The sequence below is a fragment of the Sorex fumeus genome, unplaced genomic scaffold (genome assembly GCF_029834395.1).
Source record: "Sorex fumeus unplaced genomic scaffold, SorFum_2.1 ptg000007l, whole genome shotgun sequence".
Classification (NCBI taxonomy): Eukaryota; Metazoa; Chordata; class Mammalia; order Eulipotyphla; family Soricidae; genus Sorex; species Sorex fumeus.
The window spans coordinates 599,672-670,478 of record NW_026606064.1 but is presented as its reverse complement, the minus strand read 5'-3'; the positions used below and the strand labels follow the sequence as shown (position 1 = coordinate 670,478).

Sequence of the window (70,807 nt, the reverse complement as noted above, 5' to 3'; positions counted from 1 at the left end):
AATCGATGATCAACGGGAGGGCCTTTACTTATATACTTAGAGTGAGGGGCAAAATATACAGCTGTACAATGCTCACTGTTAACTAACAAAAAATGAACTTGTTGAGTGGTACTACATGGAAAGTATCATGTTAAGTGAAATGAGTCAGAAAGAGAGGGATAGACATAGAAAGATTGCATTCATCTGGGGAACATAAAGTAACAAAATAGGAGACTAACACCCAAGAATGGCCGAGATTAGTACAAGGAATTTTGCTCCATGCCTTGGAGGCCAGCCACACACGCTAGGGGAAAAGGCAGCTCAGATAGAGAAGGGAGCACCAAATAAAGGGTGTTGGGAGGATCCTCCCAGGATGGGAGAAACATGCTGAACGTAGACTATAGACCAAACATGATTGCCACTCAATGCCTCTTTTGCAAACCGCAACACCCAAAAGGAGAAAGAGAACAGAGGGGAATGCCTTGCCACAGAGGCAGGGTGGGATGGGGGGATGGGGTGTGGGAGGGATACTGGGATCAGTGGTGGTGGGAAATAGGCACTGGTGGAGGGATGGGTATTTGATCATTGTATAATTGAAACCCAAGCACAAAATTTGTAAGTCTACAGCTGTACCTCATGGTTTCTCACTAATAAAAATTAAAAATAAAATAAAATAAAATAAAAAGTGAACTTGTTGAATAAGTCAAGAAAAGTATTATTTAAATGATAAAACTATTGCAAATAAAACAAAAAACTTTTTCCAAATGGTAGAGTTTGAAAAAAAACTTTCGTTTTATAATAATCTTGAAGAAGATCACTATCAGCTAGTAGTGTATAGCACTTTGTTTACAGGGAGTATGGTAAATATTGAAAAATACTTGGTGAATATTTAAATGTAAGGTGCACTGCCCTGAAACTCGGCAGTCAATGAATAGCAGTCATGTATAAGTTGATCAGAACAATAGGCAACAAGAAACAGTTCCTCGTTGAACTTTTGTTCTCTTGAAGACCTGTTCTGTAAACTGGAATATGGACTGATTAAATAAGTACAATACAGAGTAGAAGGGATAATTAGTTTGGTTACAAAGGCACACCAAGCGTAAAATAGGGTGTGAGTTTCTTTTTTGGTTGAGACCTAGGATGGTATGTGTACCAGATATGTTTTCATTTCACAAAGTAACACTTGGCTGAATGTGGAAGAATTCTGAACATTTGCTTAGGTGTATATAATTAACTTCTACTTTGATAATTTAGAATAGTATATCTTGCTAAATGAACTCAAATGTGGACTGCAACAAAATTTCTAATAATTAAAACATAGCTAAGCCTAGTAGTAATTAAGTCAGTTTAGAATGCCATGTCCCCAAACAATTGCTGATTGTGGCTTGTGTTTAAAACATTGACCTACAGGGGATGGTCAAGTTAAAGACTAAGTTAGCCCCTTGGGGCTTCATTGAAACAAAGCAAGCAGGGAATTCTCTAGAAATGAGATGAGAAGGAGTGAGTTGAGAGGGAACTCACAATTATGTCTCTGTAAGTCCCCAAGTCCCACTTTCTTCCCTGGAGAAGCAAGAGCAGGAAAAACTGAACAGTATGTTAACTTTCCTCAGTGCTAGTGTTTTCTTTGTGGTTCAAACTCTCCAATTCCCAAGATATTAAGAAGAAGATTCCACCTTGGGCTTCAGTCAGCCTTGGACAGTCTCCCTAGGTAGAAGGTAAGGAGGATGTGCAGAAAGTTGGTCTGTGGTGTTGTGTGGTGTCTAGAACCTTTGAAATGGACCAGAGTACTCCACTGACATTGGGATTTCCTGGTGTAGAGTCACTACTTAAATGAACATTAACCTCTTAGAGATAATGAAGTGACACAACTTATATCAAACATATCTAAAAAAATTTCTGTGGCTGAGAGAGAAAAGGATGTATCTATCTGTCCTTGTAAATATGGTTAATTTTCTGGCTTGCCTGGGAGTGGTTAGAAAGAATATCCACATCTACTGTAGGAGGAGTGCATGCTTTGTCCAGACACCTACAAAATGTAGTGCAATCTGCTTAGTTACCAAGTTAAACACCACTGCATAGTTGATAGTAGAAATTGTATAAATACATGTCAGTTGAATGAATTCATTCAAAAACTCTGTGAGGCAAGAAAGTAAATGAAGAGCAAAGACTTTATGAAAAAAATATTCACTCTCTGTGATGTGAAGGTTTGCTAAGTCTTTGGGGGCAGTACTGAGATTGCTCAACATTCATGAGTATGTAATATCATTATAGCACTGTAGTTCTGTAGCACTGTTCTCCTGTCGTTCATCTCGAGCGGCACCAGTAACGTCTCACAACAAATTGTGAGACTTGTTATTGTGTTTGGCTTATCGAATACATTATGGGTAGCTTGTCAGGCTTTGCCGTGTGGATGAGATACTCTCTGTAACTTGCAGGCCTCTCCAAGAGGGGCAGAGGAATCGAACCCGGGTCGGCCGCGTGCAAGGCAAATGCCCTACCTGCCGTGCTATTGCTCCAGCCCTAATATCATTGAAAGTCTGTAATTTCTGGATCAAAACAGTTTGGAGTTTCTTGACCTCATCGTCAAGTAGCAAGAATATGTACGCAGCAAGGACAGAATAAAACAGGACACTAGAAGAAAACCTTCATTTGCAGTTGAACAGCAGCTAAAACTCACAGTTCTGTCATGTTTATCGCATTGAGAAAACCCCACAAGAGAAGCAAACTTGCAGGTAGAGAGTAGGAAGATTCCTCCTGTGCTTGTCGGTGTTTTGGATGAAGAAACAAAGGCAAGAATAAATTTTTATTTCTGTATGCCTAATGCTTTGACTATTTCTAAGTATAGAATGCCTTACAGGAAAACTTCACTGGAATGAGGTCAAGAGCAACTTGTGAAGTATTAGAGGGAGGAAGATATTAGGGCTGAGAAAAGATAAGTAATTGAATGAACAATTATTTTTGGGTTTCCTAAAAGTTCATCTTCCCCTTTTACATTTTTTCCATGTAAAAGAGAAACATGAACTGTATTGCTCCCATGATAAACTATGACATGCATCTTTTCATTACAAGAGTAACATGTATCTGTTCATTAAAAACGTCTGATCAAGGGTTTGGGGAATCTCTTAAGAAGTTTGATGGATACTAAGAAATGTTAAAAATCTTTGATGTTAGAAATGTGATATTTTTGTTCAATGGAATTCACTGTAGTTTTTAACAAGTCAACATAAGTTCTAAACTGAACATTGTATTTTTAATCTCTTTAAACAATGTAATGTTCTCCAAAGAAAAATTTAAGGGTTATTGAGGGTAGTGTGCTAAAGAGATATTACTTTCTTGAACTATAATATAATGATCATGTGTTTGTTCTTTGTATTTGTAGAGAGCAGGGGGACATTGTTGGTGCAAAGGACTATATTTCTCTGTAAGGTCTCAATGGGCTAGAATCATGACCCAAATCATGAAGACTGACTTTAAGAAGGGCTGAAGGTAAGAAAGAAAGAAGATGGAGAAGAGGGAAAGAAAGAAGGAATGGATGGCAGGGAGGTACAACTGCTAAAGCTAAAGAACTAAAACTTATGCTTTGCATGCTTAGGTGTTGGATATTAACCCTAAGTGTTTAGGTTTAATCAGTGAATTGCACCTTTTCCTTCCCCCAGAGAAGCTTACAGTGCTCTTACGAGCAGCCGTAACCCTCCAAGTTTATCTTCAACCTTTCCTTTGTGTTAGTCTCTAAGTCAAACCTAGTGACTCTTTGTTAGTATTTGTAGTGAATTACTTGCTTTTTTTGTTTCCCCTATAAACTTCTCATGTTTTACTATAGAGTAATGTTCTTTGCTTAAACACAGAAAGACCATTAAACATTCAATGCATGTAGCATTTAAAAACTCTTCTGATCATTGCTCCTAATATTTGGGAGTTGATTAAAAAATATATCTATGCCTGGGTATCCATTCATAATTACTTGATTCAGGCTTCAGTTGCCATAGTTCCTGGCACACCATAAAGGGGTGGGGGTGTCCCACTGTGGACTTCGGATTGACCCAGGGTGAGTGGCAAAGCTACCCTGGCATTGAAATGAAATGGTCTAGAAAGCATAAAAGCATGGTCTTGATGTAAGCCATTATGTTTTAAGAGACAGGACCTCCAGGGAGGAAGGACAAATTGAACCTGCCCCAGAACTTAGTCTGGACTGACAGTAAAAGCCTTGCTTACCCTCATCGCCCAGAAAACTAAGTTTTGGAATCTATATCTCTTACAGTGTTTATCCAGATAACTGCAAATACTCACTGGAGGACAGTGACAGTGACTCATAAAAAGTAAACTTAATTGTTTGATATTTTCTAGTAGCAAAGGAAAGAGAAAAGCAATATTGATATCCTTGGGAGAGAGAGTTCTTGGATTAATCTCCCCAGAGAATTGCCTCCACTGAAATGCATTACCTCTGTAAATGATCCATCATATTACGTGCAGTCCTATACCTCAACTCCCCTCAGATATTCTATAAGTATGCAAACAGCTCTGCATTAAATAGGCCATTTTGACCATCAGTCTGTAGTCCCCCGTCTCTTTGTTCCTCTGTTGGGGGAAGCCTGGGAAGTGGTTCTTGGTCACCAAATGCCATGAGTTTTGTGCACCGATATTTTGAACTCACACTTAGGGTCCGTCCAGGTTTGATCTCCAAACAATAATGCATGTAATTGCACTCAAATGCTGCTGAATATGGCCCAAGCCCTTCTTCCTCCCCCTCAAAAAAGGCTGTTAGTAAGAAAGGAAGGAAGATTGAAAGGTATATGGAAAGGAAGCAAGGAATGAAGAGTGAGTGAATTTGGGAGGGAGGGGGGAATGAAAAGTAGGTACCACAAACAAAACTCAGACCAAGTCAAGGATATGCTATTTTTCTACTTAAGCTTCAGCATAAAACGATACTTGATTTAGAATATCTGGAACTGTATCTGTGGCAAATATAAATTTTGTATTCATACCTAGATGTTAGTTCTGGTTCTGGAAATTAATGGTTGTGTGATTAGCAAAGCATTATGTATATTCAGCTTGCTTGCCTATGAAACGGGGATTTTACAGATCAGTTCATTTTCAAATTTTAAATAGAAATACATTTGTAGTGGAAAATTTGAAAAGGACAAGGGAGACTATTGCTCCATTTCTCTCAAATCATTATTAACAGTTTAGTGTTTCTTGGGGCCAGAGTGATAGGATACTGGTTAGGGCATCTACCTGGCCCGTGGCCAACCCACGTTCAATCCCAGCATCCCCTGTGGTCCTTGGACACTGCCGAGAGTAATTCCCAATTGCATAACCAACAGTAACCCCTGAACATTGCCAGGTAGGAAAAAAAAAAAGAAAACCAGAAAAATAGTCTAATGTTTCCTTTTAAAATGGTATAACTTTATAATGTTAGAAAGATTCTATCAATGATGCTTTTCAGATTTTCTGTTGTTTCATGGAGATGATTTCTTTGAAAACCAGAAATTAGCTGTCAGAGTCTAATGTAAAAAAATAATTCCCATTTTACAGTGAGAGGCGTGTCCTCACTATTTGATCTTCCAAATCAGAATCTCTTTTAGAGGTTTTATTTCTTTATCAGCAAAACTTAATGAATTCTGAAGTTGAAAAAAATGGTAACATGATTGATAGGCTCTGACATGTAATTTTATCTCTTCATTCTATTTAACTTTATATAAGAAACACTTATTTTATTAAACTTCTAAATGGTGACAACACTGATAGCAGTATTGATCATTTATCATTCAACTATGTCCCAAATGTCTGCAAAAGCAACTTCTGCTAAGTCTTCATTTTGTTCCTTTGTAAAAATTAAGGCACAAAAGCACATATACCGTTGAATTAGTCTCCATTTCAAACTATTTCTTTGGAATAGATCTTTCGAGGCAAGAGTAGTCATTCAATGCATGTAACACTTAAAAACTCTTGATCATTGCTGTTTTTTTCTTCAGCAAAGACATGCAGCTTCAGAATCAAGTACTCCATTCAATGAAGGTCATTATTTTTATTACAAACGTACTGGATACTGGTTGTTGACCTTGACTGAATTCAGTAACTCGCTGACGTATGTGTCCATGTGGAATTGCATACTGTCAACACTGTGTTGAGTCCTGATTCGTCATATGAGTGGACCCCCAGTCAGTGCCTGTTCTCGTGGAAGGTAATGCTCACAGAGGCACAGAAAGAAACAGACTAACACAGAGGTAAGCATGTACTTATGGGAGCAAGAGATCCCTGGTAATAGACAATGGTTCTCTTCCTCCTGGCTTAACACTGAATTCCTGGAGATCAATTGTTTAGGCTGAGGGGGGCAGGCAGCTATGTGTACCTCCTACTCTTCCCACAGAATGAATTAAAACTTTTTTTTTAATCTTTTTGGGTCACACCCAGCGACGCACAGGGCTTACTCCTGGTTCTGCACTCAGGAATTAGTCCTGGTGGTGCTCAGGGGACATATGGGATGCTCGGAATCAAACCCGGGTTGGCCATGTGGAAGGCAAATTCCCTACCCACTGTACTATCATTTCAGCTCCAATCAAAACTCTTAATGCTCTGAAAACCTGCGACTGAAAAAATTTCCTACCATGGTTCCACCCTCTTCCAGGCTACCTACTTCACATAAGGCTGTACCAAGCAGTAGACAATGCAGACATTGAAACAAGAAAGGGAACAAGAAAGATAATCTGCAAAAGCAGGTTGGAAGCCAGACTTTAAAGGGGGCTGGTTTGTGAGACACAAAGCACAATTTTGTAGAAGTCAAAACTACAAATCATTAATAATACTAAGGTTGAATTAATGATTTTGGAGAGGAATAAAACCAGTGTTCTTAGATGATTATTCCATTTCAACAGTCATCATTTAAATTCAGCTATCAGTGCAGCAGACAAAAGAAAAAGCAAATTCTCTCTCTCTCTCTCTCTCTGAGAGAGAGAGAGAAAGATGCCAAACTATTCAGGTGGTTCTGCTTTAATTCAGGGTGCAATTTTTCTTCCTTAGTGTGATATAGGAATTGTTTAATCATTGGAAGCAAGGCCACATAACAACTTTTGTGTCTGTGGAGGATGGTGTGTATTTATATGTATAGTAGTATACATTGTTTAAGATACCATATAACTTGGTCTGAAATTGATTACTACTGTTTGAAGGTAGTGGGGGAAATTCATTTAATATATATAAATCCTGAGTTGAGAATCACATATATCTGAAAACTACATAGTATTGTAAACCAGTATTGCTTTAATTAAAAGACACAGGAAAATGGATAAAGAGACTAAAATAAATTAAATTATAAGAATACTTTTCATTGGGCTAGAGCGATAGCACAGCGGGTAGGGTGTTTGCCTTGCACGCAGCTGACCCGGGGTTCGATTCCTCTGTCCCTCTTGGAGAACCCGCCAAGCTACCGAGAGTATCCTGCCCGCACAACAGAGCTTGGCAAGCTCCCCATGGCGTATTCAGTATGCCAAAAACAGTAACAACAAGTCTCACAATGAAGAAGTTGCTGGTCCCCGCTTAAGCAAAATCAATGAACAACAGGAGGACAGTTGTATGTTTCATTATGCATTCAACAGTCTTGATTTAGATTTTTTTTCCTCCTCTGACAGTCGTTGCGGACAAGGCTTGGCATTTGAAGTCATTCTGAAAGGTGAGGATAATATAATGGACCTATAGTGATGGTGAGAAATGCCATTGGTGAAGCAATACTGGGAAGCTGTTTTCACTCTGGGATCTACAGGGAGGAAGCAGTGTTACCAGAGCCCAGCCAAACCTGAAACTTTTGAAGACTGGCTACTTCGAAAGTGGTCATAGGACCATGGTTGAGACAAAAAGTTGACAGTGGTGGTGATATACATGTATATAATAAAAATCCTCTCTCTCTCTTTTTTTTATTACTCTTCACAAAGGAAACTAGGGAAATTAGTTTTGGCTGGGACCAGGACAAAGAGTTGACTCAGAGGATTGGGGCCATGGCTAGGTTTGATAAGGCCATTCTCTCTCTGTTAACTCTGTTGGGCAGCAGTCAGAAGGATGTGTGATGATTTTCAGTTGTGTTTTTCCTGGAATAGAAATGCTAGATATTATAGAAAATATCATATTGATAAGGTCAAGCCTCCAAGAGATGAACCATAGATCTTATTGAGTGAAGCAAGAAATACAGGTCAAGTGAAACTAATTTGGGGCATTAGTAATATCAAAATGGTCTTGAAAAGATGGAAGGTGCTTATTGATGATTATTATCAATGTTTACAAAGCACTCTTTAGGTTCTAGACTCACTTTCTTCTCACCCCTATATGAAGGATTATGTTTTTTTGTTATTAAATATGAAAAACTTGAAGCAGAAAGCATCAACAAGTTCTCAAGGTCATCCAGTAGATCAATGACAAATAAGTATTTGAAACTGGACAAGATTTTTTTTTCAGGGGGAGAGCCCACACTGAATGGTGCTCAGGGTTTACTCTTGGCTCTGTGCTCAGGTATCACTCCTGGCAAGGTAGGGGTTGAACACCAGTCAGCCATGTGCAAGACATAGGCCATACCTGCTGTCCTATTACTCTGGCCCCCAGAATCTGGAAAGTGTTACACAGTGTCAGTTCTTCATAATTGTGCAAGGGATTAAGGGAGTAGAGAAGTTTGTGTGCTGGTAATATTATACTTTAAGATTTCAGGAGTTATTTGAACAAATATTTGCACACTAATTTCTAGACCTTCATTATTTCCAATTTTCTAAAGATAATAGTAGTCCAATTATTTATTTTAGATTAATGGAGAAACAAAACATGGTATAAGTGTACAAAGGATTTTTTTTTCAACTGTGAAAAATGCTGTTTTGACATTTGTTACTTCATGGGTGGATCTTGAAAACATTGTGCTGAGTAGCTAAGCCAAACAAAGGGCATCTATTGCTTGATTTCATGGATATGAAGTACCTAGAATAGCAAATTCCCGAGAGCAGACTGGACTCTGGAAGAGGCTGGGAGAAGAGACGGGGGTTTTAATTAATGGGTAATTCATTTGATTAATGATTAATGGGTAAGTTTTTGTTTGGGATACCATAAAGCTTTTGGGGATTGATAGTTGAAGATTTATGGTTCCACACATTTTGAAATCTTTTGATGTTACTGAATTCCACTGCACTGTCCAGTGTCCTCCCATTGTTCATCGATTTGCTCAAGCGGGCCCAGTAACGTCTCCATTGTGAAACTTGTTGTTACTGTGTTTGGCATATCGAATATGTCATGGGTAGCTAGCCAGGCTTTGCCGTGCAGGTGAGATACTCTCGGTAGCTTGCCAGGCTCTCCGAGAGGGGCGGAGTAATCAAACCTGTATGGGTCAGGCCAGCCAAATGCAAGGCAAACACCCTACCGCTGTGCTATCGCTCCAGCCCTCTGAATTCCACACTCACACAAAATTATAAATATAGTTTTGTTGGCATACCCAGCAATGCTCAGAGGTTACTCCTGGTTCTGCACTCTGGATTTCTCCTAGTTGTGCGTGAGGGACCATATGGGATGCCGGAGATCAAATCTGAGTCGTCTGTATGCAGGCAAATACGTTACCCATTGTACTATTGCTCTGGCCCAAATTATAATTTTTTTTTCACTTTTTGGGTCACACCCAGTGATGCTCAGGGGTTACTCGAGGCTCGACACTTAGGTATTACTCCTGGCTGTGCTTGGGAGACCATATGTGATGCCAGGGATTGAACTTCAGTTGGCTGCATGCAAGGCAAAGCCCCTACCTGCTGTACTATCACTTCAGCCCTATAAATATATATTTATTAAGTTTTATTAGTGAAACACCATGAGGCACAGTTGTAGACTTACAAATTTTTGTGCTTGGGTATCAATTATACAATGATCGAGTACCCATCCCTCCATCAGTGCCCATTCTCCACCACCACTGATCCCAGTATCCCTCCCACCCCCATCCCCCCTATCCCACCCTGCCTCTGTGGCAGGGCATTCCCCTTTGTTCTCTCTCTCTCTCTCTCCTTTTGGGTGCCATGGTTTGCAAAAGAGACACTGAGTGGCAATCATGTTCGGTCTATAGTCTACTTTCCGCATGCATCTCCCATCCTGGGAGGATCCTCCCAACACCCTTTATTTGGTGCTCCCTTCTCTATCTGAGCTGCCTTTTCCCTTAGTATGTGCAGCTAGCCTCCAAGCCATGGAGTGAACCTCCTGGTACTTATCTTGGCTATTCTTGGGTGTTAGTCTCCTATTTTGTTACTTTATGTTCCCCAGATAAATGCAATCTTTCTATGTCTGTCCCTTTCTTTCTGACTCATTTCGCTTAGCATGATGATACTTTCCATGTAGTACCACTTGTATGTAAATTTCATGACTTCATCTTTCCTAACAGCTACATAGTACTCCATTGTGTATATATACCAAAGTTTCTTTAACCAGTCATCTGTTCTCGGCACTCAGGTTTTTTCCAGATTCTGGCTATTGTAAGCAGTGCTAATATATATATGTATATACACATATATGTATGTATGTATATATATATTCACACACACATATATATTTTTTTTACCAGAATTGAAAAACTGTGTTAGTGGCAAACTATGAACCACTCTGTATCATGAAAACAAACACATCGTTGGAGAAGTCAGCTTCTGATTTAGACTGGAGGTCATGATGGTGAGAGAGGAGAAGACAAAGGAAGTCTGAGTTAGGAGCTGCACGGGTCACAGAGTGGAGCTCTGTGTCCTGACACTTATCTATCCCCAGGCGCCAGCAATTGTGTCATTAGCAGACCCCACACATTGAGCACATGGAGGAAGCAAACCAAACAGGGATGATTCTCTTCCATTTCCGCCCCTTCTCCAAACTCCCTGAGGTGCAGATGCTGATTTTTGTGACCTTTCTGCTCATGTACCTGGTCAGCGTGAGCGGCAACTTCTCCATTACTCTCATCATCTGGATCAACCGCTCTCTCCACACCCCCATGTACTTTTTTCTGGGCAACTTGGCAGCGCTGGAGATCTGCTACTCTTCCACCATTGCCCCTCTGACTCTGGCCAGCGTGTTGTCCACAGAACGGACTCTCATCTCCCTGGCTGGCTGTGGAACCCAGATGTTCTTCTTCATCTTCTTGGGCAGTGCTGACTGCATTCTGCTGGCTGTCATGGCCTATGACAGGTTTGTGGCCATCTGCCACCCTTTGCGTTACACTCTCATGATGAACTGGCGACTGTGTGCCCAGCTGTCCCTAGGATCTCTGGTTCTGGGTTTCTTGTTGGGCATACAACTGACTGTGCTTATCTTCCAACTCCCCTTCTGCAGCAGCAAAGAAATCGGTATGTTCTACTGTGATGTCCTCCCTGTCATGAGAATGGCCTGTGCAGATACCCGAGTCCATGAAGCGACTCTGTTTGTGGTCAGTATCATTGTCCTCACCATCCCCTTCCTGCTCATCACTCTCTCCTATGTCTTCATTGTGACTGCCATCCTGAAGATCAACTCCGCAGAGGGGAGACACAAAGCCTTCTCCACCTGCTCTTCCCACTTGACTGTGGTTCTTCTACAGTATGGTTGCACCAGCCTAATATACCTGTGTCCCAGCTCCAGCTACTCTCCTGAGAGGGGCCAGATAGTGTCTGTGGTTTACACCTTCATCACTCCTATGTTAAACCCCTTGATCTACAGCATGAGGAACAGGGAACTTAAGGATGCTCTGAAGAAAGAAATTATGAGATTGTTTTTGACCTAAACACAATGAATACCCTGGATACTGTCCTAAATAAATGACTAAATACATGACTAAGTAAATGACTTTCACAGAGCGAATCACAGGAGCAAATACATCTCTTCTGTGAAAGAAGATATGGGTCTAATGGTTGTGGTTTTAGGTGCTCCACTTATGAATGGTTCTCCATAATATTTGAAAAGCCATCTTTCTCTTCTTGACCTCATCTCTATAGTGATCATTAAAATGCCCATAGAGCCAAATTCAGCACAGTTTTGTGGACCAAAAAATATGCTTGTCCTGAGCACTTTGAGTCTTCAAAGAATATTCAGCTTTGAACATCACTGTACAATCTTTGCCATCATACATGGATAATTGCCTACTTTGACAATCTCCAGATATATTTTCAGGTTCTGCTAAAACTCAAAGTGTGCATCTGATCAGGGAAGAACCAGAAAATGCAAATATAATTAGGATCACTAAACCATTTTTTGTGAATTTGTATTATATTTATTTTGCATCTGAAATTCTCTTCCTCTGAAAGGTGATGGAAAAAAATTAAGAAGTTTTTTTTTAATCAGTGATATGCTCTTTTATTTATTTGTTCATATGTTCCCTTTATTTTTTTAAATTGAATCACTGTGATAGAGCATTACAAAATTTTTCAGGACTTCATTTCAGTCATAGAATGTTCCAACACCTATCCCTCCACCAGTGTAATTTCTCAGCAACAGTTTCCCCAGTTTCCCTCACACCCCTTCAAGCCACCGTCAACCCCAACCCTGCCTCTGTTACAGGCACCTCTCTTCTTTCTATATTCAGAAGTTTTGATAGTTTTTTTCTTGCCTTTAAACTTGTAGCTAATGTGATTCCCTCTCAATCTGTCTTAGTTTCTCTGTAATGACTTTTAATTTCTATTTTTTATTTTTCCCATACTCATTGTTTTTATCTTCTCATTGTTTCTCAGGTAGGGTGAACACATGCCATACACATCACCATATTTCATATCCATTACTGTCCATTTTTGGTTGCTAAGATCTGAAGATTGTGTCATCCTGTTCCAAGTTTATATGTTACAATCATAATTAATTGTGCTGGTATTAGAAGACCTAGTTTTTGGAAGTTACTCATGTCAGAAGCTGAGAGCCATAATGTCGGGCATTAGTTCACTGAGAGACTCCTCCGAGTTCCCTTGTCTTTTGCCCTGTGAAGTATAGAAGTCTTTGCCCTGAGAGAAGGCTCACCCAACGAGGCTGGACCTCTTGATCTCGGTCTTTTAGCCCCTAGATCAGTGAAAAATACATTTCTGTTTTTTTAAAAACCATCTTGTCCGTGGTGTTATGTTATGGAAACCTGAATGGATGAAGTCACTAGATAAATATTCATAATATAGAAGATTGGTTTGCCATCGAGTCTCTCTGTGGAAGAGGCAGATCATGATAATTCAAAAGTCTTCTTTTAAATCAAACCTAATTCTATGAAGACCAACAATGACTGGTCACAGTGAGGAGAGGAAAGAACTCATTAGTATGAATGTATGTTGGAGATTAATCACTTTTATTAATCTCAAGGTGAACGAATCCATCTTAATGGCTTGTTACTTTCTTTTTTTTTTTTTTTTTTTGCTTTTTGGGTCTCACCCGGCAATGCTCAGGGGTTACTCCTGGCTCTGCACTCAGGAATTACTCCTGGCAGTGCTCTGGGGGACCATATGGGATGCTGGGAATCCAACCTGGGTCGGTCGCATGTAAAGCAAACACCCTACCCGCTGTGCTGTCACTCCAGCCCCGAGTCGTGTTACCTTTTTGGAGGATAGAGAAAACTCATTTTTTCTGCGGCTATAGATTTGAGTAATTAATTTTATTCAACAACATTCAAACCACTAGATTTGAACTATACTATGTACCAACCTCTGGTCGGAGAGGAAATGGAAATTAAAAAGTGTTACATTTGGCCTTCGCGGCCGCGCAACATTTTATTATGACATCTTATTATCTCATTCCTACTTTGGACAAACTGGCAGACTACCGAATGTAACCTGCCCACACGGCAGAGTCTGGCAAACTCCCCGTGGCATACCCAATATGCCAAATACCAGTAACAATGATGGGTCTCATTCTCCTAAAGAACCTTTTATATAGCACTTTCTTAAAAATCTCAGGGCTAGGATGAAGGAGACGTTACTGGGGCCTGCTCGGCAATTGACGAATAACAGGATGGTCGTGATTCGTGATTCGTGATACATTTGACCTTGAAGGAAATTAAAAGTCTAGTGGGATTTAAGAACATCAAACATAGTTGTAGTAAGAGGGTCAAGTAGTTCAGTGCCATGAGTCTCAAAGGAGGATCGGTGAAGGCAATTGAGGGCAAGACTGATGGGGCAAAATTTATGGGTATTCCAAGAGGAATAGGAAGGACCCTTCTAAAGCAGAGCAGTCTCAAGAGACCAAGATTGGGATAAAACTCTTGGTATCACTATCTCTTTGACACAGCACCAAAGGCATGCTCAAAAATTAATTTTTTTCCTGAAAATATACCACAGGCTTACAGACAGAAACTATCCAGGATCATATTAGATGGAACAGAAAGATATTCCATTTGAAGCATAATCCAATATGATATTGTTGAGTTTTATAAAGACTTGCTGCTCTTCCTGTAGTCTACAGTGATAATCTACTGGTTCAGTGTTATACATTGGATACCAGTCCTGTAGAATAATAGGTATTTGGAGAAATACAACCTTATACGATAAAACCAGTGTGAAGAATACTGTATTGGTCAACTAAACCAGTGGTTTACTTCAGGTTTACTTAGTTCCCATAATATGCAAATGTGCTCTTTTGATTCTTCAGAGAGGAAGACATTATGCTGTGTTCTGAACCATCACCACCAAACTCTTATTCCCTAGACAATTTCATAATAGTTTGTCCTATTGAAACTACTTGAAAAACATTGCTTTGGAGGATGGTGAATACCAAGTCATTTTATTGTCACTGTCACTGTCCTCCCGTTGTTCATCAATTTTGCTCGAGCGGGCCCAGGAACATGGTGAGACTTGTTACTGTGTTTGGCATATCAAATACGTCACGGGGAGCTTGCTGTGCGGGCGAGATACTCTCTGTAGCTTGCCGGGCTCTCCAAGAGGGGCGGAGGAATCGAACTCAGGTCAGCCATGTTTGCAAGGCAAACGCCCTACCGCTGTGCTATCGCTTGATTAAAATAATGCAGTAACTTCTCAGTGATCTATAGTCTTTGAGAGAACAGATGATACGGTCATGATTAGGAAGATTCTTTTCGTGCAATTGAATAAGTGTATTTACAATGCTCATAGATCAGTTGATTATCTTGAGGCAAAACCATTTGAGAAGCTTTTATTATTTATTATTTCTTCCTTCTGATGAAGAAACAGAAGCCAAGTCTTTTTTTTTAATTTTTTTTTTTTTTTTTTGCTTTTTGGGTCACACTTGGCGGTGCACAGGGGTTACTCCTGGCTCTGCACTCAGGAATTACCCCTGGTGATGCTCAGGGGCCCATATGGGATGCTGGGAATCAAACCCGGGTCGGCTGCGTGCAAGGCAAACACCCTACCCGATCTGCTATCACTCTAGCCCCCAGAATCCAAGTCTTACACAGTCATTTAAAGTAGAAATGAGATTTGACTTGTTTAAAATCTGGGCACAGCTCTGGTGTGATAGGACAGTGGATAGGGTGTTTGCCTTACATGCAGTTGACCCAGGTTCAATCTCCAGCATCCCATATGGTTCCCCGAGCATTGCCATGAGTAATTCCTGAGTGCAGAGCCAGGAGTAATGCTTCGCATCACCATGTGTGACCCAAAAAGCCTAAATAAGTAAGTAAATAAATAAATAAAATCTGGGCACAAAATTACTATCATTCCCACTATGTTATCAGAATCCTCTGAGAGATTAGAAAAATCATTTTATTTTTTTGATTTTAATTTCACACAATCACAATCACAAATCATCCTGTTAATCATCGATTGCCTCAAGCAGGCCCCAGTAACGTCTCCTTCATCCTAGCCCTGAGATTATATTCAAGGCTCTTTAGGAGAATGAGACCCATCATTGTTACTGGTATTTGGCATATTGGGTACGTCACAGGGAGTTTGCCAGACTCTGCCATGTGGGCAGGTTACATTCAATAGCGCGGTTCTGGGAGCTGGTTTTTATAGTCTCTGAGTCTTGGCCGTTGATGGGATTAAACGGCGCCAGGGGGCCAGTTGGTGGGTGTGACCCCCGCCTACTGGAATTTGGAGGATCTGGGTGGAGGATGCTCGGCCCAAATTTAATTTTAATTTAATTCCTATTTAATAAGATGGAGAAAATAGTAGCTATCCCTCTCAGTGATTATGTGATCTGACAGGAAAAAAGAAAAAAAACTGAAACATTCAGCATGATTATTCAAACATCCCCATGGCAGGTTACTCACACTCTTAGACATATTACTTCTTAATTACTCAAAGTTTAAAGGCATAATTATTCAACTGCCTTTTACCTGTCCTCCACTGTATTTTTTTTTTTCTGTCACTCTTGACAGGTATCTTAAAGGTGTTATAAGAGACAAGCATGTCTTTTATAGTTTCAGAAGTGACAGTTGACTTTTGTATATGTGGCCTCTCCAAGAATTCTTCTTTCTCCCATTTCCAGACTCTACAGAGTGTATTATTTTATGCTCCAGGATGCTTGGAATTTAGAGTTTATATTAAAATTAAGATAATATTACACGGTGTAAATGATTTATCTTGTCAAATCATGGACATGGTTATATTAAAATTACTGTCAGGAAAACATCTGAACAATGTAATATGAAACATCTTCATAAGTGAAACATTAAACACTCAATTCGGTGGCACAGAGTTCAGCGTTATGAATCCAGGTATTGCAACTGTGTTAGTTTTAAGTGTTAAGACTCAGAGATTCAGGAAGGATATTCTTTTTTTTTTTTCCTGAGGGAGATGAAGGAGTGTGTGTGTGTGTGTGTGTGTGTGTGTGTGTGAGAGAGAGAGAGAGAGAGAGACAGACAGACAGACAGAGACAGAGAGAGAGAAAGAGATGAAGTTTTCCTACCCCCTGCCCCCAATAGAGTTCTTCTAAATGTTGGAAGGGATGAAAGAATGGAGGATAAATAAGAAGGGAAAAATTACAAAAAAAAAAAAAACTTTGACAACTAGCGAGACTCCATGTGAGCAATAAGGAACATAGCATATGCTTTAAGAGATTTCAGTATATCTGACCCAAGTGCCCAACAGCAGATGAGTGGATAAAGAAATTGTGGTATATACAAAAGGGGATACTCAAAGTCAGCCGTGAGAAGAGATGAAATGTTGCAATTTACTGCAACTGGGATGGAATTAGAGGTTGTCATGCTAAATGGGTTGAGGTAGGAAGATACAGTCAAATAGCGATGATTTTGCTCGTTTGTGAAGTAAAAGGAAACATAAGCAATGGGATTAGACAATCCCCAGTGGAAACAAATTCTAAGACATGGTTAATAGAACTTGGAACTGAGGAGGCTGTGGTGGTGGTAGTGAGGGGAGGCCAGAGGTAGGAGTGTGCAAGGGACTGTGGGATAACACTGCTGGGGGGACTGGTGTAGCAGTAGTTCAACTGTAAAAACAATCATTTAATGTATTATAAACTATGATACCGCAATATAGTCATTAAAAAAAGTGAAAGATGGGACTGGAGCAATAGCATAGCAGGCAGGACGTTTACCTTGCATGTGGCTAACCGGGGTTCAATTCCTCTGTCCCTCTTGGAGAGTCCGGCAAGCTACTGAGAGTATCCCGCCCACACAGCAGAGCCTGATTGGCTCCCTGTGGTGTATTCAATATGCCCAAACCAGTAACAACAAGTCTCACAATGGAGATGTTACTGTTGCCCGCTTGAGCAAATCAATGAATAATGGGAGGACAGTGCTACAGTGCTACAATAACCATAAGATGTATTTTCTAAAGAAAAAATAGTTGTCCATGATGTGTAGGGGTTTTTAGCCATCAGTTCTGTTTCACTGATATGTGTGTCTGTTTTTATTCCTATACCAGGCTGCTTTAATTACTATATCATTGCAGTTCAGTTTTTTTTTTGTTTTTGCAGTTCAGTTTGAAGTCAGCGAGTATGGTATTTCTGTTTTGCACTTTTTCTCAATTGGTCATTTAAGTTCTTTCATCACCATAATTAAATATGAATTTTTTGATGGCTGTGAAGCTTGCCATTGGGATCTTAATTGGGATTATATTGGATTGGTTTGTAGTTTTAGGTAACATGGTCATTTGAACAACACATTATTCTCATCTCTGTTATAGACTATCTTTCCATTTGTGTGTTCTTCAGATTCTTTGGTTCAGTCTGTTTCTAGGTATTTTATTCTTTTGTAAGTATAAATAGTATAGTTTTCCTCATCTTTCTTCCTATCGATTCATTGTTTTCCTATAGAAACAACAGATTTTTGTATATTGATTTTTGTGGGCTACAGATTTATTTTTCTAGTAGTTTTATCGTGACACCTTAGAGTTTTCTATATTAATGATCATATTATCCACATATACTAACAATGTTACTTTCCCCCTTTCTATCTAAATATGTTTAAAATGAGGTTTCAAAATTTGCCTATAAATGGATGAAATTGGAGAGTAGTGTATCATGCTGAGTGAACTGAGACAGAGGAGAGGAATGGATGTAGAATGACTGTATTCATTTGTGGTATATAAAAAAAATAGCATGAAACTAATATCCAAGACCAGGGAAAATGGGCCAGGAGGACTGGTCAATGGTTGGACATTACCACGAGGGTGTGTGTGTGTGGGGGGTGGAGGGTAGTTGAAAATAAAGGAGAGTCTATTATGACATTAGTTGGAAATGATCACTCTGGATAAGAACTGAGTGCTGAAAGTAGGTAAAGGAATATACATGATAACCTTTCAGCATCTGTATTGCAAACCATAATGCCCAAAATAAGAGAGTAAGAGAGAGAGAGAGAGAGAGAGAGAGAGGAGAGGTGTCTGCCATAGAGGCAAGCTGGGGTGGGAGGTGTTTGGGGGAATGGGAGGGAAACTGGGGACATTGGATGCTGGGAAATTACATTGGTGGCAGGATGGGTGTTGGAACATTGTATGACTGAAACCCATTCATGAACAGCTTTGTAATGCTCTATCTCACCAGATTCAATAAAAAATTATATATATATATATATATATATATATATATATATATATACACACCCCATAATGCTCAGGAGTTTCTCCTGGCTCTGTACTCAGGAATCACTGCTGGTAGTGCTCAGGGGACCATATGGGATGCCAGATCGAACCCGAACCCAGGTCAGCCGTGTGCAAGGCAGATGCCCTACCCACTGTACTATTGCTCCAGTCCTTTATCTAAATACTTTTTATTCCTTCTTATTATTTAGTTGTTCTGATTTTTTTCTGCATCTATTAAGATGAACCTATACATTTTACTTTTATTTATTTATTTATTTATTTTGGCTTTTGGGTCACACCCGGTGATGCACAGGGGTTACTCCTGGTCTACACTCAGGAATTATCCCTGGCAGTGCTCAGGGGGCCATATGGGATGCTGGGAATAGAACCCGGGTCAGCCAGGTGCAAGGCAAATGCCCTACCCGCTGTGCTATTGCTCCAGCCCCCTACATTTTACTTTTAAAATTTAAAAAATTATATTGATCTTTTGGGGGACACACCAGCATGCTTAGGGCTTACTCCTGGCTCTGTGTTCAAGGATCACTCCTAGCACAGATGGGGTGTCAAAGATGGAACTTAGGTCTTCCCCATGCAAGGCAAGTACCTTACCTCCTATATTATCTCTTTGGTCCTAAGAGCCTATGAACTTAATTTTAACAACAGTTGAAACCAGTGAAGATATTTCCTTGGAGTGTCTAGACAAAATAAAACAAAAAATTAAAATGGCAAAAGATAAAGAAAAATATTACTCGCTTTCCTTTGGCATGGTAAGCCTTGTATAATGCAACTTTCAGAGTTATCTGATTTTGTAACAGTCTGTGACTTTTATGATCTTGTAACTATTTTTATGATTCTATAAATTATCGAAAACGGATAGTAATGCAAATTATTCTTACGCATAGATACGCAAAGAAAATGCTTTTGGTAAAGGCACAATTGGTCTCATATCACCCCACTTATTTTAATTTCAATATTCCCTATTGTCTACCTACATGTCTGTTATTTTAATTCTTCTCTGAACAAAGTTTTGACAGCCTACTGCTTTCCCATTGATAAATGAGTTGAATAAAATATATTTTTTTGTCTCTTCATTTTACAGCTATATGAGAGCTTTGGTTTTATTTTATTTTTTAAAGCAGAGATCTTTTATCAGGAGGTCATAGATGTTTCATTTTTAGAAATTAGTTTTGTTTCTCTCTTTTTTTTTAAATGCCATGCCCAGCTGTGCTCAGAGTCTACTTCTGTTTCTGTACTCAGGGATCACTCTTGAGGATCACAAGGGTGGAACTTGTCGAACCATATGGGGTGCCAAGGACTCATCCCAGGTCAGCTGCATGCAAGGCAAGTGCCCTACCCATTGTACTATTTCCCTGATCCAGTTTTATTGTTCTTAATTTAGTCTTTTTGCTTTAGTTATTAATATTCAACCTATTTGTGAACTACCTAGTAATTGTTTTTCACTTCCTAATGTCACTTAGCATAATCATCTCAAGATCCATACTCTTGTACCTAAGAGTATGATTTAATCTATTTGGCCATCTCAGTGCATCAATGGCCTTGATCTAGAGACACAGCAGTGAATCCTGGAAGACAGCAGCTCGCCGGAGATCTCTCTGGACCCCATACCAAGCCAATTCCACTGGGGCACCTCAGGTGAAGCGAGTGTGTCCTCTCCGCCCACTCCAGATAAAATCCCAATGGCCATGAGCTTCCAGAAGAAAAACCCAGGTACGCAGGTTCAAGGACTAAGACTCCAGGCCACATGGTGGCAGGGGAGACAGGCTGTCCCTTCCCGTTTCCCAGCCAGCTTGGGGTCCTGGCTGTCACACCCACTATCTGCCTCCGGGAGTCATCTCTATGCATCAGTGGTCTTGATCCAGAGACTCCCAAATGAATCTCAAAGTGGATTAGTTCCCTACAGAGTTGTCTCTGGACCCCAACCATTTACAATGTTAGAATTCAGAAGTGCGCGGCCGCAAGCATGTGACCTCTCATGATATTCGTTATTACGAATATAATATATATTCAATATATATTAGCAATAGAAAATAAATTATCTAACATCTGCCCCTGGCAGGCAGGCTTGAGCGGTGGTGGGAAAATTCAAAATAATGGTGGTGGAAAGGGGTAATGGTGGTGGGATTGGTATCGAAATATTGAATGCAATCAGTGTGAAAAACCTTATGAAAATAAAATTTAAAAAATCTGTTTTAGGTGGGTCACTGTGTGCACTGTGATTCTAGAGGCTTCTTCTGGCTCAGGATTCAGGCCTACAGGTTCTCTGGGTGGAGGAACTTTGCAGTGCGAGGGACCTGACCTGGAACTTCTGCACCCAAACCATATATTCTAGCCCAGTGTTTCTGAACCCTGGGCCCATATCTCCCCGTGTGGGCTCCAGAACATTCCAAGGAGGCCATAGGTGAATATTGCATACATGGGGGCAGTGCACGGCACAAGACTGAGAGGATCAACCACAGAACATGGGGCCACTAAAAGGGAACAGTGTTGCAAAGAGGCCACAGCAAAGGAGGGGCGGAAGCTAGAGAAATGCTCCACCTCATTGAACCATTTCTCCGGCCCCTAATTTCATATGCTTTTTTAAATGTCAGAGTAAATCCCACTGAGTATACGTGCCATAGACTCTTTATACAGAGTGTGATGTAAAAACCGTTCACATACCTGTCTCAGGAGATTTTCCTCTCCTAAAACTTGGTGGGATTGGTGTTGGCATATTGAATTTCATAAATCATTGGGAACAAGTTTATAAAAATAAAATTGAAGTTAAAAACAATTCACCTGGGGGCTGGAGCGGTAGCAAGGCGGGTAGGGTGTTTGCCTTGCACACGGCCGACCTAGGTTCGATCCCCAGCATCCCATATGGTCCCCCGAGCATCGCCAGGAATGATTCCTGAGTGCATGCGCATCGCTGGGTGTGACCCAAAAAGCAAAAACAAACAAACAAAAAAACCAATTCACCGGACTACCTCCACTCATCTATTTTGTTCTAGAAGAGGGAGGACAAGATTCGGGGCTCAGGAACTCTTCCTATGTTTGAGCACCAGGGGGCGCACTGGGGACACCGGGGGGGTGGGAAATGCGCACCCTGAGAGGGATGGGTGTTGGAACACTATGACCGAAACCCAAACATGAACAACTTTGTAATAGTATCTCACAGTGATTCAATGAAAAAAAATTAAAAAGTAAAGAAAACACATTGGAGCGCAGCGGTAACTTTCTGGTTGGGGTACAAGAAAGTGTCAGGGCATAGCAAGAGGCGCAAGACTACAAGGGTTCAAACGGCCTGACCGCATCAGATCGTATCTTTTTATGGGAGGCAATGAAGTCGGCATGAGCACTGATAGAGATCACAGAACAGGGCAAAGTCCTGTAGAATTAGCTAAACATTTCTAGCCTTTCAACGCGAACGCATAGACAGAGCAGATTTTTTCCCCCCTAACTTGAGAAGTGCATCTTGGCGTCGTAAGCCCCACGCCCGCGAGGAGCGCCACTCCTGGGTGGAGATGCTCCCCTTGCTCCAGAAGCCAGGCAGGGCAGAGGGCAGGGGTGGCGAGGGAGAGGGCTAAAGAGCATTGACCAGAACCTACCTGTTCACATTTCCCCAAGGTTCAACGAAACCTTGCTTGAAGGTGGGAAATAGACTGGACAGAAGCAAACTCTTCTTGCAGCCCTGCTCTATGATTAGAAACCTTTCATCCAGTTGGCTGCCCAGCGGGGATTGTCGATGCATTCCCGATTTAGAGAGAGGGATTCTTCCAGGGGGATGGTCTCTCACAAACGGAGAGTTACACAAACTGTTCGCATTCAGCTCTGTCTGCAAGGCTGAACTGCTTCCACTTCTCTGAAGGGTCCAGAGAGCCAATTGCATAAAACACCAGTCCTGCCTCACACCTACTTATTTCTCTTAGGTTCCAGCTCCCAATCCCCTCCTGTTACTCCAATAACCCAGGACTGGGCAAATTCATTGCCTTACTCTTCCTGTGGGTATAACCCACTACGTTCCTGTGGACAAAGGCTTATCTATTTTGCCTCGCAGCCCAGCAGCTGCTGGTCCGGCAGAGTTTAAAGGAAAGAACAGCTGGACCAGGGAAAACAGGTCAGGAGGACTTGGCCGATGGCTGCAAATGACCACAAGGGTGTGGGCGTGCAGAGGGTAGTTAAGATAAATAAGGGTCCATTATAACAAACTTAGTTGGAAATGATCACTCTGGACAAGAACTGAGTGTTGAAAGTAGGTAAAGGGATATACGTGATAACCTTTCAGCATCTGTATTGCAAACCATAATGCTTAAACTCAGAGACAGAGAGAGAGAGAGAGAGGGAGGAGTGAGGGAGAGAGAGAGAGAGAGAGAGAGAGAGAGAGAGAGAGAGAGAGAGAGAGATGGTGCCTGCCATAAAGGTAGGCTCGGGTGGAGGCGTTTTGGGGGAGGAGGGAAACTAGGGACCTTATTTTTTTTTTGTTTTAAATTTTATTGACTCACCCAGAGATATAGTCACAAGCTTTCACGTTTGAGTTACAATCACACAACGATCAAACACCCCCCACCCCCACCACCAGTGCACACCCCCCCACCACCGATATCCGAAACTGGGTACACTGATTCTGGGAAATTACATTGGTGGAGGGATGGGTGTTGGAATATTGTAGGGCTGTATCCCCGCATGAACAGTTTGTTAATAATAATAATAATAAAACAAAAAAGAAAGGACGAAACTGAGATCACCGCGCCTCCACCCTGCGGCTGCATCCACCCGCCAGTTCAGGTTTCCGTGCGCGTGTGCGTGCGTGCGCGCGCGGGGTGGGGTGGGGCTGGGCACGGGCCCTTTAAGGAGGAGCGAGGGAGGGGGAGCGGCCAGGTAAGGGGCGGCCCCGACGGCGGGGCGGGTCGCACTGCGCCGGCGCGGCCCGGAGCCGGATTTGGAGCGCGGCGCCGGCGGGCCGGGCGAGGGCGGCGCGGCCCAGCTCCCGTGGCCTCCGACGCTCCTCCTTAGCCGGCGGCCGCCGCCCGCGCCCGCCTCGGACCCCGCCGCCCCTTCCGGCCGCTCACCTGGGACGCGCTCACCTGGCCGCGCGCGCGCGCGCCGGGGCGGCAGGATGAAGGACCGGCTGGAGCAGCTGAAGGCCGTGAGTGTCGCCCCCGATGCCCCGCGCGCGCAGCGGGGCACCCCCGGGCTCCCGGGGCGCGAGGGTGGGGGGTGGAGGTGGTGGTGGTGGGGATCGCCTGGCCTGCCTCTACCGGCCGCCCGGGCCTCGGGCTTAGTTCCGCACTGTCCCCTCCCAGGTCATGTGCGGGGTGATTCATTCGCTGGCCGGAGATCTTTCCTGGATGATTCTCCAGCCTGGCTCCTGCCGCCTCCCCTTTCCTCTTCCCCGGCTGCAGCCCGGACGGTCTGCAGCTGGGATCTGCAAAGGGGTGGGGCGAGGGGGTGTCTGTCTGGGCCCCGCGGGGGCTCTCTGCGAGGTCACCACCTGCCGCTGCTGCGTGGCACGGTGCCCATTGCGGGGGTTTCTGTCCTCTCCGCTGACCCGTGGTTCCCCCCAGCCAGCAGCCCCCTTCCCCTGGGAAGCAGAGCCAGAGCTCCTGGGATGACGTTCGAATAACTAATCTGGTGACATGCCCGGATGCGGCCAGCTCTTCGCCCTCACCCGGTTCATTCCCTCCTGGGGACAGCTGTGGGTCAGGCCCCAGAGCCATGTCCAGCCCCAGCTGCACGCATGCTGTCAACCTGCCGGGAGGAGCTTCTGTTTGCTTCTAGATCACATGGGGCCGCTCAGCCTTTAGCTCCCTTGACCTCCTGCAACATGATGTAGAGAAGGGTTAAAGCATAGACTTTTGGAATTAGATTTGCATGGACACATTCAACAAATAACACTTGGAGTGTGTTCTCAGTGGCTACCCCCTGGGGATTGGGTGCCACAGGCCCTGTGGGAAGGAATGGGATTTCGAACTCAGCCCTTCCCCTCCAAAGTGTTATTAGAAGTTCCGAAGCTCAGGCCTCAGTCTGGACCTACAAGGCCTGATTACTCAACTAGTTTCCCTTTTTGATCCTTCAAGTTTTGGGGAGACTTGGACTGGTTGACAAAGGGGTTGTCTCTTGGCCCCACTGTGTACTGCCAGCCATAGCGTTGTCATCTGTAAAACCGAAAGGAGTGAGGCTAACAGAGCCAAAAGCACCCTGAGCACTTTGCATGGACCCTGCTACATTGAGGACCGTAGAAGGTTTTTGAAAATTGCCAGCCTTGGACTAAGTGGGAGGAACTGCTGGAATGATGAAGTTGCTTTTTTTTTTTTTGTTTTTTTGTTTTTTTGGTTCACTCCTGGTGATGCTCAGGGGTTACTCCTGGCTCTGCACTCAGGAATTACTCCTGGTGGTGCTGGGGGTACCATATGGGATGCTGGGAATCGAACCAGGGTCGGCCACGTACAAGGCAAACACCCTCTCCGCTGTACTATCGCTCCAGCCCGAAGTTGCTTTTCTTTCTCCTTTGACTTGGGTTAGACCCGGTGACCTCTCACCTGCTGGGTGCTGGGCGGCAGAGGAGGAGAAGGAAGGCCATGGGAAAGCGAGAGATGTGGCAGGGTGGATGCCGCTGGTGGGAGTCTCACCCACTCCTGGTCCACTGGCCAGGTGGGGCTTATTGTCCCTGTTTTTATGGAGGAGGAAACCAGCTGAGCCTGGGCAGGAGGGAGGGCGCGGTTCACAGAGCGGCTTGGGCAGGGAGAGGAATGGACCGCAGGCTTCTGTGCTCTTCTTTCCCTGGGGAACGAGAAGAGGGTACCCCTGGAGATCCTCCTGGATCCGCACTCCCAGTGCTCAGGAAACAATGCAGAACTGAGCATCCAGCCCAGGCCACTCCCTCCCTTCGGTTAGGAAATCCGTTTTCTGAGAAGGCACCTTGCAGGAGCCCATTTGTCAGCAGTCTTCGCTCTGCATTCCAAGAATGATGAGTTCAGTAGGCCCGGGAACCTGTTCCATGCCCCTTGCCCACTGTGAAATAGCTCCTTCTGCTTCTTCCTTCTCTTCTTCCCTCAGACTCAGCTGTGTGGGAGCTGTTTCTGTGGGGGTGCTGTGTGGGGGGTACCCTGGTGTGGGAGCAGCAAGACAAGCCCCAGTGCTTAGAATCCAGGCGGGATAGGACTCACGGTTCTGAGGGCCCGAATGTTGGTCATTGTGGCCCAGTTCCCCTGTTCCTGTGTGTCACTTGACCTCCTTCTCTAGTCTTTGGTTGTTAAAACTGAAGTTTGGGTGTTCCCCAAAGCCCCTTCTGGCAAAATCGATCTTATCTCTGTGGACTGTTGGTAAGGTTCTATAGATGTTGTATTTCAAGCCCACTCCTTCTACTTCCCTCTTCCTCTTGGGGGGAGGTGAGAGAGAGGGGTGGAGAGAGAAAGAGAGAGAGAGAGAGAGAGAGAGAGAGAACCACAGCTCAGCAGCGGCTTTTACTGCAATGAGATAAACATCTCCTCTTGCTGATTCCTTTTATCAAGGTTTGTTAATTTGCACGAAAGGAATTTCACAGAAAGGAATTTCACAGCAAGCGGCCTCTATAACCTCCCTCTCGCTGTGGGATCTTTGCAAAGGTAGGAGAGAAGTGAGCATGGCCTCTGGAGGGCCTCTGGAGGGCTGTCAGCTGGAAGAGTCCATCAGCTCGGCGCCCTGGCCGACCCAGGAGGAAGATGGGCCGTTTCATTTCTAAAATTAAATTTCCGTATTCTTTCTAAAAGGACACATACCTTTTCAGTTCATCGAGCTGCTCAAGGAGAAGATCTGCTGGAGGGGGGGACAGGTGGGGGCGGGCAGAGGTGGGGGAGGGGTTGTCTGCCCGCAAGCAAGCACTGGACAGAGGCCAGAGACTTGTTGGATGTCAAATGTGGTAGGAATTTGAGCCTCACTCCGAGGGAAGGGAGACAAAGGAGCTTTCGGCCCTTTTCAGCCCTGGGGATTGAGAAGGCTCTAGAAAATGTCCATGTTCTGTCCTTAGTTCTCGGGGGCTCTGGAGTCCTGGGTCCGAGGTCTCAGAGTTGCACCTGTCACGTAGCTCATCATGCCACCCCCTCGTAGGAGGGGCAAATGACTTAATCCTGCCCCGCCCCCCCTCCAATGCAGTTCCTTGCCTTGCCCTGTGGCAGCATCCCCCGAAAGGCATACCTTCCTGCCATCACCATCACAAGACCCAAGGCCACTTATCTCTTGCAGGCTCTTCCTGATAGGCGTCCTCAGCAGCCTGCTCCTTCGGGTGACGCAGGACAGGCCAGGCCGGCCTGGAATGTCCAGTGCCTACACCCAGCTTATCTCACCAGGCGGTTCTCCTTGTTCTTCTCTCCCGCTGAACTTTGGATCTGCCAGGGCCAGACCATTGTGCTGCAGGCCCTTCTGCCCCTGGCCTCCGGTCAGCCTGCCCTGAGCACCTGCCGTGCCCCCAGCCTTGTTGGGGAATACTCCCCATCCTGGTCCTTAGGGAGTACGGCATCCGGTGGGAGACACATGAAGCAGATCCCACATTCCTGCTGCAATCACGCAGGAAGGTCCTGATGACTCGCCTCTGGGAGAGGAGAACAGAACCCGAGGGAGCCCTGTGCATCCTGGAAGTGATCTTGAGCTGCAGTCCCTCTTCTAGACCTTCATGTCTTTGTTTTTTTTTTTTTTTCCTTTTTGAGTCATACCCGGCAATGCACAGAGGTTACTCCTGGCTCTGCACTCAGGAGTTACTCCTGGCGGTGCTCAGGGGACCATATGGGATGCTGGGGATCGAACCCGGGTCGGCTTCGTGCAAGGCAAACGCTCTACCTGCTGTGCTATGTCTCCAGCCCCTAGACCTTAATGTCTTTGGATATATGGGAATTCTCTCCAGGAAGAAAGACAAGGATTGGGATTGCCCCAGTCACTGTCTCTGTGCTAATTGCTTCATGTGCACACCATAAGTATACTTGCCTGTGTCCGTCCTTCCTTCCTTCCTTCCTTCCTTCCTTCCTTCCTTCCTCCCTCCCTCCCTCCCTCCTTCCTTTCTTCCTTCCTTCATCTTTCTCTCTCCCCGCCCCCCCCCCCCCCCCCTCAGTTTCTGTCTATCTTTCTTCCTGGGTTTTGTTTTTATTTTTGTTTTTGTGCCACACCTGGCTTACACCTGTCCTTGTGCTCAAGGATCACTCCTGGCAGGCTCAGGGACCATTGGGGGTGACAGGGATTGGATCATTGGATCCAGGTGACTGCATGCAAGCAAGGCGAGTGCCTTACCTGTACTCTCACTCCAGCCCCACCATCCGCATTCTTTCTCACTTCATCCTGCTAGCTTTATGCAGTAGGAAGTCCAGGTCAGAAAGAGCAAATAGCCAGGGGCATAGGGAAAGTAAAGGGAAGTATTACACAAGAAGGAACCCCCCGCCCCCCCCAACAGAGGTGGATGATGGTACTGGAGAAACCAGTGATGCATGAACCAGGTGGCAAGGATTTGGGACCTCTTTGGAGATTGGTCCATGTTCAACTAGAAATAACTTGGGATGTACTTAGGCTGTCCATAGTCAGCGCTGTTTTGGGCCACACTAACGAAACCAGCCTCCCGGGTCTCATCAAGGAAGGCCCTCTTCTTCCTGCCTTTCTGCCTCGGGAGGGCATGGGCTTGTTCACTGTGCTGAGTTTCTTCAGGATCAGAGATCTTCAGGTAATGGTGGTGGTGTTACTTAGCCATGTGGAATTGTACTTCCCCTTTCAATCAAGCTTTCTCCATTCAGTCACTAGGTATCAACCCCCACTCCTGGAAACACCCCCACCCCATCCCAGTGCTCTGGGTCATAACCAGATCTCTTAGCATCCCAGCGTGCGAATCTCTCCATTTAGGTCCCACGCTTGAGCCGTAAAATTTTGAACTGCACAGCAATTTCTGCATCAACTCCCCCCCCCCTTTTTTCTTTTTCTTTTTTTTTGCTGTGAGCAGATGGAAACAGCTGAGATGAGAGTGATAGGGATTGAGGGGGGATTACAGCTCCATCAACCAAAGGCCAGGAGCGAGCATGCTTGGATGAGAGAAGATTAGTTTTATTTTTATTCCTGGGCACTGGGAGGGGGGAGGCTGGGAGCCAAGGGAGAAACAGTCGCTCACGTTCATCTCTTGGCCTTTATGCCTTTATACCCCCCTCCCCCCACCACCAAATTCCTCCCCATCACCTGAAACTCGTTCTGTGCAGGTTAGAGTATTTGGCTGTAGCTCAGAACAGTCCTGCTCCATTCCAGCAGCCTGTGTGGGCTGTCTGTTTGCTTGGCAACAACGTGCTTTTTTTCTTTTAAGTCAGTGGCACGCATTGTTATCAAGGGACAGGACTGAGACCATCTCGGATTTGTATGACTCTATTTCTGCTTTGTCCCGACTCCTGATCTGTCTCCCGCTGTATCAGCTCTGAAACAATGACCATGTGCCAAGTGGCTGCTCCTTATTGGATAGGACTGCGTTCGGTCCTGTGATCCTCTCAACCCGACACGGCGGGGGGAGACGGGGAGGGTGGTGTGCTTGAGCCCCACTTGACAGATAAGGGCTCAAACTCAAATTTGATTGATGGGGAGCTAGGAGGATCGTGAGTTGGAGGTGTCTGTTTTGCTTCTCTGTGTCACCGTACACAGAGCATCTTCCCAGCGACACTGCTGCGTGTTCCTTAGGGCGGTCTGTGGCAGAGATGGTCTTCCTCCAGGGCTCCTGTGTCTTAACACTGAGCTCGGTTGTTCTCTGTTAGCCAGCTGTCTACTGGCGATTCATCTCATCCCTTCCACACCCCTTAGTCATCATTATTATGAATTCCTCTGCCCACTCCATTCCCCATGGGTTGGTGAAACTAGATCCACCCAAAGGAGACAGTTTACCCAGAAAAATCCCTAAAAAAAATTCCCTAAGTTTGCGTCCCATGCCAAAGGTGACCGAGTCTGTCCTCAAGGCCGAGGATTGATGCCCAGGCTTCTCATCCTACCTCGAGTGCCAGTTCTGTATGTCCAGAGGGCTGCCCCTGCTCGCAGGATGGTGAAGGAGAAGCTGAGGTTTTTCTAGTTACCCTGGCAGAATCCCACACAGTTCCTGTGTCATCCTTTGTTTTAAAAAAAATTTTTTTTTAAAAATTTTTGGGTCACACCTGGCAATGCTCAGGAGTTACTCCTGGCTCAGCACTCAGGAATTACTCCTGGCAGTACTCAGGGGACCATATGGGATGCTGGGAATCGATCCCGGATTGGCTGCGTGCAAGGCAAACCCCCTACCTGCTGTGCTATCGCTCCAGCCCCAAAGTGTTGTTCTTTCAGAAACTTACCCACCCCATCAGGTCCAGAGGGACCAGAGACCACACCTGCCCCAGGCCTGTGTGTCTTCACTTTCCAACCTGCTCCAGGAGGGCTGTGGGCCTGATTGTGCAGTAGAGGGCTGAGATTCTGCTAAGGAACTTACCTTTCCTGCCCTTGGCCGCCCCCCACCCCCCTCTTGCCCGGACCTTATCTGCAGCCACCTTTCCGTTAGGCCAGTCTGGGCCTTCCTCTCCTCCCTTAGGTCAGCCCTCTTTCCGGCTCAGGGCCATTTCCATGGCAACTCCTCTAGTCTTTGTCTGGGGCCCAGGAGTGAAGTTCAACCGGCACTTAAGTTGATTAGCAGCACGGATCACCCAGCACAGATCACCGTCTGGGTATGCTTCACTGTCTGGGCGAGGGCCCTTTGGTGGAGCAGCAAGCTTGCTTTTCTTTCTTCCTCTGAATCAGCTTTTGACTCTGGGTGAATTTTATTTTCTTAATTTTCTTTTTTTTCTTTATACATTATTTATTTATATTTTACTTTTTTAGTCCCACCCAGCGATGCATAGGGGTTACTTCTGACTCTGCACTCAGGAATTACTCCTGGCAGTGCTCGAGGGACCCATATGGGATGCTCGGAATTGAACCTGGGTCGGCTGCATGCAAGGCAAACGCCCTACCCCGTTGTACTATTGCTCCAGCCTCTGGGTGAATTTTAGATGGAACAATGAAGTTACAAAGTCAGTGCAGAGAGTTCCCCCAGCCTCCACCACTGCTCACCCCTCTCTCTCTCTCTCTCTCTCTCTCTCTCTCTCTCTCTCTCTCTCTCTCTCTCTCTCTCGGTCACACCCAGCGATGCACAGGGGTTACTCCTGGCTCTGCACTCAGGAATTACTCCTGGCAGCGCTTGAGGGACCATATGGGATGCTGGGAATCGAACCCCGGTCAGCCACGTGCAAGGCGAATGCCCTACCTGCTGTGCTATCGCTCCAGTTCCTGAGTGGATTTAAGATGGACAATCAAGTTACATAGTCAGCACAGAGCAATCCCCCAACCTCCACCTCTGCTCAACTCTTGCCATGGCCCCTGTCCATTTGTCCGGTGCCCAGAACGGGAGAGTTTCCTTCCCTGTTTTTCTCAACGCCAGGCTGGACCTGCATTTCATGGGCGTCGCCAGGAATGACCCCAGTTCTGTGCCAGGATCTAGCCCCCGACTTCCTTAGCCTCCCCTGGCTTTGGGGAGTTTGCCCATCTTCCTGTCTTTTCAGTGGGCTCGTCAGGTGGCCCCGGGGAAGCAGCTGGGGTGCGGGTTGCCCCTAGGAGACATTGCCACCTGAGAGTGGGGGCCCAGGGCCCTACAGCCGGCCACCCTCTCTCCCTCTCTACCCTCCAGCTCAGGCGCCCTCGGGCCCATGACCTCAGGCCTGTGGTACTTTTCTTTCTCATTGCAAACATATGGAGGATCCTGGGAAAGTGGATGGAGCGACTGAATGAGGCCATAGTAGCTGGGAAGCACTGGCCTTGCAGAGGGCTCCTTCCTTGTGTTAACTCCGGAGTGTTCTGGAACGGAGGAATGGAGAATCATGACTAACTGCCTCCTTCTCCTGGAGTCCATGGGGACCGGATGTCCTGTGGGTGCGGAGGGGCCAGGTGGGAGGAGAGGGGGAAGGGAGAGGAAGGCTGAAAGGAGAGGGGATGGAGCCAGGTCAGCCTCATGAGAGTTGAGCGTCTTCCCCCAGGCCCCCCAGGCGTCCTCCAGGCCCTTCCCCCCCTCCCTTCTTTTTCTTTTGGGTTTTGGGCCACACCTGGTTGTGCTCAGGGCTTATTCCTGGCAGTGTTTAGGGGACCCTACCTACTGTTTTAGGGAGATCAAACCCAGTCGATTGACCATACGGAGCGCAAGGACCCTACCTACTGTTGCTAGATCTCTCGCCTCATGCCCTTTCTTGGGAGAAATTTTTTTTTCTTTTTTTTTTTTTTACTTTAATCCAGCTCTATTTCAAAGCTGATTTTTTTAAAAAATTTTTTTATTAGTGACAAACCAAGAGATACAGTTGCAGACTTACAAAGTTTTGTGCTTGGGTTTCAATTATACAGTGATTAAGTACCCATCCCTTCACCAGTTCCATTTTCCACCACCACGGGTCCCAGTATCCCTCCCACCCCCCATCCCTCCCATCTCACCCTGCCTCTGTGGCAGGGCATTCCCTTTTGTTCTCTCTCTCTCTCTCCTTTTGGGTTCTGTTGTTTGCAAGAGAGGCATTGAGTGGCAGTCATGTTCGGTCTATAGTCTACTTTCAGCATGTTTCTCCCATCCTGGGAGGATCCTCCCAACACCCTTTATTTGGTGCTATCTTGGGAGGAATTTTCATCCTTTTCATTGTTTCCTTTTTTGGGAGACTTCTCAGGTCTCCAGAAACCAAAGCTGGAAGGAGTTAACGTAGCTTTCAGGGAATGGGACTTTACTAGACTTTGTCCCCAACAAATAGAATGTGACATCTTTCCAAATACACGTACAAGATGGGCGGGGGGGGGGGGGGGCGAGAAATAAAATACCAACCGTATCCTGAGACCTTAACACCCAGTTGTACAAAACCATAAATCATGTGGCCCAGGTTTCCGGACAGTGCTAGGGCTGAAAGAGGAACGATCGGTTCAGTAATTGCCCTCCTCCTGCGTGAGAATCTGTGCAAATGCAGCTGCAGAAATAGAACCCAAAGGGAGCGGGGTATCTCTAAATGCACAGGGCAGAAAAATGACTAAATTTCAGGGGCTCAATGAAGCAACTTATTCTGGGGGTCCCGCTCTTAGCTCCGGAGAATCGCCAGAACCAGTCACATCTTTGGCAGAAACTCTTTTGTCGGGGGGGTGGGGCGGGGGAATGAGGCCGTGCCTCTCCTTTAACTGGCACCGTCTTGGCGTTTAATCTGCACCACCGTCACTCTCTGCAGTTCCCAGAGGTCACCTGATATTAATCTCCACAGCAGTTCCGAGAGCAGCTTGTGTGTAGCCGAGGCACAGAGAGGTTCAGGCACCTGCTTCAGGTCACACAGCCACGGAGTGGCGCAGACATGGTCAGGTGCGGCTCTGTTTTTTCACATCCATGTCGACTCTCTCTCTCTCATTTGTGCATCTGAGACGAGTCCAGTCTGTTTTTAATGGATCTTGCTGCATCCCCTGATCGGGAGTGGGTTGGGCGTCTGCTGGTACAGCCTAAGGTCAGGGCCCAAAGCCTGAACGTTACTGCTCATTAGCTAAATCACTTCAGGTGAGTTATTTGACCTAATTAAGTCGCTGCCAACTCTGGAAGTGGGGAAAGTAATAGCCGTCCCTCATCAGGTCACGGTGCGAATTAAATACATCTTTGAAACCACAGAGTGTCTGCACCCGAACCCACACCTCCTGGCGAGTGGGTGTGCTTGCTGTGAAGGCCGAGTGGCGTGGGGTCATCGGGGACCTGGGTGCCTGTCCCCGTGTCCTCTGATGGCCTGGGCTGACCTGGGGATGAGCGATTCCGGAGTGTCTCTGCCTTCCAAATAAGGTGGGTTCTTGTCACTTGGCTGGAAGCAGGCCTTGAAAGTAAAAGTGCCGTCTTGTTCCTCAGCGATCGCCTTTCGATTCTTCTGGCTCAAGGATTGGCAGTTGTGGGGGGAAGGTGCCAGGCAGTGGGAAGGGAAGTGTGTGTCTCCCCATTCCCCCCCCCCCCCCCCCCCCCGGAGGGTTTCACTAGCCCAGAGACTGTGTAGGCAGGAGAGCTAGCCTGGCCGGGCCTGGGCCCAGGGCCACCTGACTGTGCAGGAACTGAGCCCCAAGTGCTTGCTGAGTGCCTGCCTCATCCCGTTGAAGACTCGAGACTGGAAAAACCAGCTGCTGGGTGGTGTGTGTCTGTGAATCCTGGCGGGCAGGGGCGTTTGCCTTTGGGAATCCGTCGACCCTCAGCCTAGAGGGAGGCAGGCGAATGAGGGGACAGCGGGGAGCAGAAACGCTAGTCCTAATAGTCTCACTGCCCTCGCTCGCAGAGAGCTGTGTAAACAGGGAGAGGAGACGGAGCCTGAGTTCTCTCGTCTGGTCCTTGAATAATCTGCAGTGGCGAGTTGAGGACCGGCTGTACCTTCCTAGTCCAGCCTGTGCCGGTCTCTACCTGTTACTGCTTCCCTCTCTCAAAGCTTCCTGCGAGTTCTCCTGGGCCTCCCCGCTTGTCTGGGGACACTCTCCTCTCCTGGGGACCCGGCACCCCTGCAGAGAGTTAGAGAGCCAGTGATGGTTTGGGATAGACCCCTTTTCTTCCTTCTGCCTGGCTACTCTTGTTCACAGTGATCCTTCTAGAATTGCCGATGGTTTCAGCTTTGTGGCAGAGTGAGGGGATGCTAGCCTTGGTCTTGTTTCTTTCTTTCTTTTTTTAAGATCTTATTTATTTATTATTTTGCTTTTGGGGTCAGGGGTTACTCCAGGCTCTGCACTCAGGAATTAGTCCTGGCATTGCTCAGGGGACCATATGGGATGCCAGGGAACCCAGGTCAGCCACGTGCAGGGTAAATGCCCTGCCTGCTGTACTGTCACTCCAGCCTGCCAGGGAGAAGGAAGAGGTGTGAGGGCCCCCTTGCTTGATTGCTCCCTCCTCGACTTCTCTGCGTGGTTTTGGCGGTTCACATCAAAGGTGGTTCAAAGGTGCCTCAGAGCCACACCAAAAAGCCAACTTCCTTCCTCGGTATAAGAAACCAAGGCTTACCGGAAATGGTAATGCTTCAGGGGACCAGAGTGCTTCTCTCCCAGTCTGGCTTCCTTGCTCCGGAGCTCGGCTGGTGCTTGTCATGGGCACCCAGCAGTTTTGTTGATGGACTCATTGAGCCATTGTGCAGACAGCCAATGGGTGTCTTGAGCCCGTGTGGTGAATTAGGAGCTGAAGAAGGCTGGGAAGCCTAAGAGCTGCTCTGACCTGCGGTTCCCAGCTGTAAGACACAGAGTCGAGTGCAGATGACACAGCTCGAGGTTTAGCCTTGGGGTGGCCGGTGACAAGGGGGGCTGTTTTGAGAGCAGGAAGTGCTGAGCCAGAGGAACCAAAGATGCAGATGCTTGAGTGTGAGTTCTGGGGAGGTCACAGTCCCATGCGTCCTCCCTGAATTTGGGGGCACATTTGAGGGGTGCGAGGGAGGATAGGGCCTGGCTTCTTTCTCCATGCACTCTCGGTCTTTGGGGATAAGCCGTGTCCCATCCCCTGGCAGGAGGCTGGGGTGCGGGAAGAGGAAATGGGTGACAGGACTCGTGGTTCTTATGTAGGTTTTTTTTTTTTTTTTCACTGCAGCTGATATTGCAGCTACGGTAACGTTCCTATTTCCACATGCCTTGATCCTTTGATAAAGATGCTCAAGTTCTCTTGTTCTGCGCAGGCCTGTGGGCTGCAGATAAAGGGCCTCATGTGCTCTCTTGGCCCTGGAGGTCCCTGAGGCCCCAGTGACGAAAGTGCTGGGCCGTCTCAGAAGGGGGGTGGCCCTGGGATTTTAGTCCTTGTGTCACAGGGCCCTCATGTAACTTGTGACGAGGGTTTCTCCTGGGAATTTTCTGAGCTAGGTTCAATTTTGGTTCCTTTACTTATTTTTTTTTTTAAATTGAAGTTATTTATTGATTTTTCCACTTCTGGGAACCCTTGATATACTGGAAACACCCTGCATGGTGATCTTGAAGCCTACTTTCCATTTTTGATCGTGACCTTCTGCTTGGTTAGTGAGCTGTGATCTGTCTATTTCTTTTCTTTTTATTTTTGGGTCACACCCAGCATTGCTCAGGGGTTACTTCTGACCCTGCACTAGCGGTGCTTGGGGGACCATATGAGATGCTGGTGATTGAACTGGGTCAGCTGCATGCAAGGCAAACGCCCTCCCCTCTGTACTATCACTCCGGCCCCTCACTCTGCCTATTTTTGCCTGAAAGAATTTGGTGATAGAAGCTGCCAGTTGCTTTCGAGTGTCAGATCCCAGTATCTCTCCCCCTCTCCTTCCCTCTGTCAAGGTGGGTCCAGCTTAAACTTACAGAGAAAGCTGGCCGATTGCTCTACCGAATTTTTTGCTTTGCTCACAGGACTTTAAAATAGTCTCTTAAGCCTCACAAAAACGCATAGAAAACATTGTTCTTCCTGTTTTGGTTGGGGTTCAGACGTGTTGGGCCGTTTGTTTAAAACTCAGTGCCAAGTGTATGACAGCGCTCGTTCTGGAACTCGAGTCATTCCGAGGCTTTGCCTTTGGTGTGTGAGAACGCTCTGTGCCTTACTGGAAGTTGCCTTGGCCAGAGGTGAGCTCCCGGTCTGCATGCACACCCTCCTTGGGTAGCTGCTGCCGCCGCCATAGTGGGAAGAGAGTTGGCTGAGGTCTCTCAGCCTCTGGGGGCAAGCGCTGGGCAGTGGAGCTTGCTTGTGAGGTTCCTGAGGATGTGGCTTTGCCCAGCTTGAAGGGAAGGGGACCAGACTGGTCAGCAGAGACTGCCTAGAGGCGGGGGGCGGGGGGTTCCTCTGGAGGCGGGAATTCCAGGGGGCTCAGGAATATAGGTCCTGAGACCCGGTGCCTTCCTCCCTGCTGCAGGAACCCCACATTTCCAGAACTACCCTAAGCCTGTTGGCATGGGTTATCTTGCTTCAGCAGGGCCCAAGGGCCACCAAACTTTAGATATGACTGTGGAAAGAAATCCTAGCCACTAGCCACCAGTGAAATCTAGTCATTTGTTCAGCCCAAGACCACAGTTTCTTTCTTTTTTTCCCCTTCCTTTTTGGATGCACAGGGGTTACTCCTGGCTCTGCACTCAGGAATTACTCCTGGAGGTGCTCAGGGGACCATATGGGACACTGGGAATTGAACCCGGGTTGGCCCCGTATAAGGCAAACGCCCTCCCCACTGTGCTATCGCTCCAGCCCCAGCCAGGACCACAGTTTCTGTAGCATGGTAGGTGGGCAGTATGCATTGGAATTAATTGGTGATGAGTACAGTGCCCATCCCCCCCACTTTTTTTTTGGTTTGGGGCCACGCTTATTTGGTTTGGTGCTCAGTGCTTATTTCTAGCTCTGCATTCAGGGATCACTCTTGGTGACCTACGGGGACCATAAAGGGGTTCTGGGATTGAATCCAAGTCAGCACGTGCAAGGCAAACTCCCTTCCTGTTGCACTATTGCTCCGGCCCCCAGTGCTCCATTATAATGATAAAGGGACAAAAGCTGATTCTGGCTAAATGAGTGAAAAACAAGAATGCTGCTCAGTTCATTGAAAGAATCTGGGACACAATCTACTGAACCTGTTCTAAGTCAAGGAAAGACTGAAGGGAAGGTTCCTCTAAGCATCACAGCTGTTGATTCAACTCCATTCAGGTCACAGTCCAGATATCCTGGGGGTGCTTGGGTGGGGATCTATACACCGCCCCCGCCCTCCCCCCTAGACTCCTGCAGGCAAGGTGCAAGGAAGGGGTTCTGGGCAGACACACAACCCCCTCATTTCAAACGTAAGAGCAACATCAGCGCTGGACCTTTGGGAATTTTAGTGGGGAAGACCTTTCAGTAAATTAACCAGGTAATCAATCAAATAACAGAATCACTATCCGGCTGTGATTGTTGAGTGAAAGGCTTGCACAAAACACACTCCAAGGACTTGAATTTGGCCAGTGAGGGGGACAATCTGGTATGATGGACGCTGCGGGTGATTGGCACCGTGTCAGAGGCCAAATCGAATTTTGCAAGAGGGCACATGTATTTTCAGAAGTTCTTGGGTGACAGTTCAGCGGCAGGGAAGAAGGGCCACGTGCACGAGTCATGGGCGATCCGGACACCTTCTTTAAGGGTGCTTGAGAGTACAAGGCATGTGGGAACGGGTCATGGTCCTTGGTTCATGTACCCCGTTAAGCTTTGGGGACGTGGATAGTAGGTGGTGTTGGTGACGTGCGAGCACAGGTGCAAGTTTTAGGAAGATCTTGGGGCGTCAGTGGGGGATGATTCCAGGCAAGTCAGAGAAATCAGGGGTATGGGAGGCAGTCAAGATAGATTTCTCAGATGACCGGAGAGCTCCCCAGGTTGCTGGAGGTTTCCTGGTCACTTCATCTGCTACAGCAGAGACCCCAGGGACTCATGGTAGTTGCGGAGGGCCATGAGGACTTCAATGCCTTTGGAGCCAGGAGTGTTGGAGATGGACAAGTCCTGGCCCGTCCACACTGCGCACGCCCACATGAATTTAGGGCAGGGCAGTAGAGGCCAGACCCTCTGCTGAGGGCGAAATCGAAGCGTTTCCTTGACAAGGCATTTTGTGTGTGTGTGTGTGTGTGTGTGTGTGTGTGTGTGTGTGTATGTATAGGAAGTTGAATGAGATTAAGAAGGCTGGAGTCCTGGGGGCAGGCGGTATTTATTAGATGCTGAGGGCCAGCGCTGGGGGAAAGACTTCCTTTTCCTTATAAACATGAGCTCCATGACGGGCAAGACACACAGCGTGTTGTTTCCTCTATACTACGTAGTTTCTGAAAACAGGAAATCTTCTGCTCCTGTTGTGTGGATTTGAAGTTTGAGCATTCTTTGGTGGGGTTGGAGCTAGAAACGGCTTTAGCATATACCCCCACCCTGGTCAGTGGATCACGCTGGTGAACAGGGCATAGAAATGGGTTAGGAACGCGGGGTCCCAATCTAAAGACCAGTGGGAAACTGCTGTAGCTTAGGTCACGGTTACAGCCACTGACCTAAATCTTGCATGTAGAGTCACTTAGAGTATGCCAGGCAATGGGCAAAAAAAAAAAAAGCATTTATCATTACCGTCACATCATTTTGTGGGTAACCCTAGGAAGTGTGAGTTGTGTTATTATCACAGCCTTTGGGCACAGGGAGACTAGTAATATGCCAGTCCCTGTCATCCCGGCCACCTTCCCCCCTCTAAATAAATCCCTCAGCAGAGGGGCGGGGGTGCGCACGACCTAAGTCCAGACTGCGTGATGGTCAGAGTTGGCTATATCACTGGGGTATCCTCAGTTCTCGACGTTGGCCTCTCGCATCGCCCCGTGCAACCCCAGAGCCTCCCCCCTGTGCCCCTGGTCCCCTCTGCCCACTTTGTCTCACCCACTTTCTCGTTTTTCCCAGAAGCAGCTGACACAGGATGACGATTCCGTGGATGTGGAGATCGCGATCGACAATACGGCTTTCATGGATGAGTTCTTCGCCGAGGTAGGCGTTCTTCAGTATGTTTTGTTTTGTTTTGTTTTGTTTTTTTTCTCTGCGTGCACACAAGGAAACACAGGTTCCTTAGCAAAGACTAAGAGACCCTGGGCACTCTATCTGGGATCGGAAGTTTGCTGGCCCCAAAGACTAGGTGAGACCATGGGGAGATTCTCTTTAACTCTGGAGGTTTGGGGTTTTGATCCCTAGAGCAAGTCAGGGCAAGGTAAGTGATCTGTAATTATAGATGTGCTTTTTAGAGTCTTCTCCTTCTTGAGCACTTTGGGTTTCTTGAATGTTTGCTTTCCTTGACCCCTTTTCACCTGAGAAATTTGTACATGACCTTATAAAACAGGTATGAAAATCAGTGCCGGAGACATAGCACAGGGGAGAAGGTGCTTGACTTTATCCAGGTCATGCCACTGCATGTGACCCTCTGAACCCTACCAGGAGTGATCCCTGAGCACAGAGCCAGGAGTAAGCCCTGAACACTCCTGGGTGTGGCCCAGCCCATTTCCCAGAAGAAAATAAAAATTCAGACGAGTATGAAAATCAAACATTTACTGATTATAAATCACATATTTACTTTAAAATACTGGCTGGGGAGGTAGCTCAGCATGCTAGCTGGAATTCCCATTTTGCATGAGAACAATCCGGCTTTGATCCCCAGCACTGCATGGTCCCCTGAGTACTGTGGGAATGACCCCCAAAACCACTGAGGATGACCAGCCCAAAGAACAAAAAAAGCAAAGTAAATATTTTTCTGCTCCCCCCTCTTCCCCCGTCCGCCCCCATTCAGTTACCCATACTGTAAGAAACAAGGTACCACATGGCAGGATGGTTACCTGAGTTATGTAACTGAAATGCAGGAACAACTATGGGGTTCTAGCTGAAGTGTTGCTTTATTTCAGGCATGGGATTCAATGAATCTAATTCGTTGTTTTCAAAAATTAAGTCCTTTTGACAATTCTTTTTTAAAACTTTTTGAGTCACACCTGGCAGTGCTCAGGGGTTACTTCCTGGCTCCGCTCTCAAGAATTATTTCTGGTATTCAGGGGATCGTATGGGATGCCGAAGATGGAACCCACGTAATAATTCATCAATAGGGCTGCCCTTTTTTTTTTCTGGCTTTTTGGGTCACACCTGGTGATTCATAGGGGTTACTCCTGGCTCATGAACTCAGGAATTACTCCTGGAGGTGCTTGGGGGGGACCATATGGGATGCTGGGAATCGAACCCGGATCGGCCGCATGCAATGCAAACGCCCTACCTGCTGTACTATCGCTCCAGCCCCTGCCTTTTTTCTTAATACTTCATGAGTGCATTTCTGTCATGTTGGGAAGAGCAAATGCTACTTAGGGTGGAGCAGGGCCACCGTGGGCAGCTTGGCAAACGCATCGTGGTCCTCGAGAGGAGGAAATGCCCTGATCTGCCACTCACTGTGGGATCCCTTGGCACCTTCCATAACTTTTACACATCTTAGTGGGGTTATCTGTGGGACGGAGAGAAAAATATTCAGCTCACCGATTTGTGGGGGATTAAAGGAGCTAATACTCCGGAAGTGCTTTACCGTGGGCTTAGCATGGCAGCTCCTGTGTGTCTTTCTTTTTTTTTTTCCAAGGGCTTGCCATCCCTTTTTATTTTATTTTATTTTATTTATTTTTTTAAATTTTTATTAGTGAGACACCATGAGGTACAGTTGTAGACTTACAGATTTTTGTGCTTGGGTTTCAATTATACAATGATCAAATACCCATCCCTCCACCATTTCCACCCATTTCCCACCACCACGGGTTCCAGTATCCCTCCCACCACCCATTCCCCCATCCCACCCTGCCTCTGTGGCAGGGCATTCCCTTTTGTTCTCTCTCTCTCCTTTTGGGTGTTGTGGTTTGCAAAAGAGGCATTGAGAGGCAATCATGTTTGGTCTATAGTCTACTTTCAGCATGCTTCTCCCATCCTGGGAGGATCCTCCCAACATCCTTTATTTGGTGCTCCCTTCTCTATCTGAGCTCCCTTTTCCCCTAGCATGTGTGGCTGGCCTCTAAGCCATGGAGCAGAATTTCTGGTAATAATCTCGGCCACTCTTGGGTGTTAGTCTCCTATTTTGTTACTTTATGTTCCCCAGATAAATGCAATCTTTCTATGTCTATCCCTCTTTTTCTGACTCATTTCACTTAACATGATACTTTCCATGTAGTACCACTTGTATGTAAATTTCATGACTTCATCTTTTCTAACAGCTACATAGTACTCCATTGTGTAAATATACCGAAGTTTCTTTAACCAGTCACCTGTGTGTCTTTCTTACCCAAGAGAGTGGAGAAAAGTGAGCATTGGCCAGAGCAGCGGCGGGATAGTCCTGGAGAAGGAGATCCTGTGGGTTCTGTGCCCGCAGAACCCAGTCTTCAGCTCTAGCTCAGCACATAGCCAGGAGTGGGACTTTGGAAAAGTCACTCGACACTTTTTGTTGTTGTTGTATAATTTTTTAAATTTTAATGAATCACTGTGAGATAGAGTTAGACTTAAAAACTTGCATGATTACATTTTGGTTGTGCAATGTTCAAGTACCCATCCCTCTACCTGTGCCCGTTCTCCATCACCAATGTTTACAGTGTCCCTCCCGCCTCCCCCCCCCCACCCCTTCTCTGGCAGGCACATTCTTTCTCTCCCTCTCCTTCTGGGTTGTTATGGTTTGCAGTCCAGGTACTGAGCGACCATCATGTTTGGTCCATAGTCTACTTTCAGCACGCATCTACCATCACGAGCAAGCCCTCCAACCATCATTTACTTGGTGGTCCCTTCTCTTTCCCAGCTCCCTTTTCCCCCAGCACATGAAATCAACTTCCAAGCTGTGGCGTGATATTCCTGGCCCTTATCTCTACTATCCTTAGGTGTTCACTTGATCACCTGACATCCCATTACTCATTGATTTGCTTGAGCGGGTGCCAGTAACATCTCCATTCATCCCTGTTGCGTGCTAGTGTAGCCCAATGGTGTCTGCTCATTCTAGGAACACGAACAGTTCAAACTGATCATTTAGGGTCTTGATGAAGAAGTTTCACCATCTTGTAGGTGGGCGGCCACGTGGTCTTTTGATGTTCCTTAGAATCCAGTTGGTAATGGCTCTAGTCCAGCGGTCGTCTCCATATCTCATTATGTGTCCAGCCCATCTGATTTTTGATGCCTTGGCAAACGAGACGGCGTCCCTGATTCTTGGCCATCGACGGAGGTCGGAACTCCGGATTCTTTCTCTCATTTGAGTGAAGTGTGATACTCCAAGCATAGCTCTTTCGATTCCTCTTTGGGAGACCTTAGGTGTTAGTAGTCACTTATTATGTGACTTTAGATTCCACAAATGAGTGCAGTCATTCTATGTCTGTCCCTCTCTTTCTGACTCCAGTTCAAAAGGCAAGTGAGTCCAAAGAGCCAGATGGGCTGGACACGTAATGAGATTTGGAGACGACCGCTGGATTAGAGCCATTACCGACTGGATTCCAAAGGACATGATTTTACTTAGCATGATACTCTCCATGTTGATCCACCTGTATGCAGATTTCATCTTTTCTAACAGCTGCATAGTATTCCATTGTGTAGATATACCAAAGTTTCTTTAACCAGTCATCTGTTCTCAGGCATTTGGCTTTTTTCCCCAGATTCTGGCTATTGTAAACAGTGCTGCAATAAACATACAAGTGTAGATTTGACACTCTTAAACTCATTTTCTCCGAAGCCAGGATAAGGCCCTTCCCTGCTGGTTACTCTGGGTGCAAAATGAAAAGCCTGAGGCTGCGCTCAGCACCGGGTCCAGCAGAGAGAGTTTGTATGTCTTTCAAGGAACTTTCAGTTCTTGTCACTGTTGTGTTCCTCCGGGTATTTGTAAATACACTGACACACAGTTGATTCCTCCGGAAGGCGCCTGAAAATGTACATTTCCATGCAAAATACCTTCCCGAGGGTGGGGGTCTGGGGACTCAAGGGTGTCCCCTCTGTATTTGACTGAGGGAGCACAGTACCACAGGGAGATTTCTTGGGAAAACGCTCTTTGGACTCACTTGCCTTTTGAACTGGCTCCAGGACACAGGTCACCTGGGCTGTTTGCAGAGGACTTGGCAACGTCCATCACCGCTGGCCAGGAGGCTGGTCCAAGGTGTGGGTGAAGTCACAGGACGAGGATGTTCCCAGAGCGTGCTTGGTGCCGTAAAACTCCACCAGTGCCTTCCGCTTTTCTGCCGGGGAACAGCATTGGCCGTTAGGTATTTCAGGCCTCGTGGCTGATTATGCCAGAGCCCTGTGAGTGATAAACCTCCGATTTCATCTCACGGGCGCGTGTGTGTGTTTCTTCTGGTCTGTTTGCTCACTTGGCAAAGAATAGCGTTTCAGAGGAAATCAGTCATTCTAGCAGAGAAGGTAGAAGCAGGAAGAGCTTCTTGGGGCTGTATTCATTCGTCTAGTCCGCAGAATCCACGCCTTTTGCCGTCTTTCAGACTTGGGCTGTGGATGCAGCTTCCACCACAGCAGGTCCTTCTGTCTGCCTCCATATTTGCTGAAAGACTTAAAAAAAGTCATAATAGACATGTCTACCAGGTCATTTTCCCCCCCCCCCCCCCCCCGCCCCAAAAGGAATCACTGCATTCTACCTACAGGAGGGGGGAGACTTTGAGGGGAGTTAGACATTTCCCATCATAGTCAACAGAGCTTCATTTTGGGGAGGATCAGAGAGTCACACTTGGCAGTACTCAGGGGATACTCCCAGATCAGTGCTCGGGAGTCACTCTCGGCTGGGGATCGAATCCCGGGGCCCCCGCAGGCACTCGTACCCACTGACTAATCTCTCTGGCCCCAGAATGACTTCTTTACACACTCAAGCCTGTGTGGTAGGACCCTGGAATTGTTCAGGTGTAGGGGATTTTTAGAAAGTTCTTCCAGATTCTAGCCTTCTCGGTCTCTACCATCACTGCTGGCTCTCTCTTCTGTCCTCATCAACCAGACCATCTCAGGGTCTGTTTTCACTCTGAGATCTAGTAATTTAGTAATTCAGTTCCAAGAAAAAAAAAAAAAGAAAAGAAAAAAGACACAGAGCTCATTTAAAATACCAAAACCAAAAATCTCCCCCACCATCAATCAGGCCGGAGAATTAGTAAGTTGGTGAAGTGTTTTCCTGGCATGTAGCTAACCTGGGTTTGATCCCCAGCACCCCACATGGTTTCCCAAATCTCACCAGGAGTGATCCCTGAGCACAGAGCCAGGAGTAAACCATGAACTCAGCCGAGTGTGCCCTCCACAAGAAACAAACCCCAAGTCTTTTTTTTTTTTCTGCTTTTTTGCTTTTGGGTCAGACCCAGCAATTCTCAGGGGTCACTGCTGGCTCTGCACTCAGAAATTACCCCTGGCGGTCCTCAGCGGACCATATGGGATACTGGGAATCGAACCCCGGTCGGCCGCATGCAAGGCAAACCCTACCCACTGTGCTATTGCTCCAGCCCCCAAAACCCCTCAAGTCTTGTGATTGGCCAGTTGCCCAGCCTGATCCTCTCCATGGGTTCTTTTTTCCTGCTGAAGTTAGGACACTTGAGAAGTGGTGGGAGAGCCAGTGAAGGGTTTGTGGAAGGAAACATGCAACCCCACCTTGTTTTCGGGAGAGCATTCTCGTGGGGGCCGCGGGAGGGAAGACCAGGGGGTCGCATGTTGTCACAGCCCACAGCCAAGAGGGGAAGAGCTGCACTGTGGCCCCCAGCCCCCTGAGTGAGCTGGTTGTCTCTTTACCCTCTGTTTATTCTGTGGATGCAGCATTCAAGCCGCTGCCCATATTTGCTGTTTGTTTACTTGCTTCAGGCCATACCCAGGGGCTGCTCCCAGTTTTGTCCTTGGGGGACCGTCTAATCTCTGGTCTAGAGCCTGGGCCTCAGGCATTCAAACAGGAGCACCTGCCCTTTGAACTCACTTCCTCCTGTGTTCAGAGGTGGATGCTGTTTTGCTCCACCCTCTCTGGTTATGAAGTGGAAAACATGAGATTGGATCTTAAGACTTTGTAATTCAGACGCGTAGGGTGACTCAGGAGGAAGGTGCTGGCAGAAGGAAGCTGCTGGCTATTCTGTTCTCTTTGTGCCCCGATCTTGCTGTGGCTATAATTTCCAGAGCTGCTCACCAGCCTCATGTTGGCTCCTTGGTCCTTCCAATTCTCAGTCAAAAACTCTCTGTATCCTATTTTTATTTATTTATTTATTTATTTATTCATTCAATATGCCAAACACAGTAACAACAAGTCTGAAAATGGAGACGTTACTGGGCCCACTCAAGCAAATGAACAACGGGAGGACAGAGACAGTGACAGTGATTTATTTATTTATTTATTTATTTTTGGGCCACACCCAGCAATGCTCAGGGGTTACTCCTGGCTCTGCACTCAGAAAACTCCTGGCAGTTCTCGGGGGACCATATGGGATGCTGGGAACCCGGGTTGGCTGCGTACAAGGCAAACGGCCTACCCGCTGTGCTATCGCTCCAGCCCCCTGTATCCTATTTTTAAAGCTTTTAGTTTTTGAGTCAACCCCAGCGGTGCTCAGGTGCCTTACTTGTAGCTCTGTGCACAGGGATCACTGCTGGTGGTGCTTGCAGGACCACAGGGGGTGCCAGGGATTGAAATGGGGGTGCAAGGCAAGTGCCTTAACTATCTCTCTGTTCTGCGATCCTTTTCTGATCATCCTTATTTCACATCTGAGAGACAGGTATTGGAGATCAGTGGGGGGTAGGGTGGGGCGGGGGGGGGGTATGGGTTGTTCAAGGTCACGGAACAGCTAAGAGCTAGAGCTGAACCTTGACCCAGCTCTGCCCGAAGGTGATTTATTAAACTGGAACTACCAGGATTGCCACATTACTAACAAATCATTGAAAATATACATGTCGAAGGACATTAAGTAAGAAGGCATTGAGGATGTATTAGCTATACATTTAGTGTGGTGATTTGAAAACACTTGATCGGCTTTCCAATCGTCATTGATTTGGGTTGGTTTGTTTGCGATTTGTGGGGCCAGGAATTGAACCCAGGGCCTCACACATGCAAGACCAGTGCTCCCCCACTAGGCCCCACCTGGCTTCACCAAGGTCTCTCCCGCCTGAGCCTGGGTTGGAGAATGAAGAAAAAGGCCCCGGATCTCAGCGAGGCAGATGTCACAAGAGAGTCAGACACCAGCCTCAGACCAACATGGGCCCAACATGCCACGCCTGGCAGAGGAGATGAGCCTTGGGGAGGTGGGCCCAGAGGCGGGGAAAGTTTCTTTCCGAAGCCCCAGTTCAATCTTGCTTTCACTTTTATTTAAAATTATTTTTAATTATCATAAAGTTAGGCGACTTTTTGTGGCTATCTCTCTCTTGGCGTTCCTCGCACATTCATGGAGGTGCTGAACCAGTCGATCGTATTCCTCGTCAATGTTGTCAACAATGGCATCTTCCCATGTTGCCACAATAGTACCAAAGAGTTCCCAGTTGGTGGTCGTTCTGGGAGTTCTCTTTTTGAACTTTGCAGCCCTTTCTCCCCGCTCTGTGAAGTAGAATTTTGCACGAAGGAGACGGTGGTCCGATCCCGTTCGAAATTTTGGGACAACAGCGACATCAGTCAGGCAAAACCGTCGATTGAATATGATGTGGTCTATTTCGTTGTGGAATCGTCCACCGGGAGACTCCCATGTCCATCGTTTAGATTCTGCCTTCTGGAACTGTGAGTTACCATGAATGGTCTTGGTCGACATGATGAACTCAGACAGTCTCTCACCCTGTTCGTTCCATTCTAGGCCATGGGTTCCGATGTGAAGTTCTTCAGCTGATCTTCTCGGTCCTATCTTGGCATTAAAATCACCCACAATGATCTTGTAGAAGGTGTGGTCTTCTTTATAGAACTTCTCTAGCTCCATGTAGAACTTCTCGATTTCTCTTTCATCATAATGAGATGTTGGTGCGTAGACAACGAAGATAGAAACTGCAGGCAGTGAGCCACATCTATTCAAATGTAAACGTCCGATTCGGGTTGTTAGGCATTCGAATGAATCAATGCTCTTGGCCAAGTTTGTGTTGACAAGGACACCGACGCCTCCAACACTTCTTTTATCGCATGTTCCGAGGAACAATTCTTCTCCAGTGTCGAAAACGGCATGGTGAGATTCGTGTCTTCTTGTCTCGGTCAGACCAATGATGTCGTACTTGATCATTCGCGCTTGTACCATCAGGTCCTCGATGGATGCATCTGATGCTAGCGTACGTGCATTGAAAGTACAGACGATCATTTTTGTCTTCCTTCGTTGTGGCAGCCTAGGTCGGCCTTGAGATTTTGTCGGCCTCTCCTTTCTCATGCTTCTCAGTGCTGCCATGTCGGTGAAGCCTTCAGGGTCAGGTGAATGAGACCAGTTGTAGTTACTGGTTTTGGCATATCGAATACACAGCGGATAGCTTGCCAGGCTCTTCCGTGCGGGCGGAATACTCTCGGTAGCTTGCCAGTCTTTCCGAGAGGTATAGAGGCTTTTGGGGTGACCTCTAATCACCCTTGTAGGTGTTACCATATTTGAACCCTATCAAATATGGTACGACAATTCCAGAAGACGGGTATTTAGTGTCTTATGATGTGTCCGGCCGCGCGGGTCCGGAAAGCGTCCTGGAGTGTGGCGACGGCTGGGTAGTGGAAGTAGTGTCGAGAGTGGAAGTCTGCCAGTGGGGTATTTATCTGGGTAGGGTGGGTCTCCTGTGCACAATTCGATCCCTGGGTGGTTGATGGAAGCAGACAGGGCAGGGTAGGGTGGGGCTCCTGATTAGAATCCCTTTGTCACCTGTGGTGGTGGGAGCAAGCAGAGAAGCTCTGTCCCTGGGTCCGCCGAGCCTGGAGTCCAAGGTCTCAGAAAGTTCTGCTTACCTTGTTCTGTGGGTCTTCAGTTGTGCGTGGGTCTCGGCCGGAGCTGCCGCGCGGGTCCGGAAAGCGTCCTGGAGTGTGGCGACGGCTGGGTAGTGGAAGTAGTGTCGAGAGTGGAAGTCTGCCAGTGGGGTATTTATCTGGGTAGGGTGGGTCTCCTGTGCACAATTCAATCCCTGGGTGGTTGATGGAAGCAGACAGGGCAGGGTAGGGTGGGGCTCCTGATTAGAATCCCTTTGTCACCTGTGGTGGTGGGAGCAAGCAGAGAAGCTCTGTCCCGAAGCTCTGTCTTCGAAAACTCTTGAGCTAATTCGCCAGCGTGGTTTGGCGCATGCCTCAGGCAACCGCAAGCTAACGTCCGAGCTTGCAAAGCAGTGCAGAGATGCGATCAAGGAAGACCTCAAAGAGAGAAGAGCAGAAGTACTGGTAGATGCGGCAGAAGCCGGGAAAAGTATTCGTAACGCCCGTCTGTCCTTCGCCAACTATAAGACCAAGATGACTGCCCTCTGACGTCCTGATGGATCCATCACATCCTCCAGAACGGCAATGGAGAAGATTATCCATGACTTCTACTCAAATCTCTTCGATAGCCATGTCCACTTGCCGACATACCAAATTCCACAGGATGGGTATGTCGTTCCCAACGTTCTCCCTTCTGAAATCCGACACGCCATTTCGTCAGTAAAGAAGCAAACAGCACCCGGCCCAGACAAGGTCAGACCTGAACACCTGAAGAACCTGCCGTCAGTACTCATCAATACACTGGCTCGGCTCTTCACTCGCTACCTGTCTGAATGCAAGGTTCCATCTCAATGGAAAACCAGCAGGACCATACTACTGTTCAAGAAGGGAGACATCCATGACATTGGCAACTATCGCCCGATCTGCCTATTGTCTGTCATCTACAAGTTGTTCACTCGAGTCATCCTGAATAGGATTGGCAGAACACTAGATGAAGGACAACCATGTGAGCAAGCAGGGTTCCGCAAAGGATTCAGCACCATCGACCATATCCACACGATAACCAAACTCATTGAGGTTTCTCGGGAGTTCAAGATGCCGCTCTGCTTAACGTTCATTGATTTAAAGAAGGCCTTTGATTCTGTTGAGACGGAAGCGGTCATTGAAGCCCTAGCCAATCAGGGCATTCAAGCCCAATACATCAGGATCCTCCGTGAGCTGTATTGCGGATTCACTACCAGGATCTCACCATTCTACAAAGAAGTGATCGTTGATGTCAAGAGAGGGGTGCGGCAGGGTGATACCATTTCACCAAAACTCTTCAGTGCCACCCTCGAGAACATCATGCGACGACTGGAATGGGAAGGAATGGGAGTGAAGATAGATGGTCGGCAACTACACCACCTCCGCTTTGCTGATGACATTGTTTTCATAACACCAAACATCAGCCAAGCGGCACAAATGCTGGCCGACTTTGACCGTGAGTGTGGAAAGGTAGGACTACAGCTGAATCTTACGAAGACAATGTTTATGAGAAACAGCCTTGTTCCTGACGCCCCATTTGCTCTCAATGGAACGACCATCTCCGAATGCAACAGCTATGTGTACCTAGGTCGAGAGGTCAACATGACAAATGACCTGGCACCCGAGCTGCGCAGGAGGAAGAGAGCGGCTTGGAACGCCTTCAAGAACGTCGAAGAAATAGCTAAGAGGACGAAGAACCTCCGGCTCCGGGCACATCTCTTTGATTCCACTGTTCTTCCTGCATTAACATATGCCTCAGAGACCTGGGCCCTACGCAAACAAGATGAGAACGCCATTCAGGTCTCCCAAAGAAGAATAGAAAGAGCTATGCTTGGAATATCACGTTTCACTCAAATGAGAGAACGAATCCGGAGTTCTGACATCCGTCGACGATCAAGGATCAGGGACGCTGTCTCATTTGCCAAGGTGTCGAAAATCAGATGGGCTGGTCACGTAATGAGATTTAAAGACGACCGTTGGACTAGAGCTGTTACTGATTGGATTCCACGGGATGTCAAGAGACTGCGTGGCCGCCCACCTACCAGATGGTCAGACTTCTTTGTCAAGGTCATGAACGATCGGTTTGAGGCCCTCCATGTTCCCGGAGCGAAGAGATGCTATTGGGCTACACTAGCACGCGACAGGGACAAATGGAGACCTTACTGGCGCCCGCTCGAGCAAATCGACGACTAACGGGAAGTTAAGTGATTAAGTGATCATAAAGTTGTTCCCAGTAATGGATTACATGCATTATTTCGACACCAGTCCCACCACCATCACACCTTCCCACCACCATTATTTTGAATTTCCCACCATCACTCAAACCTGCCGAATAGGCAGATGCGAGGTAATTTATTTGTATTGCCACTGTGCGTAACATAGGATGTCACACAGCTGTGAAAGCATTCTCACGCTCCTAGAAGTCTAAAATTTTAGATCATTAGGGTCTGGAGAAATTTCTGCAGCGAACTGCTTGGTTCTGAGAATCTTTTGTGTGTCTCTCCTGATCGTGGCCGTTAAGGAGCTTAAATAGTTTCCGGAAACTGTGACACCCAGGGTCCCATGAGGGCAGGGTGATGGGAAGGGCTGACCCATCCCCTATCCATGAGGAGGTCTGGAGATTGCCGTCACTAATCCCAAGTACCTGGGCTTTTCATTGGGTTCTGGAAGATGGCAGCATCACCATCCTGCTCCTAGGGGGCAGGTGGAGGGACAGTGTCTGCTCCCGTCTGAGGCATCCCAGTGAAGTCGGCCTGGTGCAGAGTCCGAAGGCATCTCTGCAGCGAGCTGCTCCGTTTCGAGACTCTTTTGTGTGTCTTGCTGTTTTTGCAGTCTGGACCCAGGTTAAGTTGTTTTGCCTTTATTCCTGGACCCCACATAGTCTGATTACTATAAGGTCGCTCATCTTCCCCCAAGCCACACCGCCCCCCACCCCCTACCCCCCACCCTCCATATTCTCCCCCCCCACCTCACCCCAGGTCCTGGCCTCCCTCTTCTTGGTGACATGCCCCTGGCTTGGGAAGCAGATGGACAGACCAGGCAGGTGTGGCCGTGGTGTAGGGGGGCGGGGAGATGGGATGTACACTTGCCCCTCTGCTTGGGCCGTGGTGTGGGGTATGAGGGTCCTTGGCGAGGAATCTGGGGCTGCACCCTGCGTTCCTGCCTGAGTGGCCTGCGTCCTCCCCGGGAATGTCGTGCTGGGGGCACTGAGTTTGGAAATGTCATGTCTGGTCGAGTCAGAAATGTGCAGGAGGCGTTCTTGGCTCCCGCTTTGGTCTCCATCATCCTAAGGGTTCAGTGAGCAAGAGACACCCTGGGCTACCCCTGCCGATATTTTGAAGAATAGAGGGCCGACCGGTAGGATGGATGGAAATGCACAGAAAAGAGCCCCCCCCAGCGGGAGAACGGTCGAGAACCCTGGGCTGAAGGATTCTCACCCTCCCACCCACTGAGTGTTTTCTTCCAGGGTATTTCTTGCGGGTTCTTTCTCCCAGGGAGGGCGGATGTTTTCCTCTCAGGAAACGGTGGGTGTGGATTCTCCTTCTCCCCTACCTCCTCCCCCACCTCCTCCTCCTCCTCCTCCTCCTCCTCCTTCCTCTCTTTCCTCCTCCTCCTCCTTTTCCTCCTCCACCTCCCTTCTCCCTCTCCCTCTCTTCCTCCTCCTCCTCCTCCTTTTCCTCCTCCTCCTCCTCCTCCTCCTTTCCCTCCCTCCTCCTCCTTCTCCTCCTCTCCCTCCTCCTCCTCCTCCTTCTCTTCTCCTTCCTCCTCCTCCTTTCCCTCCTTCTCCTCCTCCTTCTCTTCCTCCTCCTCCTTACTGTTTCTCCTCCTCCTTCCTCTCTTTCCTCCTCCTCCCCTTCCTCCTCCACCTCCCTTCTCCCTCTCCCTCTCTTCCTCCTCCTTTTCCTCCCCCTTCTCCTCTTCCTCCTCCTCCTCCCTCTCTTCTTCTTCTTCTTCTTCTTCTTCCCCCTCTTCCCTGCTCCGCAGCTTCCGCCCAGGAATACCTCCAGCATTTCCTCTCCGCAATGGGTGTCTTCTTCCCTCTCATGACAGAGGTTATTGTCTTTCCCGTGGTAGATCGAGGAAACGCGGCTCAACATCGACAAGATATCAGAGCACGTGGAGGAGGCCAAAAAGCTCTACAGTGTCATCCTGTCCGCACCCATTCCAGAGCCAAGTGAGTGTTCCACGTGGGGACTCTCCGGGCACCACCCTTGGTGCTGGGACCAAGCCAGCTCGCCTTCCTCCCTCCCGGATCCGCAGAGTCAAGTTCCAGCACTTTATGTGATGGTCTCATCCTTTTGTCTTCAGCTCCTCTGCCCTCCGTGACCTGACACTGTCCAGCCCTGGGAAGCGTTTCTCTTTACGGTCCTGCATTTTTTTTTTTTTGTTGGTGTTGTTCTTTTTTTTTCTTTTTTCCCCCTTAAATTTTTATTAGTGAAACACCATGAGGTACAGTTGTAGACTGACACATTTTTGTGCTTGGGTTTCAGTTATACAATGATCGAATACTCATCCCTCCACTGGTGCCCATTCTCCACCACCACTGATCCCAGTATCCCTCCCACCCCCCTTCCCCCATCCCCCATCCCACCCTACCTCTGTGGCAGGGCATCCCCTTTTGTTGTCTCTCTCCGTTTGAGTGCTGTGGTTTGGGTCCTGCATTTTTTTAAAAAATTATTATTGTATTTATTTTTGCCTTTGGGGTCACACCCAGCAATGCTTAGGGGTTACTCCTGGCTCTGCACTCAGGAATTACTCCTGGCAGTGCTTGGGGGACCGTATGGGATATCGGGGATCGAACCCAAGTCAGCCACATGCAAGGCAATTGCTCTACCCACTGAATTATCGCTCTGGCCCCTTTTTGGTCCCACATTTTATCCCTTTAATCAGACTTGACTCTCTCCTCTCAGGACCTGGCCAGGGCCCAGCTGGGACTCTTACTGCTCTGGGCATTCCTTGTGTGTGTGTCCACTGCACCATGGCTGGCACGCTCTCCTCTTCCTCCAGCTCCCTTTCCACGTTCTTCCTTTTTCTTTTCTTCCCGTGAAATGTGTCCAAAATGATTCATTCCCCCCTTTATTTATTTATTTTTTGCTTTTTGGGTCACACCTGGCGATGCACAGGGGTTACTCCTGGCTCATGCACACAGGAATTATCCCTGGCGGTGCCCAGGGGACCATATGGGATGGTGGGAATCGAACCCGGGTTGGCCTCGTGCAAGGCAAACACCCTACCCACTGTGCTTTCACTCCAGCCCCTCATATCCCCCTTTATTCCTCCCAACCTTAACCTGTGATTTTGTTACCACCACGGAAATAATACTTTCCCTCTTCCCTCCAAATGTCACATTTTTAGGGTAGCATTGAAGGTAATATTTTCAGTTCCTTGGGGACAGGGAGCACAGTCATGCTGTCATTTCACTCTGAGAATTTTCTTGTGACTTCTCCTCTCTATCAAGGTCAGGGTTGCAGCGAGTAGGTGCCTGGGCACTGCCGTGGTCCCATGTGTTACTTCCCTGCCATCCTTCGTTCCGTCCTCTCCTACATGCTGGCCACCCGGCCCATTCCCAGACTAATCTGTGTCCTTCAGAGATCTTCCTCTTCCTACACACTTCCTGTCTGCTTTTCTACTTGTTTAACCCCTGGTCCTTGAGATTTAATCCTCCTGCCGCCTGTGTGAGAAACCTTTCTGCACCTCTCCTCAGCCAGCTGTTGACGCGCTCTGTACATTAGACCTGCTTATCTGTTTATCCTGATCTGGAGCCCTTGAAGGCAGGATCCGGATGTCACCTGTCTCTGACCCTGTGTTCCTTGCTGAGTGCCAACCTTGGGGCAGGTGCTAGAGGATGCTTTTGAATGGTCATCACTCCTACTTAGTTCATTCCCCGTAACTGCATGCCCTGTGCCTGGGGCCCACAGCCAGCGTGCTCTACATTTTCGCTTGATTTCAAGTGCAGAAGTTGCAGGAAAACACAGTCCCACATTTCCTGGTTGAAAGCTTCATGGTAAACCAGATTCCTCCCCCTCTCCCTCTAAAAGCAGTATTTGAACTGGGGACCCTGGTGCTGGGAAATGTACGCTGGTAAAGGGATGGGTGTTGGAATACTGTATGACTGCAACTTGATAATGAGCATGACTGCAACCTAGTCATGAGTTTTGTAAGGGGCTATCTCACAGTGATTCAATTAAAAAAATTTTTTTAAAAGATAAAAAAGAAAGCAGTATTTGGGACCAGGGAGATAGCATAAGGGTTAAGCTTAGCACTTGCCTTGCATGCAGCTAACCCAGATTCGATTCCTGGCACCATATGTTGTTTCCCACAGGAGTGGCCCTTGAGCACAGAGCCAGGAGTAAGTAATCCCTGGCACGGCTGGCCCTCCAATTCAAACAAATTCATGTTTAAAAATAGAAGCAAGCTTTTAGAATGTTCTCCTATTGGTAGCCTGGTTATAAGGACAGATGGTAGGCTCCAGCTGTTTTTTCTTTTTCTTTTTCTTTTTTTCCAATTCTAGAGGTCTGGGATGGGTATTGTTTAAAAAAAAAGTCTTTTGTGAAGCAGGGATTCTAATGGGATTCTCACTGGGATGAATATAGCTCTGGGCATGGGTGCTGAGAAAGACCCCTGCTCCCCGTGTTAGGCTGCAGCGCCTAACACAGTGAGTCAAGCCCCGTGGACTCACCCTGCCTTTATTTCCACCCCAGAAACCAAGGATGACCTGGAGCAGCTCACAGCCGAGATCAAGAAAAGGGCCAACAACGTCCGGAACAAGTTGAAGAGTAAGCTGGGAGCTTACGCTGCTCACCTCACTTCCAGCCTCTTGGCGTGCCGCCCCTTCTTCTCCTGGCCTTTCTGGGGGCTTGACCCCTGCCCCTGTGACTGCCCCAGACATTCAGCCCCTGCTTGAAAAGTGTGGCTGTAGCTGGAAGTGTCCAGACTTGAGGGGGTGGGATGGACAGGCGCCTTCAGATCCCGTCCCCCGGTGAGCTGGGCTCTTAGCTTGTCCCTCCCGAGCCGTGGAGCTATGTCAGCATTCTGTCTGGGCTGCGTTCTGGGGGTGGGTGTGTCACTGGCTCCACACCCTCTGGACAGAGTCTGGGTCAGAGAAGCCCCCGCAGAAGGATTCTCTTTGGTGGACTTTGTTGGCTCCCTGGTCACTTGTTGTTGTGTTTGCCCAGTGGGGTGGTGGCCATGTCCCGTGGGCTGGAGAGTGAGAGCAACACTGCCCCAACCTTCAGTATGATCCCACGGAGGGCAGAGGTGGACAGGGTGAGCAGCTGCTATGCCAGGTGCTCTGGGTGCCTCCTGGTGGGCCCCTCACCATGCTGTGCTGGGGGCACTGCTGCTTGTTCCCTTTCACTGGGGACAGACCAGCCGTAGCTCTCCCAGTGTATCATGCTGTGACTTGAAAGTAGCAGGGCAGCCCCCCATGCCCAACACACACACACACACTGTCCACCTGACACGTGGCCATCCCCAGCACTCCACATGGTCCCCCAAGTCCTGCTAGGAGGGATCCCTGAGCACAGAGCCTGGAGGAATTCCTGAGCGCTGCCAGGTATGGCACAGACCTCCCCCTTCCCCCCACCCCCACACCCACTTCGAAGCGTCAGGGCAAGGTGTTGGGGTGAGAAAAGTCAACACTGCTGACGAGGAGGAGCATCTGTATGTACGGAGCCCACAGCAGCCCATCAGAGACCCAGGGAGCAGCCCAGGAGGAATGGCACCTTGTAGTTTGGCAGTCACACCCACAAACTGCCCCCAGCACTGTGTAATCTCATCAACAGCCAAGACCCAGAGACTATAAACTAAAGTTCCCAGAAGAAAGCGATGCAGAATTTCCTGGAGCACGTGGCCGCATTTGTGGCCGTGTGACCTCTTATACTCTAACCCACTTACTTACCAAAAGTGGCACACATTTGTTTGGTTGTAACATCCTTGCTTGTATTCTCTTATATTTGGGCTTTAATGGCTCCAGAATGAAATAACAACATCCTTCACACACTTCCCTCTTATTGTGGTGGGAAAGTGCTTGGTGGTGGGATTGGTGTTTGAATGTAATTTGTAATGAACTATTGTGAACTATTTTTATGAAAATAAAATATAAAAATTGAGGGATGGCACCTGCTGGTGTGTGCCCGAGGGGGAGGCTGGTGCCCAGCCCGGATAACTTCCCTCTGTTGCTGGAATCACCTCTCTCTCTGGCCCCTAGGCATGGAGAGGCACATTGAAGACGAAGAAATCCGCTCGTCCGCAGACCTTCGCATCCGGAAATCCCAGGTAAAACTTCCCTTGGTCCGAGAACCAGTCTTCAGTTTGTTGTTTTTTTTCCCAGATCCAGGAATCTTTCCTTCCACAGATGTGACTGTGACTTGGATGTTGATTTGAAGAGCAGCTGGCTAGAGGGAGCCAGAGCCAGTGTTCAGCCCTTTGAGCCCTTTCACTCACACTCTCTCTGTCCTTCTGTCCCTCTGTCCCTCTGTGTCTCTGTCTCTCTGTGTCTCTGTGTCTCTGTCTCTGTCTCTCTCTCTGTCTCTGTCTCTCTCTCTCTCTCTCTCTCTCTCTCTCCCCTCTCTCTCTCTCTCTCTCTCTCTCTCTCTCTCTCTCTCTCTCTCTCTCTCCCCTCTCTCCTCTCCTCTCTCTCTCCTACTCAGAGCACTTGGTGCTCAGGGCCTTCAAGCACAGCCTCCTCATGCAAGCAGGAAGGCCCAAACCTCTCTAAGGGTTGTTAGTCTGTAGTTGTCCAGTTTCGAAGTAATCAGAGATAAAGATCCTTGGGGCCAACCCAGGTTCCATCCCCAGAATCCCATAGGGTGTCCTCTTCGGTACCACCAGGAGTAATTCCTGAGTGCAGAGCCAGGAGGAACCCAAATACCACCAGGTCGGGAGCAAAAGAGAGAGGGCGAGGGGTAGAAGCAGTAAGTGGTGATGGAGAGTGGGCAAGTGACAGACTTGAGACTAATGTGTGTGAAGAAAAAAAAAACATGTATTGTGGCATAACAGACACTGACATCTTCAGAGTGAATGCAGAGCCCTGTTCTAGAGGCTTTGGAATCCTCTAGATTCTTTGGGATCGGGAACACGGGCTGTGATTAATTGGCCTGGGTGCCTCAGTTGTAGGTTGCAGCATGTTAGGAAGGTAATGTAGGAGTCTTTTGAAATTTTGCGAGTAAATAGATCTTGTTATAAGCAAGAAACTGCAGGGTAATCAGTCTGGTAAGAACTTCGGCATGGGGGGGATGTTGGGAGGCTGGTGACTTGGGCCCCATCATGACCGTATGAGGTCAGCAGAGCAGGAACAGGGGCTGCAAACCTGCTTTAGAAAGGCCAATGGGCATCTTGAGGAAAACAGGACGTGGAGCCTGACCCCCTGGGCTTTTGCGTCGAGGTCGGAGGCCCCTGGGGCCCTGCCTCTTGGGGGCATGGGTGTAGGGGGAGGTGTGGGCAGGTTCTTCAGAGGCCAGGGCCCTCCTGGGTCTCTGTTCTGGGGGGCGTCCTCCATCACCCCCTGTCCCTGCAGCACTCCGTCCTGTCCCGGAAGTTTGTGGAGGTGATGACCAGATACAACGAGGCGCAGGTGGACTTCCGCGAGCGCAGCAAAGGGCGAATCCAGCGGCAGCTCGAAATCAGTACGTGCTGGAAGTGTGGCCGCGCCTCCTCGCCTTTCCCTGCTCCCACCCGGAACAGTGGCCACTCTTGGGCCTGGCAGGGGGGTTTCAGCCGTGGGTGGGGGAGCCCGCCTTGCCTCACACACCGAGGAAGTGCTGGCTGAACGCCTGCTCCCCTGTGGAGTCACGGCCCCCCCTGTCCAACCGCAAAGAACACTGATACAGAAAAAGTGGAGTGGGGGTGGCTGTGAGGAATAAGGAAACTAGTCAGACTGTGAGGGGTTCTGCCATGTCTCCTCAGAAAAGAGTGGTGGTGTTCAGTGCCTGGGGCGAGGGGGTATTGGGTACTGTGAGGGTTAAGATGGATGGAGCAGGGCTCAGGCAGGAGGGGGCTTCTTGTCCAGGACATGTCAGGTTGCTCTTGGCGTGTGTGTGTGTGTGTGTGTGTGTGTGTTTGGCTGTGTATGAGTATCTGTGAATGTGTGTATTTGTCTGTGTGTCTCTGTGTGAGTATCTCTCTATGTGTGTGTGTGTTTCTATCTGTATATTTGTATATTTGTCTCTGTATGAGTATCTGTATGTGTGTGTCTGTATCTCTGAGTGTGTGTGTATTTGTGTGTCTCTGTATGTGTGTGTATGTGTCTGTGTATCTCTGCATGAGTGTGTGTGTGTCTGTCTCTGTATGAGTGTCTATGGTAAAGGTAAAGGTAAAGGCCCTCCCGTTGATCGTCGATTTGCTCGAGCGGGCCCAGTAACGTCTCCATTGGAGACTTTGTTGTTACTGTGTCTGGCATATCGAATACTCTCGGTAGCTTGCCGGGCTCTCCGAGAGGGGCGGAGGAATCGAACTCGGGTCGGCCATGTTGGCCGCGTGTAAGGTGAACGCCCTACCCGCTGTGCTATCACTCCATGAGTATGTGTCTATGAATATGTGTATTTGTCTGTGTGTCTCTGTATGTACTCTGTGTGTCTGTGTGTCTGTGTGTCTGTGTACTCTGTGTGTCTGTGTGTCTGTGTGTCTCTGTATGTACTCTGTATGTATTTGTCTGTGTGTCTCTGTATGTACTCTGGACAAACTTGCAGGCTATCGAATATAGCCTGCCCACAGGGCAGAGTCTGGCAAACTCCCCGTGGCGCACCAAATATGCCAAATACCAGTAACAATGATGGGTCTCATTCTCCTAAAAAGCCTTGAATATAATCTCAGGGCTAGGATGAAAGAGACGTTACTGGGGCCTGCTCGAGGCAATCGACGATTAACAGGATGATGAATGAATGAATGAATGTCTCTGTATGTGTGTGTGTCTGTTTATCTGTATGAGTGTGTGTATTTGTCTCTGTATGAGTGTCTGTATGTGTGTATGTGTCTATGTATCTCTGTATGGGTGTGTATGTGTGTGTGTGTCTCTGTATGAGTGTCTCTCTGTGTGTATGTGTCTATCTCTGTATGAGTGTGTGTATTTGTGTATCTCTGAGTGTCTCTGTGTGTGTGTATCTCTGTGTGAGTGTGTGTATTTGTCTTTGTCTCTGTATCAGTGCCTGTATGTGTGTTATGTGTCTGTGTGTCTCTATGAGTGTATGTATTTGTGTGTCTCTGTGAGTGTCTGTCTCTATGTATGTATGTAGCTGTATGAGTGTGTGTGTATTTGTGTCTTTGTGTGAGTGTCTCTGTATGTGTTTGTATGTGTCTTTGTATCTCTGTATGAGTGTGTGTGTGTGTGTGTGTGTGTGTGTGTGTGTGTGTGTGTGTGTGAAGGACCTCACTCCTTTGGGTGAAGAGAGTATTCCTGCATCTCAGGAAACTTTCAAGCCGACCTTACATGTGACCCTGGTTCTTTTGTTTAAAAGCTGGCAAGAAAACCACCGATGAGGAGCTGGAGGAGATGCTGGAGAGCGGAAACCCCGCGATCTTCACTTCCGGGGTGAGCGCCTCGGGACCCACCACGCAGCGCGTCCCCCGCGTGGCGTGAAGATGGGGTGGCAGCTGCGGAGTGGCGAGGAGGGGGTGGCGGCGGGGAGCCGGGCCGTGTCCGGGCGCGGTGGCCGACGGCCTGCTCCTGTGGCCCCTCTAGATCATCGACTCTCAGATTTCCAAGCAAGCCCTGAGTGAGATCGAGGGGCGGCACAAGGACATCGTGCAGCTTGAGAGCAGCATCAAGGAGCTGCACGACATGTTCATGGACATCGCCATGCTGGTGGAGAACCAGGTAACCGGGCGGGCCGGAAGGAGCAGGTGCTCCAGGCAGGGGCTGAGGGGATGCAGGAAGGCAGGTGAGGGGTGTGTGTTTGTGTGTGTGTGTGTGTGTGTGTGTGTGTGTGTGTGTGTGTGTTTCTGGGGGAAGATCCTCTGAAATTCCCGCCCGGAGTACCAGAATCCCAGGTCCCGGGGAGAGGCACACCCAGATTGCTGGCCCTCCGGACCTCCTTGCCCAGCTTCTGTCACCTCTTGTTTCTGCGGGCTCTGAGGTGCTCAGGATGTTTTTCTCCCTGTCTCGGGGGTGAGGGAAGATGGGGAGCACAGCTAGCAACACTCGGGATCCTGCAGTACAAGGGATGGGACCCTGCAGCTCCTGCAAGCCAGAGCTTCCCTCCAGCCCTGAGTCATTCCCCAGGCCTGCCCTACCAACCCACCTCTCTCTCTCTCTCTCTCTCTCTCTCTCTCTCTCTCTCTCTCGCTAGCTCGTTCTCGCTCTCCCCCCCCCCCCCCCCAGATTAGAGTGACGGGTTCTTAATGTTCCTGCCTCTCTAGAGGAACTGTCACTAATGACGAGCACGTGCTTGTTTTTCCCTGCTTCACAGGGAGGAAATGTTCTCTTTTTGTTGTTGTTGTTGTTTTTGTTTGCTTTTTGGGTCACACCCAGCGATGGATGCTCAGGGCTTACTCCTGGCGGTGCTTCGGGACCTTATGAGATACCCTCATGCAAGGCAAATGCCCTATCCGCTTTGCTATCACTTGGCCCGAGGGAGGAAATGTTAAGTTCAGCAGAGGTTTTGATTTTTCACCCCGTGTTTGATATTTTTCTTCTGTGTTTTTCTAAAAGAGTTGACATCGTTTTTTTTTTTTTTTTTTTTGCTTAGAGACTAGGAAAGCACAAAAGTGACCAGGAAGAGCAGAGTAGTATTTAGTTACAGAAGCTCTTCAGCACTCCTGTCACTCGGAGTGACTTTCCCATACAGCGGGTGCCTGGGGCTTCCAGGGCAGTTGATTGACACGAGCTATGGAGGGGTGGGGAGGAGGGTGTCACCTATCCTGACCTTCCTGCTGCTTTGTCCCCGGGAGAGGATGGCAGCCGCTTAGACCCGGCTCTGAGCCCTGCCTGGCTGATTTTGGCTTCAGCCCCTGCTCAGGGCTCTGGCTGTGCCTTTCCCCAGCCCCTGGCCTGGGAGACTATTGCTCAAGTCCCCCTATCCCTGCTTCTCTTTTTTTTCTCCCCCCACTGCCTTGCGGAGGGACTGGCATGAGGTTCCGGTGAGGGTAAGTTGCCACTCTCTGTTTTCACACAGCCAGGTCACAGGGAATGGCTGGGGGGGGGGGGGGGGGGAAGAAGGGGGGAGGGGAGGGGAATTCCCATCCAGAGATGCTCGGACACTGGGGCGACGAAACATTCCCTGTTGGAAATCATAGCTAGGAGGTGGCTGGGAGTACTAAGAGTACTAAGAGCCCAGTGACTCCTTGGCTCAGTCGCTTAGAATATCTGTCAGTCACCTAAGGATGTGTCAAGTGTCCCCCTTCAGGGCCTTTCAGAGAAAGCAAACGTGTTCCCCAGCTCTGGTACTTACTGAGCACACGCGGTATGCAGGGACCCTTCTATAGGGTCCCAATCAGGCTGAATGACCAGCTTGGCGCAGGTCTCAATGCCCAGGAGGAGATGAGTAATGCACTGAGAACACGAGACTTCTAATACTTCTATACAAGTCTCATGTCCTGATAGGTAGACTGTACTGGGGGCTGACATGCCTTGCATGCACTTCCCCACTAAGCCACATCCCCAGCCCACGAGAGTCTTACTCTGGTTCCCCTTCTCACGTGCTTAATTTTAGGGAAAAATCTGGTGGTGGCATCCCTCAGGAAAAGAAAAGAGATTAAATTTATGGTTACCGGGTATCCATACAGGGTGCTGGAAGAATCTAGCGAGGTGCTGGTCTCCAAGGAGTTTTTCTATAGTCGCTTGATTGACTTTCTCGAGTGAGTGACCACCACCAAGGGGCAGGGAACCACAGGAAAGCGGGAGGAACATGCGCACACGTGCCCACACGTCCAGTGGCTGTCTCAGTTTCTCCACCCTGAGCCTGACGAGAAGAGCATCCCAGTTCTGGGGCAGGCTCATGGGGTGTGACCGGCATCTGTCCTTTGCAGGGTGAGATGTTAGATAACATAGAGCTGAATGTCATGCACACAGTGGACCATGTGGAGAAGGCGCGGGAAGAAACGAAGCGAGCTGTGAAGTACAAGGGCCAGGCCCGGAAGGTGAGACTCTCTGCGGCCCTCGGAGGAGAGAGAGTCCAACTTTGGTTTGCCGTGTCTCTCGCTTTCTCTCTTGCCTGTCTCTGTCCCTGTCGTGTCTTCCGTGCGGGCAAAGGGAGCCATGATTGACCGGATTGAGAACAACATGGACCAGTCAGTGGGCTTCGTGGAGCGGGCCGTGGCCGACACCAAAAAGGCCGTCAAGTACCAGAGCGAAGCTCGGCGGGTGAGCGCCCTGCTCAGCGGGGCCGGCTGTTTCTCCTCAGAGTCCTGCCCACCTGTGTCCTCAGGCCCCTGTGCCTTCCCACCCTGTCCCTTCCTCGGTCCCGAGACCTACACCAGCCTTCCCGGGTGGGACTCCTGCCCTGCTGAGACACGCATGGATCTGGCTCAGACTCTCCCCGTGAGCACATACACGGCCGCTCTGTAGGGTGGACACGCTGCCCAGCAGTGGCTGGTCCCTTGGACACAACTTAGCATCCCTGCCATCAGTACATTTCACTCCTCCGTTCCTCAGACACCTCATCCTTCTCTTCATTGTCCCTCACTGTAGTGTCTTCTGCCACCCCACACACCTTTGCCTCTGCCAGGAACCGGGTGATCTGCTCATTGCCCCGGGAACATTCTCGAATGTCTAGAGCACCTATTATTTCTGCCTCACAGTGAAAAAAAAGTTGAGGCTCGGAGGTTAAGAACTCTCTGGGTCAGCCTTCAAGTTGAGGTTTAGTAAGTCATCACGCTCATCCAAGCACACCATCCGCTTCCCTCTATTCTTGGTACCCTCCTTGCTGGGGAACTTTCGGGCTTCTCTGCCATTGGTGTTGGAGGCGACTGGCCTCTCTCAGGCTGTACCTTTCTGGCACTTTCTCACGGGCTCTGGTGTTTTCATTCTTGAGTTTTTCTTCTGGACTTTCTGTATTGCTTGGGCAGGGATATAAAGAACCTGGAAGTGATTTTCGAATGTCGTTCTGAATCCAGGCCAGCTCGCTCTAGAACCATAATCATGCGTTTTGATGTGAGAGGTGGGGTGTCCTGCTGGGGAAAGATGGATGAAAGTTTGAAATCAAAAAAGAGCCTTACTCGCTCGAAAAAGACAATTATAATGACCCTTTGCTGCCTGGGAACCCTGTGATAGCATCTTCTCCAGGCATGCGGAACTGTTATGCGAATGGCTCAAAACTCTATATTTCTGTCTGCTGGCCTTGCTAGCTAAGAAGCAATCTAGGAAAACACAATATGCTGCTAGAATGTTTGTGTTGTGTAGGGATGTCAGCTTTTTAATTTGGATTGATGAGGTTTTCTCTGTTGAGGTGAGAGGAGTTGGGTTGGGGATGAATTCCTGTTTTTTGTTGTTGTTGTTTGTAATATATATTTTTTTCTTATTCCTCTCTCCAGAAACTGATAATTATCTTTGTGGTAGTAGGTGTGTTGCTGGGCATTCTAGCATTGATTATTGGACTTTCCGTTGCCCTTTAATAGGGCGGCCTGAGCGGCTGCTGCACTGAAATGTAAGTACAGGAAGGTTCGGGGGACTGTGATGGGCTTGCTGAGGCTACAGATTCAACTGCTTCTCCCTTCTGATTGTCCTCAGACACTGTGTAGCTCTCTGAGACATTCAGTGGCCCGTGCGTTCTTGCGTCTGCTTCAAATTCTGCTCTTGGGTTCTGGTTGCAGTCCACGGCCACATCTCTGCTTGCTCCTGTCCTACAGATTCTGTCTTTGTGCTCTGTCTCGGGATGTGCTTCTCCACCTCTCCTGGCACACCTGAGCGTCTCCTTTCTGCTCTCCTCACTCAGTAAGCCTGTTCCTTGGCTGGGTACAAGAATATGTGATTTCGATCTGGAGTTCGTTGAGTTCTTCCTGGCTTGCCTGGGTATGGGGCTTTGCTTTTGTATTCTTTTCGGTGTAAACGAAGCTGGGAATTGGGATTAGGGTTTGTGGGGTTTGGTTTGTGGCTGAGTGATGGGATCTCAAATGATAAATGGGTTAATGGTTTTGAATATTGAGTTGTGCAGGACAGTATATTCATAAACACCTGTTACACTTACTCTGGAATCCTCACAGCACCCCTGTGAGGTGGGGACTATTGTTATCCACATTTTACAGGTGAAGACACTAAACTTCAAGGCAAGTCAAGAACAGAACCAGGTACACACACACACACACACACACACACACACACACACACACCCTTGTAATGGATTTTTAGGAGTCTTCCTTATTACATCTTAAGTTCTCTTTATGAAAAAAGATAGCCATCTAGAAATCCCGAAGATCAGGAGAATCTTAGTGCTGAGTGACTTTAAAGTTTAGCCTATTAATTTCTTTAAAATGTAGCAGAATGAGCTGACCACTGACTCAGAGCTTCATGTGTATATTAATATCTTGGCAAGAATGGTCTTGTTTTGGGGACTGTTAAAGCTTTTTCAATACTATTTTTGAATAAGACAACATATATATATACACATATATATATTTAAAAGATCTATAAAGTAAAGGTGAAGCAGTGAACTTAATATTATGACTGATACCTTCTGACAGGTTTCATGTGCAGTGTAATTTTATATAGTTCATGTGCTACTAACTAAAGTTTTGTGCACTATTACAAAATCATAGGCATTTTTCCTCAATGCTAAAAATCTCCTTGTACATCTAATTTTTGGCTACAGATTGTGACTGTTCACCTTTCCTTGCTGGTGAGCAGGACTCCAGCCTTCATTCAGCATAAACTTTTTAAATGAAACCTTGCCAGCCATCTAGATTATTGAATTTAATCAACCAACATCCCTAGTGGGAACTGCAGGTAGAGCCCCACGACCTGCAGTGGGTAGTGGGACTCTAGTCCATTTTGTTCAATCACATCAACTCTTTAGTGTTTCCCCTATATTTAGAGGGTTTTACCTTTGTAATTGCTGTTATTAACAGTATGACTAAATTAACCTTTTTCTCATACCCACTTTTTTATTACAGATTCGTAGGAGTTACTGAGTAATAGATGTATTTTTAAGACTATATATTCTGCCATGTTGATACTTAGAACTGTTCCTTCCTTGTATTGTTTCAATATGTCTCTTCCTCCTCTTCTTCCTTTCAAGTGGTTTGAAAGCCAAATTACTATAGTACTAGCATTCAAATTCTTCTTGGAAAATAAGCAGTTCAATGAGGCCATCAGTGTCTCTTGAGACAATTAATTGGTTGGTTCAGTTTTTTCCCATGGCATTTGGACTCTGCTCCTTATTTTTTACTCCTGTTAAGGGTTACATTTCGTTTGGGTTCTTAACTCTCACTGGAAAAGGAAGTGAAAATTAGGTAAGGTTTAAATAGTTGAAATCTTCCCTGGCCGAGCCAGATTCGATTCCTCTGCCCCTCTTGGAGAGCCCAGCAAGCTACCGAGAGTATCTCGTCTGCAATGGCAAAGCCTGGCAAGCTACCCGTGATGTATTCAATATGCCAAACACAGTAACAACAAGCCTCATAATGGAGATGTTACTGGGTCGAGCAAATTGATGAACAACGGGAGGACAGTACAGTGCAGTGCAGCCTTGGATGAAAGATGCCTTCCAAATGCATAGTGCCTATTTCCATTCCAAATCCTGGGAATTCAGAAGGTAAACGAATCATTTTTTATTTTTTTCTTTTTGGGCCACACCCACCGATGCTCAGGGGTTACTCCTGGCTATGTTCTCAGGAATTACTCCTGGTGGTGCTTGGGGGACCATATGCAATTCTGGGTATCGAACCTGGGTCGACCACGTGCAAGGCAAACTCCCTACCTGCTGTACCATCTCTCCGGCCCCCATGAATCATTTTTTAAAACGGGAATAATTCTAACATTGCTGGGAGTTGACTCATCTGAGCTTGAAGATGCCACGTGGCTGAACAGCTGTGAGGTTGCTTGTTCCGCTGCACCTCATATTCCCTACTCAAATCCCCCCTGGGCATCCGTCTGCTCTGAGGGAGAGAGGACTGTGAGGGTGGGGGGGCAGAGAGGAAGTATGCGGAAGTATGCATTTATTCTTCCCAGCTATGTGCCAGCTACAGCTCTAGCACAGGAATATTCTCCTCCTTTTCCAGTTTTTCAGACACGGAACCTCTTTCAAGTTCATTAAAGTTAAACTTGTCCCAGCCCACACGACTTGTAAGGCAGAGCACCATCATCTGTCCCCTAAGCTTCCCCACCCCCCCCTTTTTTTTTTTTTGCTTTTTGGGTCACACCGGTGATGCACAGGGGTTATTCCTGGCTTTGCAATCAGTAATTACTCCTGGTGGTACCTAGGGAGCCTTATGGGATGCTGGGAATCGAACCTGGGTCTGTGCAAGGCAAACGCCCTACCAGCTGTGCTATCGCTCCAGTCCTTTCTCTCTTCACTGTGCCTTCTGGGAGGTAAGGGGGGAGGGGGCAGTGATGGAGAAGATACCAGTACCTTGGAGGCTTCTGCAGCTGTATTGGAGAGATGCTGACGGGAGTTGTGTGGTGAGAACTGGTGTTTTTAGTCAGATTGTGCCTCCCCATTGACAAGTTTTCACGAGTGTGTGGCGGCCAGCGTGAAGGATTCACAATGACCCAGAAAGTTTTCTATTTTTACCCCCCTCCCTCACCACAGTACCTTTTATCTCCCTTGTACAGTGAGTGGGATAGTTAATTCTGGGTCTTGGGGGCTGTCAGATTTCTCAAGCTTCCTGTTGATTTTTCTGTTATTTTCCATTTTGCAGTTCTAACTAACCTTTGTACCTTCTAGGTTTCTGGCTGATTCTTAATGTCACTGTCTGCCTCCATCCTGTGCACTGATCGGCTCTTCCTTCCCCTCCTCTCTTAGAATCCAATTTTTCTCCAGCCTGGAGTGGCCACCTATGACTTTAGATGGAAATGGAGTTGGAATGGCGCACCCGAGAGCGAGAGAAACCATTCCTTTGTTTCCGTGTCACCATCCCTGGACCTGACCCAGCCAACAATTTAGCCCTGGAGGAACCCCGTCGCCCGAGCGCAACCCCGAGTTCTCCAAACCTTCTCCTGCCCCACCAATGCCGAAGTGCCTTTTCTCCTGGATGATGAAGTAGCCATTTGTGTTTCTTCATTCTGACGTGTCAAATTGGACACTGCACCTTGTCATTCAGATGTGTCAAATTAGACACTGCACCTTGAAAAGCTTAGCTGAGGCCTTCCCAAGGTGCTGTATTTTCTACCTCATGGAGGATTCTTCTCCTAGAAATTGCTTTTATTTGGGTGGGGTTGGGGTGATTCTCTAGAAGAAAGTAAAGGGATTCTTCTAAGTCTAGCAGTGAGAAGGCCTGGTACCTGAGACTTCTGCCAGGCAGGACCCTGATCCTCAGTCTGTTTTTCCCTATGTCAGGAAATAAGAGGGACCGGCAGATGTCATTTTGGTCTCAGCAGTTGGGCTATTTGAAATTAGGCTTTAAGCTACTCTCAGCTTGGTGACCGGCCAACTTTGATCTTTGCATATGCTGTATTTGCTCATGTTTACCCAGGGAGGCACCAGGTTGACCATCCTTCGAGGTTACCATCTGTTAGCATTGAAAGTCTGGTTCTTGTTTCCATGTCTGAGTCCTGGAAACCAGCTAGCTGTTGGCCTTGAGACCAGCAATAACCAAGCACTGGAAACTGGGCCAGGGGCTAGGTGCTCTACAGTGCAGGCTCTGGACATGTTTCAGACAGAATATTCAATCACTCATTTCATGGATTCTAGATCATTTTTTTTTAAATTCTGTGTTTGAGGTGCATGTCCATGGATGCGTGTATCTCTCAGGAAATCGGAAATCAGAAGTGAAGGATATTTATGACCTTGAAAAAGAAATACACGAGTGAAAATTATGTAAGAAACACTCACAAAGTGAATTTCTACTGAAAATAGAATCTTACCCTGTCATTGAGACCTGTGCTCTTCTCTGGGAAGGGTACTGGAAGAATCATAGATCTTTGGGCTGAGGACTAAGGTGTCATTCAGCTTTTCTGCTTAGCAGACAGAAAGTGTGACAAAAGTTTTGACACTTCTTCTAGGCTTGACTTGAGAACATCCTGTAAGGGTGTGGTATCACCCAAGTGGCCTCGGGATGGCAGATGTGTTTCTCTGGGGCTGAGCTAGTAGGCACAGATGAGGAACAACTGAGTAGTTCTGTCAAAGTGAATCTGAGTGGTTCGCTGTGGCCTCCATGTCTCATCCGGAGGAAGCAACAGGTGGGAAGTTCTCAAGTGTAGTGACTGGCCAACCCACCGGTGAGCCCCTTGCCTTCTGCCTCCGTTCTCCCTGATTTGTATTTTGGCTCTGACCTTAATGTTCTCCGGACAGGGGAGCACCCTAGGTCAGGCACCGCTTGCTGGCTTCCTTCACGTGGGCTCCTTTACTCCTTCATTGCCCAGTACTCAGACAGAGCCAGGGGATCGCTCTTGCCCACGGCTGTGAAGTCAGATGAGGACTGGGTTCTGCAGCATGCAGACAAGCTTTGTAATCAGTCCTTCATGCTCTGGAGACTGAGGTCTGGGACTTAGAGTTAGAATGCAAGTGAAGGTATTTTGTTGTTGTTGTGTGTATTTTTTTTTAATGTAAACTTGATTATTTTATTGCTAATTTAAAAATAAATGACTTTATATTGATTATGAAACAGCTCTGGCTCTACTTCCCTGAAAAACATTGTGATCTGGTACCATGGTGGGTGCTGCTTAGGTTTTTGCAAAGGGTCCAGAATCTTCTGGTTTGCTTTGGGCCACACCTGGTGGGATTCAGGGTTTTGTTCAGGGGACCATATGTGCTGCTGGGGACTGAGCTTGTGTCGGCCCTATGCAAGTGTGTGCCTTCCCTTGCTGTTTCTCTCTGGCCCTTTGAATCTTTTAAAAACTACTGCATTGGGTCAGATGGATCAGAAGTTCTAATTTTATCTTAAAAAATGGCTTTACTTTCAAAGACATCAACATTTAACTGTGAGTTTCAGGTTTTCGGTGCTTTTACCCAAAAGAATTTGATCCACTCACTCCCAGATATGTGTCTCTAGCAGGAAGTAGGTCTGACTTTCTGGGATGTAGAGGTTATCCTCCACTACGGCTACTGACTCTTCATCTCTGATGACTCTCACCTTGAAGTAACACTTCTATCTAACTCTGGGTTCTAGCAGCCAGATCCATCTTCCTCTTCCTTCTAGCACTCCTTTGTCATCCTTCATCTCCTCTTCCTTGTCTCCCTCCTTTCGGAACAACACCCCTTGCACAATGTTGATGTTCCTCCCATCCTTTTCCATTTCCTATCTGGACGAGCAGAAGAAGATCATGATCATGATCTGCTGTATTATCCTCGCCATCATCTTAGCTTCCACCATTGGGAGCATATTTGCCTGAAAAAGGTGAGACATCCGTGGAGACGATCAAGCCTCTTGGTACTCTTGTGTCCTTGGGACATTGTTTAGCATGAGCTGCCCCACTCTGGGTGGCATGAAGTGTGGGAGTAGAGACTGGGGAAGAGGTATTTCATGAAGATAAAAATGAGGGACAAGTAGGGAGTTGGGAATAGGTTGACGGGGAGGCAGGTGTAGTCTGTTCCACGAACAGGCCTGGTAGCAAAATACTGTCTAAGAATGTTTTTGCAGGGAAACTTTGGGCCTCAGCATGAAGAGCAAAAGGCGACAGAATTAGTTCTTGTATTGGAAACACCCTAAACTTTTGGGAAGAGGGACACAGAGTAAAACTAAAGTACCTAAGTGTCTTGGTAAATTTAGAGATCTATTTACAATTAGAAGAGCATGTCCTTCCGAACAAAGCCATTCCCTTGCAGGAGGGGGATTTAGTGATCGTGACCTTGCATATCTTACTGTGTAATCTATAGTTCTTCCCTCTCCCCTGCCCCCAAATTTTCTTTTGTCTCCTTCAGGCAGATGGATCCTCGATGGGAATTTCTAATCCTACCATTGTGGTGCCACCACTTCTCCACTCCAGATTCCTCAACTACTCCTTTTTCCATTGCGAAACCTCTTATGACACAGGATATTAATCAGAAAAACAGATACCTATTAAAAGTTATGCAAAGGGAGACTTATGAAAATGCAGAATTGGGTAGTGGCTGAGTTGGAACAGGGTGTAGAGCAACCTATATTAGGAAGAAGGCTTAAAGGCACTACACTGTAGAGAACACTTAGTAGGAACCCATCCAGGAAACTGAATTTAAGCCATCACCATTGTCTACCGGGAGACAGATGTCACAGTATGTTCAGTTTCTTAGGCTCTTATTCTGACTATTCTAAGTTGATCAGGGCACTTGTTGCTGCTTTTCGAGGGCTCACCCTGAACTAAGCTTTCATCTGTATTCTTCTATTAGGGCCCAATAGTCCTTAAAGATTGACAAAAGGTACCACACATGTTCTGCTCATTGCTGTGTCCCAGTGCTTAGCACTGTGCCCACACAGAGATCTGCTTAGACATGTTGATTACTTCTATTGAAGCTCCGATTTCTGCGCATGGATGGATGCTTGGATTTGAAACCTTTTAAGCCTTCAGTGGAA

General features: G+C 47.4%; 2 protein-coding genes across 14 annotated transcripts; both read left to right on the top strand.

Moving 5' to 3' along the window:
• Window positions 1-10,780: 10,780 nt before the first annotated feature.
• Window positions 10,781-11,719, top strand: LOC130041422 (olfactory receptor 10V1-like). Its single transcript, XM_056133578.1, has one exon. The coding sequence runs from the start codon at window positions 10,781-10,783 to the stop codon at window positions 11,717-11,719; it is 939 nt and encodes a 312-aa protein (XP_055989553.1).
• A 12,235-nt stretch (window positions 11,720-23,954) lies between these two features.
• STX3 (syntaxin 3) lies at window positions 23,955-70,431 on the top strand. 13 transcript variants are annotated; one of them, XM_056136822.1, is made up of 11 exons: window positions 23,955-24,057; window positions 39,280-39,363; window positions 52,310-52,409; window positions 54,937-55,011; window positions 56,445-56,512; window positions 57,753-57,861; window positions 59,689-59,762; window positions 59,913-60,047; window positions 62,421-62,531; window positions 69,573-69,655; window positions 70,180-70,311. In XM_056136822.1, exons 1-10 carry the CDS (start codon window positions 24,028-24,030, stop codon window positions 69,648-69,650), a joined length of 864 nt encoding a protein of 287 aa, XP_055992797.1. In that variant the 5' UTR covers window positions 23,955-24,027; the 3' UTR covers window positions 69,651-69,655; window positions 70,180-70,311. The 13 variants fall into 13 exon arrangements, with proteins under 13 accessions (XP_055992797.1, XP_055992805.1, XP_055992789.1 ...); XM_056136830.1 differs by lacking the exon at window positions 62,421-62,531 and adding an exon at window positions 62,198-62,308; XM_056136814.1 differs by lacking the exons at window positions 69,573-69,655; window positions 70,180-70,311 and adding exons at window positions 63,701-63,813; window positions 67,123-67,257.
• The last annotated feature ends 376 nt before the right edge of the window (window positions 70,432-70,807 follow it).

What these genes read in the sequence shown, in the direction of transcription:
- LOC130041422 (XM_056133578.1), top strand. Translation starts at nt 10,781, where the DNA reads ATGGAGGAAGCAAACCAAACAGGGATGATTCTCTTCCATTTCCGCCCC.
- STX3 (XM_056136761.1), top strand. Translation starts at nt 24,028, where the DNA reads ATGAAGGACCGGCTGGAGCAGCTGAAGGCC. An exon ending in CCGCGATCTTCACTTCCGGG is followed by an intron (nt 59,763 to 59,912) that starts GTGAGCGCCTCG and finishes TGGCCCCTCTAG; the next exon opens with ATCATCGACTCTCAGATTTC. An exon ending in ACCAGAGCGAAGCTCGGCGG is followed by an intron (nt 62,532 to 67,122) that starts GTGAGCGCCCTG and finishes CTCCTCTCTTAG; the next exon opens with AATCCAATTTTTCTCCAGCC.